Source organism: Malania oleifera, chromosome 7 (assembly GCF_029873635.1).
Source record: "Malania oleifera isolate guangnan ecotype guangnan chromosome 7, ASM2987363v1, whole genome shotgun sequence".
In the NCBI taxonomy this organism is placed as follows: Eukaryota; Viridiplantae; Streptophyta; class Magnoliopsida; order Santalales; family Ximeniaceae; genus Malania; species Malania oleifera.
This window is the reverse complement of record NC_080423.1, coordinates 54,493,585-54,565,673: the sequence shown is the minus strand read 5'-3', so window position 1 is coordinate 54,565,673 and position 72,089 is coordinate 54,493,585. Positions and strand designations below refer to the sequence as shown.

The window sequence follows — 72,089 nt, the reverse complement described above, 5'->3', positions numbered from 1 at the left end:
CAAACCCTAAATACTAATCACTAAACCGTAAACCCTATATCCTAAATCCAAAACCCTAAACCCTAAACCCTAAACCCTAAACCCTAAACCCTAAACCCTAAAACCTAAACCCTAAAACCTAAATAACTAAACCCCAAATCCAAAACCCAAAACCCTAAACCCAAAACCCTAAACCCTAAACCCTAAACACTAAACCCTAAAATCCTAGACCCTAAAAACCCTAAACCCTAAACCCTAAGCCTAAACTCTAACCCCAAACCCTAAACCCTAAACTAGAAACCTTAAACCATAAACCCTATAACCCTAAACACTAAACCCTAAACCCTAAACCCTAAATCCTAAAACCCAAAACCCTAATCCCCAAACCCAAAACCCTAAACTATAAACCCTAACCCTAAACCCTAAACCCTTACACCATAAACCCTAAACCCTAAATCGTAAACCCTAAACCCTAAACCTTATACCCTAAACCCTAAACCCTAAACCCTAAACCCTAAACCCTAAACCCTAAACCTTAATCCCTAACCCCTAAACCCTAAACACTAAAACCTAACCCTTAAACCCTAAGCCCTAAACCCTAAACCCTAACAATAAACCCTAAACCCTAAACCCCAATCCCTAACCCTAAACCCTAAACCCTAAATCCTAATCCCTAACCACTAAACCCTAAACCCTAAACCATAACCCCTAAACCCTAAGCCCTAAACCCTAAACCCTAAACCCTAAGGCCTAAACTCTAAACCCAAACCCTAAACCTTAAACCCTAAACCCTAAACCCTAACCCTAAACCCTAAACCCTAACCCTAAACCCTAAACCCTAAAACCAAGACCCTAAAACCTAAACCCCTAAACCCTAAACCCTAAACCCTAAACTCTAAACTCTAACCCCTAAACCCTAAACCCTAAACCCTAATCCCCAACCCCTAAACCCTAAACCCTAAACCCTAAACCCTAATCCCCAACCCCTAAACCCTAAACCCTAAACCCTAAGCCCTAAATGCTAAACCCTAACCCTAAACCCTAAACCCTAAAACATAAAACCCTAAACCCTAAACCTTTACACCATAAACCCTAAACCTTAAACTGTAAACCCTAAACCCTAACCCTAAACCTTAAACCCTAAACCTTAAACTGTAAACCCTAAACCCTAAACCCTAACCCTAAACCTTAAACCCTAAACCCTAAACCATAACACCTAAACCCTAAACCCTAAACAATAAACCCTAAACCCTAAACCCTAAACCCTAAACCCTAAACCCTAAACCCTAAACCCTAAACCCTAAGCCCTAAGCCTAAACCCTAAACCCTAAACCCTAAACCCTAAACCCTGGTCTCTAAACACTAAATAATTAACCCACGACCCTAAACCTTAAACCCTGAACTCTAAGCCCTAAACCTTAAACCCTAAACCCTAAATGCGGAACCCTATACCGTGAACCCTAACATTAAACCATAAAACCCTAAACCCTAAACCCTTTAACCTTAACCACTAAACCTAAAACCATAAAAAATAAACCTTAAACCATAACCCGGAACCGACTCCAAAACCGGAAACCAATCATACCATCGCTTCACAAATTTTCTACTACCCCAGAATAAAAAAAAAAATCATCGAAATTGAAGTTCAAACGAAGAAGTTATGCCCTCTTCATTTTCCTATAATCTTAAAAGTTTAACTGACCCTAAACCCTAAACCCTAAGACCTAAACCCTATACCCTAAACCGTAAACCCTAAACCCTAAACCCAAAACCCTAAACCCTAAACCATAAACCCTAAACCCTAAAACCCTAAACCCTAAATCCAAAACGCTAAACCCTAAAACCTAGCCCCTAAAACCTAAGCCACTAAACCCTAAACCCTAAACCCTAAACCCGAAAACCTAACCCCTAGACCCCAAAAACCACAAACCCTAAACCTTAAACACTAACCCCAAATAGTAAACACCAAACCCAAAACCCTAAACCCTAAACCCTAAACCCTATAACCCCAAACCCTAAACCTTAAATCCTATAACCCCAAACCCTAAACCCTAAACCCTAAAACCCTAAACCCTAAACCCTAAACCCTAAATCCTAAACACTAAACCATAAACCCTAAGCCCTAAATCCCAAAACCCTAAACCCAAAACCCTAAACCCTAAACCCTAAAACCTAAACCCGAAAACCTAAACCCTAAACACTAAATCCTAAACCCTAAATCGTAAAACCTAAACCCTAAACCCTAAACCCTAAACCCCAACCATAAAACCCTAAACCCTAAACCATAAATCCTAAACCATAAACCCTAAACCCTAAACCCTAAAACCTAAACCGTAAAACATGAAACCCTAAACCCTTACACCATAAACCCTAAACCTTAAACTATAAACCCTAGTGTTAGCTTTGGTGTATTCCCAAAAGGGGGGGGGGGGTGAATTGGTATTTAAATAGTTATCCCCTAGGTTAATTCACTAGCAACAGTATTACACAAGCCTAGGGATAATCAATGCAATTCCAAATGTGCAGATAATATAAGATGCAGAAATTTAAATCATGCACATCATTCCCACCATAACATACACGTGCGGTAAATGTAAAGTGCAGAAATATAAACAAACACACAATATGTTATCGGGGTTCAGCTAACTGTGCCTATGTCTCCACCTCGGCTCGCAAGCCCGAGGATTCCATTAAAAGCTCACTTAAAGGGTGGAGTAGCACCGATTACAACCAGGTCAATTAGCACAAGGCTGACCTCAACCTTAACCAGGTCAATTAAGGGGCTAACCTCAACCAACACGCCTTACTATGATGGCATACCTAGCTTTCCTAACCAGGTCTAAGCCAATCCGGGACTATTTCAGGGCTAGTCTCCCTCTTCAGGCCCGTGCCCGGAAATACAACAAATGTGTATATAATTTTGCGTACAAGGAAATGCTTCTTACACGAAGCTGATTATGTACCACTAAGTACAATGTAATTAATACACTACCAAAAGATAGGATTTAATAAGCTCGGTGTAGTCTGAGTGTCTACTCTCAAATATTATGCAAATATAGCAATCAGTGCGTGAGAGTGTAAATGATAGGATCTTTGTGTCAAAATAATATTTCAATCACAATGCACAGACGAAGATCACAAGCACACTTCAAATATCTCAATAGATAATGTTTCTCAATATAAACCACAAGAGATATTCAGATTTAGTTTATAAAATAATTTGATCTTTGTGTTCAAGAAGATAAAATCAATCAAAAGATATTTTAACAAAGATCTTTTTGCGTATGCACAAATATCTCAACAAAATATTTCTCAAAGTAAATCACACAAGATATTTGAAATCAATTTGCAACAATTTATTTCACAAACAAAAAGCAATACGAACTCTTGAGTATTGCAATGATGATGCAAAACTCATAAGCTCTATGAAGTTTTTCTATGGAAGACTTATTAATGAAGTCTCCTAGAAAAACTTCAAGTTTACTCTCAGATAAAAATATATATCAATCAACTAGAACAAATGAGAGCGTAAGCTTAACTAGATACTCACAAAAGCACTCTTACTTAACAAGACTTGCAATGAGGATAAGTAAGAATGAAGAAATACAGCTTGGATGTGAGAAATAGAGTTTTTGAGAATTAGAGGATATTTGTTAATCTGAAACTAATTATTCCGAATGAGGGGGTATATATAGACAACCCCTAAAATATAACCGTTAAGGACACTTATGGAATTATTAGGAAAGTTTTAATACATTTTAACCATGTTAACCCCGTTTAAAAATATTAACTGCGGTAAAAAATGAGGGGCAACCCGAGAGGTTCGGTCGACTAGAAAGGTTTCGGTCGATTGAAGTTCATATGGTTCGGTCGACCGGACCATTTTTGAACTATTCGGTCAGTCGATCAAGGGAAGGAGAATTTTTCATTTTGCGCGGTTCGGTTAACTAGGGAAAAATGAACTGAGTCTCTCGGTCGACCAGATAGTTAGGATTTCTCCCGAGGACCCTCGATCGACCAGGTAGTTGGTATGCAATTTTGGTTCGGTCGACCAGATAGTCAAATGTTTAACTCCAGGAGGTTTCGGTCAACCGTGGGTATTTGAACTGTAATGGTTCGGTCGATCGGGACATGGTCAACCGTTGGCTTGGACCTTGGTTCAGTCGATCGGGCAATAAATGAACTATCTGGTTCGGTCGACTGGGCTGAAGTCAAATTGTTGACCCAAGTAGGATTCGGTCGACCAGGGCAAAATGAACTGCCTTGGTCGGTCGACCAAAAATGCACAATATGTGCATTTCGGTCCTTTTCAATTGTGCAATCACCCTATTCAAATGACCAAATATATATATGCATATGTGAGTGTCCTAAGGTCATTTCTAGGCCTTTTTCAAGATACCAAAAAAATTCGGTGTCGGTTGACCGAAGGGTGTTCCCCAAGGTCTATCTATGGTCTTGAGCTTATCGATCCAACCATGCAGGTAAGACATTAATTATTAGTAACCATATTCTCCTAATTACTATTACAGACCCAAATAATGATTTAAATTACAATACAACATAAACAGGGTCATCAGGTCTTCACTTCATGTGTCGTGTGCGTGTACCATATGATACGTTCGATCGGTCTTACACACAAACACATCAAACCATTAAATACCGTATTTGTCATAATCAAAACAGGGTATGACCCATAGGGTCAACACCTAGACCCTAAACCCTAAACCCTAAACCCTAAACCATAAACCCTAAACACTAACCCCAAAACCCTAAACTGTAACACCTAAAGCCAAAACCCTAAACCCAAAACCCTAATCCCTAAACCCAAAACCCTAAACCCTAAACCCTAAACCCTAAGCCCTAACCTTAAACCCTAAACCCTAAGCCCTAACCCTAAACCCTAAACCCTAAACCCTAAACCCTAAACCCTAATCCCTAAACCCTAATCCCTAAACCCTAAGCCCTAAACTCTAGTCCCTAAACCCTACTCCCTGAACACTAAACGATAAACACTAGACCATAAACCTTAAACCCTAAACTCTAAACCCTTAACCTTAAACCCTAAACCCTAAATGCTAAACCCTATACCATGAACCTTAAACATTAAACCCTACAATCGTAAACCCTAAACCGTAAACCTTTAACCTTAAACCCAAAACTTAAAAATATAAAAACTAAACCATAAACCACAACCCAAAACCGACTCCAAAACTGGAAGCCAATTGTACCATCACTTCAAAAATTTTCTGCTACACCAAAATAAATAAAAAAATCGTCGAAATCGGAGTTCAAACAAAGAAGTTATGCCCTATTCATTTTCCTATAATCTTCAAAGTTTGACAGACCCTAAACCCTAAACCCTAAGCCTTAAACCCTAAGCCTTAAACCCTAAACACTAAACCATAAACCCTAAAACACAAACCATAAACCCTAAAACCCTAAATCCTAAACCCTAAACCCTAAACCCTAAACCCTAAACCCTAAACCCTAAACCCTAAACCTTAACCCTAAATCCTAAACCCTAAACCCTAAACACTAAACCATAAACCCTAAACCCTAAACCATGGTCCCTAAAAACTAAACAATAAACCCAAGACCCTAAACCTTAAACCCTAAACTCTAAACACTAAACCTTAAACCCTAAACCATAAATGCTAAACCCTATACCATAAACCCTAACATTAAACCCTAAAACAGTAAACCCAAAACCATTAACCTTTAACCTTAAACCCTAAACCTAAAACCATAAAAACTAAACCTTAAACCACAACCCGGAACCGACTCCAAAATCAAAAATTAATTGTACCATCGCTTCAAAAATTTTCTACTACCCTAGAAAAAATAAAAATTGCCGAAGCTGGAGTTCAAACAAAGAAGTTATGCCCTCGTCATTTATCTATAATTTTAAAAGTTTATCGGACCCAAAATCCTAAACCCTAAACCCTAAGACCTAAACCCTAAACCCTAAGACCTAAACCCTAAACACTAAACCTTAAACCTTAAACCCTAAACCCTAAATCCTAAACACTAAACACTAAACCCTAAACCCTAAACCCTAAACCCTAAATCCAAAACCCTAAACCCTAAACACAAAACCCTAAACCCTAAAACCAAGACCCTAAAACCTAAACCCCTAAACCCTAAACCCTAAACCCTAAACCCCAAACTCTAACCTTTAAACCCTAAACCCTTAACCCTAAACCCTAATCCCGAACCCCTAAACCCTAAACCCTAAACCCCAAACCCTAAGCCTTAAACCCTAAAAGAACCCTAAACCCTAAACATAGGACCCTAAACCCCACATCGTTACACCATAAACCCTAAACCCTAAACCGTAAACCTGAAACCCTAAACCCTACACCCTAAACCCTAACCCTAAACCTTAAACCCTAAACTCTAAACCCTAAACCCTAAACCCCTAAACCCTAAACCCTAAACCCTAGACCTTAAAAACACTAAAACGTAAAGCCTAAACCCTAAATACCAAACACTAAATCGTAAACCCCAAATCCTAAATCCTAAACCCTAAACCCAAAAACCGAAACCCAAAAACCTAAACCCTAAACCCTAAACACTAAACCCTAAATCCTAAACCCTAAACCCAAGACCTTAAAAATACTAAACCCTAAACCCTAAACACTAAACACTAAACCCAAAAACCAAAACCCTAAACCCTAAACCCTAAACCCTAAACCTTAAACCCTAAACCCTAGACCACAAAAACCCTAAACCCTAAATCCTAAAGCCAAAACCCTAAACCCTAAACCCTATAACCCTAAGCCCTAAACCATAACCTTAAACCCTAAACCCTAAACCCCAAACCCTAAACTCTAAATCCTAAACCCTAAACCCTAAAACCCTAAACCCTAAACCCTAAGCCTTAAACCCCAAACCCTAAACCCTAAACCCTAAACCCTAAACCCTAAACCCTAAAACCTAAACCCTAAAACCTAAACACCTAAACTTCAAACCCAAAACCCAAATCCCAAAACCCAAAACCCCAAACCCTAAACCCTAAACCTTAAACCCTAGACCCAAAAAACCCTAAACCCTAAGCGCAAACCGCAAGTCCAAACCCTAAACCCTAAACCCGAAACCCTAAATCCAAAACTCTAAACCCTAAACCCTAAATCCTAAAGCCTAAACCCTATCACGCTAAACGCTAAACCCTAAACTGTAAAGCTTAAACCCTAAACCCAAAACCCTAAAGTCTAAAACCAAAACCATAAATACTAAACACGAAATCCCAAACCATAAACCCTAAACCCTAAATCCAAAACCCTAAACCCTAAACCCTAAACCCTAACATCAAAACCCTAAAACCTAAACACCTAAACCCTAAAACCTTAAACCCAAAAAACTAAACACCTAAACCCTAAACCCAAAAAACTAAACACCTAAACCCTAAACCCTAAACCCTAACTTTAAACCCTAAACCCTAAACCCTAAAACCTAAATCCTAAACCCTACACCCTACACCCTACAACCTAAACACCTAAACCCTAAACCCTAAACCCTAAATCCTTAGTCCTAAACCCTAAACCCCAAACCTTAAACCTTAAACCCAAAACCCTAAAGCCTAAAGCCTAAACCCTAAACACTAAACACTAAACCCTAAACCATAAACCATAAACCCTAAATCCAAAAGCCTAAACCCTAAATCCTAAACCCTAAAGCCTAAATCCAAAGACCTAAACACCTAAACCCTAAATCCTAAACCCTAAACCCTAAACCCTAAACACTAAACCCTAAATCCTAAATCTTAAACCCTAAACCCTAAACCCTAAACCCTAAACCCTAAACCCTAAACCCTAAAGCACTAAACCCTAAACCCTAAACCCTAAACCCTAAATCCAAAACCCTAAACCCTAAACCTTAAATCGTAAAACCCTAAATCGTAAAACACTAAACCCTAAACCCTAAACCCTAAACCCTAAACCCTAAATCCAAAACCCTAAATCCAAAACCCTAAACCCTAAACCCTAAAACCTAAACACCTAAACCTAAACCCTAAACCCTAAACCCTAAACCCCAAACCTTACACCATATGTAACATCCCTCAATTTCTTAACATAAAATATCACATAATAAATAAAATGGTCAACCCGAACCCGTGGGTAGCAGGGATACCTGTCAAACACAGCGGAAAACCTAGCAGCAGTAAACATAAAATCTCAAATATCCAATCATAAAACATAATACCAAAGCTTTCTATAACATCAAAATACGGTTATGATATACAACCTCCAAAAGTCAAAATAACACTAGGATTAAATAACAAAAACTCCCAATCCTAGTTCAATGCTTACCCTTCTAATAGGGAAGCTCCAATCACTCAATGGCGGCTCTAACCCGCCGGTCTCACTGGATTTCCTGAAAATCATTTAATGTTCGGGGGTGAGACACTTCTCAGTATTGGGTAACATGAATATTTAATGCATTTATACGTATACAATACATTTCATAATTCTATAAACATCATCATATCGTATTGGGTAAACATATATTTTCACATATGTTAATAATCATAACATACATAAAATCTTCTGTTATAACTGTAGTACTGAAAACAAACCCAAGATGAATAGCTAGCTGGTGTTATGTATTACCCCCCATAACGGGTTGTGCAGCCCGAAGGCGGGACCCGACAATGGCTGGCCGACCACTGTCGAAACAAATATGTCTGTAAGTACGATGAGCCCGCCACACCCTGGTCCGGACTGCCAGGTGGACGTCCACACTCTACTGATAGCCACATCGACTATCCATCTCCCATCCCCTCGTAGGATGGTTAGTACTAATCTGACGTAGATATCTGATCTTCACATATAGCTACTGTATCGAGCCCCTGAACTGAACTAAACTAACATCCTGGTGGTGATAACATATAATACATGATCATATATATAACTTCATTACGGCCTCGTGCCGAAAATATAGTAATTACTGCCTCGTGCCGAAAACATAAATACATGGCCTCGTGCCAATAACATAAATACGGCCTCGTGCCGATAACATATATATATGGTCTCTCGCCAAAATTGTTTCAGGTATATATATTCTGAAAATACATCATTTATCACATAATCGTCAAAACCATCACAACATAACTCATCTTTTCATAATACCTGAAAACATGTTTCGTTCATAAAATTTTTCAAATCATAATACATTCCACGTAAAACAATATTCATGCCACACATGTGTTGTAAAAAAAAAAACCATACTTCATATTCTAAAATCGTGAATTCCTTATATCTCATACATACATATACATTTTAATCATCATAACAGTATTTTCCCAATCGTACATTTCATTCATAATACATAATATAACATATGCTTTTCTGAAAATAAATTTACTCATAATCAATAATAATTTGTATGGAAAATTACTGCTTTAGTTTATTCCCTTACCTGACTATTGAGAAATTCCTTAGGACCCAAATCCTACGCCCTTAGCGCCCGAAATTCAACTCCTGAAATTTACATTTTCCCCAGATTAATTAATCTATTTCTCCAAAATAATACTCATCTAGCCTTCCCTAGGCTCCATATACCTCAAATTAATATTTAAACTATTATTTAATATCCCCACTTAATTTTCCAAATTTTACCTGCGAGTCCCAAAATTACACCCGCGGCGCTCATCCGAGCCCTAAATTTCAGAAATCCTACTTCAGTTTCAGATGCTTAATATTTTAGCATTTCTAAATTAATGCTAATTAATTAAAAATAAGCCCCTTAATAACCGTCGCACCCCAAATTTGGAGTTTTGGCCCAACACCCCCACGAGAATTCCATCCCCCTGGACTTGTTGAGAATCATCCCTAGATTCTCGTGGTGATGTTCGTTCGTCAATTGGGCTTATATTTTGTAAGAAATTAAAGAAAAAGGGAAAAATGGCTTACCCCAGGGAATACGCTTACGCCGCTCCTACCACTGATCTGCTTCGGTAGAAATGACAGCAGCGGCGAATGGAGTCCAGTAGTATCTTCGGATTTTCGATCGGGCGAAAATCCGTCACGAAATCAAGGAGAGAGGGAGAGAGAACGTAAGGAGAGAGAGAGTGAGTTTAGTGCTGCGTAGGGAAAGTGAAAAAAAAGAAAAGAAAAGAAAAGAAAAGAAGATAAAGAAGGAGAAGAAATCTGGAAGGGGGGGTTGAATTCAAAGAAGCTTTAGGTGGTTTAACATATATATATATATATATATTAATATAATAATAATATATTTAATCAATATTAATAATATATTTTATTAATAAAAATAAAAATAAAAATACATTTTAATTATTATTATTTTTTCTTTTTCTTTTAAATCCGATTAATTAATTAATTAATTTTTATTTTTATTATTATTTTTTTTTGTTTTTTTTGTAAATCATTCCACTAATCTTTTATATCTCTTTTTTCTTGGGGGTTTTTACACCATAAACCCTAAACACTAAACCCTAGACCCTAACTCTAAACCCTAAACCCTAAACCCTAAACCCTAAACCCTAAAATCTAAACACCTAAACCCTAAACCCTAAACCCTAAACCCTAAAACCCATAACCCTAAACCCTAAACACTAAACCCTAAACCCTAACCCTAAACACTAAACCCTAAACCCTAACCTTAAACCCTAAACCCTAAACCCTAAACCCTAAAACCCTAAACCATAAACCCTAAATCCAAAACCCTAAACCCTAAACCCTAAAACCTAAGCACCAAAACCCTAAACCCTAAATTCCAAATCCTAAACCCTAAACACTAAACCCTAAACCCTAACTCTAAACCCTAAACCCTAAACCCTAAACTCTAAACCCTTAACCCTATATCCTAAAACCAAAACCCTAAACCCTAAAAACCCAAAACCCTATGCCCGAAACCCTAAAACTTAAACCCTAAAACCTAAACACCTAAGCCCTAAACCCTAAACCCTAAGTACTAAACACTAAACACTAAACCCTAAACCATAAACATAAAACCCTAAACCCTAAATCCTAAACCCTAAATACTAAACACTAAATCGTAAACTGTAAACCCTAAACCCTAATTTTGGAGCTATCCTCCAATTTCCTCTCAAGCTCAACAATAGTAGCATCCTTTTCTTTTAAAATGGAGGCATGAGAAGTTTTCGCAATATTAAAAAGTTTTGACCAATTCTCACATTTCTTTTTCAAATCATCGTTTTCTTTGGTAATTTTACCTAATAATTTAGATACACGAATGTAGTCAAGTTGTAACTCTCTAAAAGTAGGCATGCAGTCAGAATTAGAATCAGATGAATAAAATGAAGATAATGATTTAGAGGACAATACCAAAATTAGTTGACAAGGCCTCAGTGTTGGAAAAGAGTATCTAGGGCAGCACTGAGCCTTCAGAGCATAAGAAGAGACCTGCACCATCTGGCTTTCAGTCTGAGGCCAGTTAGGAATCAGCAAAGAAAGGGAAAGAAGCAATGGGCTCTGTATGCCCGAAATGTGATAAAAGGCATAGGGGCGAATGTTGGTATGACACTCTGAATTGTTATAAGTGCGGTAAGCCAGGGCACCACAAGAAAGATTGTCGAGAACCCTTGCCTATGGAAGCTACTCAGAATCAGGACAAGGGAAAGCAGCAGATACCACTTGGAAGACGTGGTCCTTCCTGACTGTACACACTCCGACTTGAGGAGGATGCTATTAGAGAAACAGGTAAGAGATAATTTAATTTAATGAATGATGATTAAATGATTTATGTGATGATATGCATGTTAAGTTCTTATGATGGTATTTAGTAAATGAGTTTAAGTCATGTAAAAGGATGATTAGATAGTAAACTTTTGAGGACGAAATTTCTTAAGGAGGGGAGAAAGTAATGACCCGGAAATTAAATAATTAGGAAATATAACGAATAAAATGGATTAATGGATAATAAGGGGAAGAAAGGAAAAATTTTTAAGAAAATAACAAGCCTCGTCGACAAATGTTCGTCGATGAGTGTCCTACTAAGCTCGTCGACGAACTTGATTTCTCATCGACGAAGGAATCCCGATAGAGTATATTTGGAACTCTGAATTTCATCGACGAAGGTATCTTCTCATCAACGAAGTCTCTATAGCGCCTCGTCAACGAAGCCCTGCCTATAAATAGAAAATTCTTCATTTTCAGCGTGAATTACGTGAACTCTCTCTCCTCTCTCTCTCTCTCTAAAACAAAGCTCCAACCTTCTCTTTTCAATTTCGAGTCGATTTTGACCCGATTTGACTATACGAAACAACCATGAGGTTCGTAGGATCATTCTCTTCAAGGCTGTAGGAGCTGATCGTTAGATTATGAGGTTTGAGAAACATCCCAAAATCAGGGTAAGTTAGTTATTTTGGGATTTTCTTAAGGAATGTTGTTATTTGGAGCTTAGGAAATAATAAATAAGTATTTTCTTTAAGATTTAAGTTAATTGGAATTTCTTTTAATTAAATTAGGATTTTTGGATTTAGGGTCCAGGTGAACGCTGTGAGTATTAGTTTGGGGATCCTACAGGTGTAGTTTGAAAGTCAGGTAAGGGAGAATTTATATATTAAATTAGGTTTTTCATGAATTAAAATGGATTATGAGTTATTTATATATATATGTCTATAGGTGGGTTTAAAATGCTAGCTATGAAATTTATGTTTTCTGAGCCTAAAATTGTTATATAGTTATGTATATGTGAAAGTAAACGAATGAAAGTGAAAGAGATTTTCTAAGAAATTAAGTAAGAAATGAAATGTATTTTCAGTATATCAATGTTAATTATGGGTTGACTTATTTTGTAAGAAATGTATATAAATTTTACTGCTAAAACTATGTGGCATGAGATTCTGTGCAAATATATGTTAGATATAAGAGATGCAGGTTAAGAAAGTAAAGCTTTAAGAATAAAATATGATATGGACAATGTTGTTTGTGTATGTTAAATGCAACTATGTAAATGTAAGGCAGCAAAAAGATAGCTATGTTAGCAGATTCTAGCGCATTTTTATGTGAAAACTAACTATAGCAGATTCTAGCGCATTTCTGTGTGGAAACTAACAAATGATGGTTACAGACCGGCTGTAGTACGAAGGAATGAAATGAAAATGTTATGCAATGAAATGACAATGGAATGACAATGCAATGAAATGAAATGTGAAACGTGAACGATACAAATGGGAAAGAGTCACTTAAAGTGAAATGAAATGCAAAGTTAAGCTATGAACATGAATGAATATGTATGAATGAATAATGATAGAAAAAAAATGATATATTATGATATTAGAAGTATGTATGTACGTAAAACATGTTATAATTGGGCGAGCCAAACTCTTTGCCTGAGGGCTTGCTGAGTAAGGCGAGTGCACTAGTAGCTTCAGATGTGGCAGTAGTTACATAATGTACTAGGGTAGAGGGAACCTACTTGTATGGGCAGGTAGATTTCCCTATCCTTAGGACCTTTGCTTGTAAACTATTGTTGAATGTGTGAGTACGAGATTAATCTAACACTTGAGGGCTTACTGAGTAAGGTGAGTGCCCTGGTATGCTTTAGTTGTGACCTTAGGGTTACCTAAGTATCAAAGTAGAGGGGTGCTACTTGTATGGGCGGGTAATCACCCTTATCCTTGGGTAATCTCGAGGGTTAAATATTTGCATGTGATTGTGTAGGTTCAGAAAACGATTTCAATGTTACGCGATGATTTGCAAATGAAATTAAAATGATGTCTATTTACCTCATGTTGGTCACACGCTATTTTAATATGTATGTTTCTTCCCTTACTGAGATGTGTCTCACCCAAATATGATTGTTTCTTTTTCAAGACATCCTCGAGGTCGGGCTTAGGAGCTCGATAGTATTTTTAACATTTTTGGAGGACTATCTAAAGAAATAGGGTATATGTTGATAATATTTTGGGGATGTATATGTTATGTTATAAGTCTTTATGTTTTAAGTCTGTGAAGAAAAGAATGTTTGTGGACATACTGGAATGTTATGGAATTATTTATTTATGGAAATGCAGGCGATGGTTGGATTTTATGGATTTATAGGTAGAAAATAGAAAACTCTAGTATTACGGTATTATGGTATATGTTGTATGGAGATTTATGTTTTCTGCTGCGTATGTTATGGATTATGATTTATCAAGATATTATCAGGTATAACGCACCAGACTTGGGTTTAAGGGTTCGGGGCGTTACACCCTTCATACTTACAAACTTATGTTAATCTAACATGGTTGGCTAGCCATTGCTAGGTCCCGCATTCGAGCCGCACAACCTAATCATGTGGGGGGGGGGGATAAAACATGACATCAGCCAACTATCTACTCAGGGTGTTATTTTATGTACAGTTATATATAAGGATTTCATGTATAGAAACACAGTATGTTATACAATGTTATGATAAATTATGTTTTATCTAGATATGATTTATGTACTGCTATATGTATAACACGAAAATACTTATGTTGCCACATATTGATATTAGTTTATTTCCCTTACTGAGAGGTGTCTCACCCCAACTATATAAATATTTCGGGAGCCCTAGATAAAAGAGTGGATAGAGATCTGTAGCATCAAAGGTCGACTGTTCTACCCTGTCAGAAGGGTAAGTCGTTATGCTAGGGTCTGATGGATTTTTGGGTTGTGACCTTAGAGCACTTTTAGTCTTTTTTTGGGGCGTGTATATATTTTTTCTTTTTACGTTTTTTCATGTTTGATCTCACATAATCTTCTTCAACATCTTTTTGTTGGTTTGAGAGAGGGTATCCAAGATTCTCTTGGTTTTGTATATCTGATCCAAAATATCCTTGTCCTGTGGGTTCTTTTTCTTCTTGATTTCGATTCTTTAATTCAAAAGATTTTTTTTCATTCGATGATATGAAAAGATCCTTTTTTTGTTTTCCATTGATGTTTTTATTTTCCCTAACATTTTCATTAAAATTTAAAAGAAGTAATTTGATTGGTATAACCCATGGTTTAATCTTATATCCATTATAAAGGAGTACAAATTCTGGGAAGAACCAAAGTCTCATATTCGATATGGGACGATTTAGTATTTCTTCATTCATTCCCATCCAATCCAAAAAAAACCTTTTTGGACTGGATGGGTTGATTTCTTGATGAATCGTGGGATAAAAAAGACCTTTCTTATCAATTTTATCAATAATTTGATAATTATTAGTCCCAGTTTTAGTATTTTTATTACTGTTGGTATCGATATCGATCCAGGACTCAATATCTACTTTTTTTCTAAGACAAAAATTGACAATTCTCCAATCCAAATATTTTCTATTCGGATTTTTCTCCATATCCCTAATATCATCTTCTCCTAGAGAATTTTTGATAGGGGTACTCCCCAGCATATCAAATAATTTGCGTTTATATGTGTTGTAATTATAATAAATCCTTTCGTTCTTTTTTACTTGGAATAGTGATTCATAAATATATGAGTCTTTCTTAGCTTCATAACTAATAGATTTATATGATAGAAGATCGTATATAACAGTTTTAGTAAAACTTTGGTATTGTGTTGGTTGGATGATTTGATATGTATATGATTTAACATTTTCCGCTTCTAAGGTATCAAATTACTATATTAATTATTATTATTATAAAAAAAGATATTATGGTAAAATAGACAAGTCGTTACATTCATTTTTTAAAACAAATAGGCAAATGAGGGAATCAATGGTTTGGTTGTCTATACTTATTTGGTTTTAAATATGTCATCAAATATGTTAACAACTAAAAACGACCACCCAAGCTCGGTGTCGACAATAAGAAGTTTTGCTCTATTTGCTTGTAAAAAATATTTTATTTTCTACTTTTAATTTTTTAATTTTTTTTAAAAAAATTGAAAATAGCAAATTGTTGGTTTTCCATTTTCCTATGTTGGAATGGGAAAGTTGACTTTTTTTTTTATAATATATTTCTTATATAATTAATTTAAAAAAATAAAAAACAAGATGTACTTTTGTAATTATTTAGAAATCTAAAAATAAAAACTATTTTTCACAACAAAACAAAGCTTTTTTTCCCTCTTTTTTTTATATAATCTTAAAAACTAAACGAAATTGAACTATTTCTATATTTTTTTAGAATACTAAAAATAAAAAAAAATATTTTCTTTAATTAATGGAGCCTATTTTTTCTTTAAAAAACTGATTTGTGTGGATATTATTTTTATTTATTATTTTTTTTTCCAATTTCTTATCAAAAATATTTTAATGACAAAAAACTATCTCAATATATGTCTATATATATTTATATATTTTAAAAATAATCTATGCAATAATTTTTCTTTTTTTTTTGTTTTCCTTTTTTATAAAGGATATTATCAATCAAATGAGGTAGTTTTTGCACTTGAACTTGGGCTACTAAACGTCGCCCCATCAGAAAGACAACGCGCAGCCTGAACGCGCTTTGCCCCCGACATGACAAAACCCATCCAGACATCCAACCATCCAACCATTACATTACAATAGGCTCGTCTTCTTCTCCAACTGCAGATTGTTCAAGAAAGTGCGGAGAAGCTGTTCTCTTGTTCCCAATCTCCACAGGTACCTACCTCTTTAAATCTTCCCCCGAATCCCGTCAATTATATTTACCTGCAAAAAAATTTCTCTGTTATAATTCTCCTTCTACCTTCTACCTCCTACCTTCTTCCTCCTCTTCTTCTTCTTCTTCTTCTTCTTCTTCGTAAAGGTTCAATATCGAATCTTCATTCCTGGCTTCATTCTGTTCGCTCACGTCGAAATTAGGGTTTCAATTTTTCCTGGTTGAAACCCTAGACGAAATCCCTTTGACCCCGTCTCTCGAATTACTCGCCTTTTTGATCGATTGGTTATTCCTTATGGAAATTTAGGGTTAGAGGGACGAGAATATAATGATGGAACGGAAAAATTTTCACCCCTCGCGGCGGTTTTCTCCGTTTCGCAGTGTTTTTGACGGAGTTTCTGCAGTAGCCTTGTTTTTCCTCTTTTACAACCAGGAAGAATTTCTGAGAAATAAGTTTCTAAGAAGCGCTCTTCGGTTCTTCCTCCCCAGTGGAGCATCGGAGACGTATTTTTCTCTCAGGTAAGTGAGGTTGAGGTATTTCATAAAACTGCTGAAATAAGTGTTCCTTCGTCGAATTATACTCTTGGTGTTAATGAGTCTGTTCAAAATAACGTATCCATGAATGATCCCAACTGGTGTGGTGACTTGTTTGAGCGCAAGTGTTATAACAGCCGGGTGAGTACTTGGTAGCCCACCCAGACTGCACTTCAGGGTTTCAATTACATATTCTTTTTCTATTGTGATGGCGAGAGATTTAGTGTTTTGGGATATGCAGTCTTGGCAATGTGGCTTGCTGCATTGTTCTATGCATTGGCTAACACAGCCGCAGACCACTTCTGTTGTTCATTGGAGAAGCTTTCGGGTCTTTTGAAGTTGCCTCCAACTGTGGCAGGAGTTTCTCTGCTTCCACTTAGGAAGCTCCTGATGTATTTGCGAGCAGCTCCTTTTGTCGGCAAGGATGCGGGCAGCTATTTTCCTATGAAAACCTTTTCAAAGGGATTAAGGGCTAGAAGATTTCTAAAAAGGATGAAGAAAAGAGAAGAAAGTTGTAGAGAGGCTGTTGATTGACTAATCTTAAAATTTGTTTTTCAAATTTTTTAACTATTTTTAGCAATAAAATTCCTTCAAAAAAGGGAGACAAACGCATATACATACAATATAAGTATGGTAAGTTATGGTTTTAAATAACGGCCGTTACGTAGCGTAACGGCCGATACGTAACGGAAATCGGAAGCCCCGAAACCGATACGGGCCGATAATGCGGTTCGGAAAAAATTCACGGCCGTAACGGCCGTTACGGAGGCGTAACGGCACGTAACGGCCGATTCTCCAACGTTACACTTCGTAACGTCCGTTACATGGCCGACAGTCGCAGATTCGCTGAAGGATTTCTGCTGCAGGCAGCAGGCAGCAGCGCTGCTTTCCCCCTCCCCAGTCCCCACACTCATCTGCCATTCAAAAGGTAAAATGGAAAGTTACAAACTGACCTTGAAAATTTGTTGGCGCCTGGCGGAAGCAATAAGAAGGCTTCGAAGCCTGAGAGTGAGCACACCGAGGCTACCGAGCAGATCTACTCATCTTGCAGTTCCAGCAACTTGGCGAGTCACCAGCGACGGCGAAAGGTCTGCAGCAGCTCCGCCAGTCGTCGCAGTCGGCACCTTCCTCCGCCAGTCGTCGCAGTCGCCACCAGCCAGCCTCTCGTTTTAAGCTTCGGAGGCTCGGAGCTTGGCGTCATCTCTGCTTTGTGCTTCGCAGTTCGCAGCCTTCGCTCCTTCGAGCTCCTTCGAGTTCCCTCGAATCCCTCCCCTCTCTCGCTCTGAGTCGACTACCAGGCCCAGCGTATGAGACACTCTAACTCTTAACACTCAACACCCACAGCACTTTTCATTATGTTTTTTTTTTTTTTAAATTATATTTTGTTGTTCACAGCACTTTTCATTCTGTTTTTTTTTTTTAATTATATTTTGTTGTTCCCACAGCACTTTTCATTATGTTTTTTTTTTTTTTAAATTATATTTTGTTGTTCCCACAGCACTTTTCATTCTGTTTTTTTTTTAAATTATATTTTGTTGTAAAATAGGTTTGTTAAATTGAATTAAAAAAAAAAAAGTAATTTAATAGAGTAAAAAATTAGAAATCATTAATAATTATGTAAAATAAAATTTTCTTAATTTATAAATATTTTAATTGTATTATATTTTTTGAAAGATAATTATGAAAATTAATTCCATGACATAGCAAGCAATTATTAATAGTATATAATTAATATTTTTTAAGGTTAGTAAATAATTAATATTTACCAATAATAATTGAAGCCTTTTTTATAATAATATTTGAATATCAATAATCCACTACTGCATTCACCATCTAAACAAAGCATTAAAATAATGTATGTACACAAGACATCCATGTGATGGCATTTTATATTATCTAGGCTTAATTGAGCTATATTTTTCACCATTCTTAAAGAATTCTAAGGAATACTCTGCACAATTATTATAATATTTAGTCTTAGGATTTGCCAAATTCTAAGGAATACTCTGCACAATTATTATAATATTTAGTCTTAGGATTTGCCAAACTTATAGAAATAAAATTAATTCATGGCACCAATTGGCTAACATGCTATTTATGTCAGCTGGACAAAGTGGTTATTTTGATAAAGAAGATATCATATTCACTCCCATCTATTGAAAAAATATTGAATAATGTTCATATTATAAAATAAAAAAAAATTAAATAACATCTGTCACCCATTTTATGTTACATGTGTATCTACTTGCCATTTCTTGAGTAGGGTGACCCTGTTTATTAATATTTTTTAAGTTTTAATACATCATTTTGACCTTAAATTTAAAATTAGGTAAAATAAATGTTTACATCTATTTTTTGTTTTTAGTTATCAAATAAAGTAAAATTTGATAACTTAATAATAAAAAAATTAACCTAATAGTTAATACATTAATAAATCTGATTTTTACTAATTACTACTGGAATTTATAGAAAAATTTAATTTTAATCCATATACTGAGAAAATGCTTAAAAAATTAAATAGTCAATTTGTAATGTATGGATCTCTATTTGTGATGCTATGATGTATATGAAAGTAGAGCAAAAATCTTTTTCACCTGTTAATTTCTTATAGTTATAAATGAAAATAAAATCAAGCTATGAAAAATAATAAAAATATCTTTTTAAAGATAAAGAAATATATTTTTTTTGTAATAAAATATCTAATATTTTATAATTTTGTTTATTTAAATATAAAAATAATAAACATTACTTATTATTTTTAATCAAATATTATACTTTATTTTTACGTAATAAGTATTTAAAATTAGGACTATTTAGTACTTATTATTTAATATTTACTAAATTACTAATTATATTATTCCTGTCATTGTAGAAAGGTTGTAACTTTGTATTTTCTTTATATTTTGTGTAGAGATCATCAAATTAAGTCTATCAATATGTCACGTGATAGAGGAAATGAAAACTTACCTAGTGAGGATATTGGATGGCATTTTGGTACTGCGGTAGACGGTAATAGACATGTTATTATGTGTAAGTTATGTGGGAAGATAATCAAAGGGGGCATTACACGCTTGAAACAACACTTGGCACATAAAAAGGGTCAAGTAGCTGGATGCTCAAATGTGACCACACAAGTAAGAGAACAAATGATGAAACATCTACAACAATATGCTGAGAAGAAAAGAGATAAACAAAAAAGGCAAGAAGAAGCAGAAGCCCAAATTAGAGGAGATTTTGAGAATTTGAGCGATGAAGAAGACTTAGAAGAAGAAAGTATGAGATTTGCTCGACAAGAAAGCATGCGATCACAACAACAATGGGAAGAAAGACAAAGATTTCGAGCAAGAACAACTGGAAGAGGTAATATTTATGAAGAGGGAGGTGGCTCTGGCAGTGGTGCTACCAGTGGTTTCAATAGAGCAGGAGCTCGATCTTATAGTGGTCGAGAAGCTGGAGGTAGTGGACGACAATGGATCAATCCTGATGCCCCTGAAGCTAGACTAAAGGCAATGGATCCTATTTTAGAAAGAAGCAAGAGTGCGAAACAACCAAAACTCAACACAAAGTTACTGAAAGGTTTAAGAAGTAAATTAGGAAAAGCGGTTGGAAAATTCCTAATTTATAATCGGATTCCAGCGAATGTAGCTGACTCTCCATTTATGCAACCTATGCTTGATATTGCTGCAGAGGTTGGAAAGGGGGTGAAGGGTCCATCACCCTATGAGATATCTGAAATTTATTTGGAGCAAGAGTATCAAGAAATGAAAAATTATATAGCTTCTTTTGCTGGAATTTGGAAGGAAAGAGGTGTAACACTTATGTGTGATGGTTGGTCAGGACCAACTAGAAAACACATTATAAACTTTTTAGTTTATTGCGATAGAGGCACCGTGTTTCACAAATCAGTTGATGCCTCTGATGTGCCAAGCAGAACAGCTGAATATTATTTCAGGTAATTTTCTAATTTTAATTGTATATGCAAATAGTATTATGGACTTGCATGTTTTTAATTAAATAGTAGTAATTATTGAATTTCTAATTTCATTTCAGATTAATGGATGAGGTGGTTGAAGAAATTGGAGAGGAGAATGTTGTTCAAGTAGTGACTGATAATGAAGCTGCAATGAAGGCAGGAGGAAAATTATTGATGCAGAAGAGGCCCAATCTCTATTGGACAGCATGTGCAGCTCATTGCATAGACCTTATTCTTGAAGATATTGGTAAGAAAAGTAACGTGAAGAAGGTCTTAGAAGATGCAAGAACAATAACCTCATTTATTTACAACCACACATGGACAGTGAATTTCATGAAGAAATTCACAAATAATAGAGAGTTACTTCGCCCTGCCATCACTCGATTTGCCACAAATTTCATTGCTTTGGAGACTATTGTCAGGCATAAACAAGCACTAAGGGAAATGTTTACATCTGATGCTTGGAAAAACTCAAGATTTGGAATGGCAAAATCAGGCCCAGCATATGATTCGAAGAAAATTATCTTAGGCAAAGAGTTTTGGCAAAAGGCCTCTGATATAATTAAAGTGCAAGAACCCTTGGTGAAAGTTCTTAAATTGGTTGATGGTGATGAAAAACCAACCATGGGCTTCATATACGAGGCAATTGATAGGGCGAAGTTGGCCATTCAAAAAGATTGCCGGTTTTACAAAGATTATTGGAAAATTATTGACAACCGGTGGAGTTTTCAGTTGCACCAAGATTTGCACGCTGCTGGTAAGTGTAAATCAAATACAATTTCTTATTATTTTAACTTTTAAATTATGCATAGTTGCATTAGAAAACTATTGATTAATATGTTTCTAAATTTAATTGTAGGGTATTTTTTGAACCCACAATTTCTTTATGGTGCCCCACCCTCTCCTGAAGTTGCTAGAGAAGTCATGGATGGAGTTAAAAAAGTGATAACCAAGTTGGTACCCGATATAGATACTCAAATTCGGGCTATTAATCAAGTAAGTATTGGTTCCATTAAATTGAATAATGAATTGTTCTAGTATTCTGTAATACTTTTAAGAATAATTATTAATACATCTAATTAATTAATTTTATTTCACAATCATCCTTTTTTAGTTGTTGCTATATCGAGATAGGCAAGAAACTTTTGGAACCCCATTGGCTCAAAGGGCAGTGAAACAAACAAATCCTGGTAAATATGACTATATAGCTAAATAATGGAAAATTACTCTATTTTCTCTCTTTGTGTTCAAATTTGACTTTTGAAATACGCTATACTAATATAAAACTCTTTTTAATTATTAATGCAGCTGAATGGTGGATTCATTATGGCTTGTGTGCTCCTGAACTCCAAAGAATAGCAATTAGAGTTCTTAGCCAGACCACATCAGCTTCGAACTGTGAGCGTAATTGGAGCACCTTTAGCCTCATCCATACGAAAACAAGAAATAGATTAAAGTACATGAGACTACAAAAACTTGTTTTCGTACATTACAACATGAGGTTAAAGTTAAGACGTACAATGAGAAGAAGCCAACGAGAAATTGAAGAGGGTTTCAATCCTATCAATTTGGACTACATTTTCGAAGAAGATGATCCTTTAAGTCAATGGTTAGAGGAGAGAGAGACACCACTACTCGACGGTCAGGACAATTCAAATTGGTTAAATGAAGAGGTTGGTGGTACTACAGAAGGAGGTGATCAACCACCAATAAACGCGCATGATGATTCAAGTTCAAGCCCTGAACGTACACAAAGTGATGACAATCTTGGTTTGAGCCCACCAAGTAATGATGATGGTAATAGTGGTGCTGGAGCTGGGGTTGGGGGGGGTGGCAGTGGTGGTGGTGGAGGCGGCGGTGTAGAATATAATTATGGATATGATACAGGGACATCATTTGGAAGGGATATATATCCTTCTGATCCTTATGGACTACATGACATACCTGAAAATTATGACTTGGGTATTCCTCCAAGGAACCAATCTTCACAACCCAGGAGAAGGAGTGCTCGTGGTGACCCTAACGATTCTACTGAAGATTCATATGGTGTGGTTCGTAGTTTTGGCGACTTTGGTTTAGATGGTTCATCATCACAATCATATGGATCTCATCCAGCATATCCACATTATGCATCTCGTGACTCACATTTTTATCCCAGTGGATCAGGAATCTCAGGATCTAGTGAGTCTTCTTCTACACACTACCCAGAGCCAGCCCCTGCCCCAACTTATAGACATTATTCAGGAGAATTTTCATCACCAGTACATTTTCAAGAGCAACAACAAAATGACGTAAACTTAGGTTCATTCAACTATGTATTTCCACAAGGATGGGGAGATAATTTCCCATCCCAATCCCAAGATACAGATGCAAATTATGAAGACCCTCCACGTCATTCTTTTTGGTGGTGACATGTGTTATGTTACAAATTTGTAATATTGTATTCATGTATTTTCAACTATTTATTGATATTTGATATTAATCACTTTTAAATTCATGTATGTGTAATGTGTATATTGAGTATTAAGTCTATTGAGTATTGATTCATTTTTAGTAACTTTATGACTTTAATTAATTGATTCTTACATTTCTACATCTTTTTACTCATTAAAGTAATGTAAACTATAAAAAAAATATGTTTTTTTTTGTAAACAGCGCACTAAAATTAATATAAAAATCATAATGCCTATTAAAAAGCATTTGTAGGTTGAAAAAAAGCCTTCAAAATTCATTAAAAATCATGTATTAATGGATTTCATGCTTATTTTTTAATTTTGGCATGGTTGTGCATGCGTGAAAAAAATTCACGACCATTACGCCCGCTTCCCGTTACGTAACACCCGCGTCTCCCGCGACCCGCGACACCCGCGACCGTTTCGCGACGTTACCCGCGACCGCGATTTCGAACCATGATGGTAACCATCCATAGAATGGGAATTATAGGGTGCTAATTCTTTGATTTGCAACCAAAAAGTATGGTAACCGTTCATGGAATGGGTATTATAGGGTGCTAAATAATTTGAATTCCAACAAAAAGGAATTTAAGGTATTACCTTTCCTATTCAAAGATGTATTTCCAAACCTAATTTCTTTTCAAAAAAGTTTTTCTTTAGTTTACCTTTATAGACAATTTCGGGAACTAATATATTGGTTGTCTATACTTATTTGGTTTGTAAATGATTACCATGTTGGTAACCAAAATGGGTCTCCTAAACTCGGTGTCGACATGCGTAGATAAGATCCATGCAAGTTTCATTGAAATTGCATGAAATTTTGAAAAATGATGGAATATACATGTAGATGGTCAACCAGCCTTGAGGGCATAATTGGCCGATTCATTCTCTAAAAATGGTTATAGCCATTAGGCAGAGTGGATCACTTACTCTAGAGGTTGTTCATCAGCTATTTTTCTAGGCTTTTCTTGGATTTTTGAGTAGTGGTTTGGTTTAAACACTCATAAAGTGTATGGCCGAGTTTGTTGGCTTATTATTTAATGATGGTTATATGGTTTTTTTTCCTTTAAAAAGAAATAAAATATGTCATTTTTCAAGTGTTATCTAAAAATAAAAAATTCTAAAAAAAAATATCCATGATGCTACTTTTGGAAAATTTTCAAAGTTTTTTAGTTTTCAAGTCATTTTAAGGCGGGTTTCTGGTTCTTCCACAAAAAATTATTTTTTCAAGTTTAGAAAATGTACCATTTTTCAAACTAATAACCGATAATGTGGCTTGAGTGTGGAAAAGTTATAATTTTCTAAAAATTAACAGATTTCAAGGCTCTACTTCTATAAGGAGTATTAAAAACATCATGTTTTTCATTAAAAAGAAGGTATGGATCTTTCATTCAATATTTAAAATAGTTTTCTAGAAAGTCCAAAATATTTTTAATTTGAAATTAAAAGTATTTTTGGGAATTATAAGTGGCTTGATTCCATTTCCAGGGTACGTAGGCAATCTATTCTCATGTAGACGTGGCCATGCTTTTAAAAAAAATGTTAAAATAAAAATATTTTCATTTGTATAATGTTTTTAATCTTTTAATGTTTTGTGTGATCATTTGAGAAGGTACCAAGTAGTATGGTCTCCATGGGGCTTTGGCCTTTGCATAGACACTATGAAAGACTTTTTAGAGAGTGAGGGTAACCTAGAAGCTTTTGGAATAAAATAAAAAGGGTAGGTAGCCTTCTGCAAGCGGTCAACCAACCTCTGAAGTTGGTTAATTGATTCTTTCCTATCACTTTCACAAAGTTTTGAACAAATTTGACTTAAAGAGGCACACACACACATAAGGTGAGAGCGATAACCATTCTAGGAATGGGTGCTTGAAGATACTAATCCTTCTATTTGAAAAGATTTAATTGGTTACCTTCCCTATTCACAATTTTACTCTTCAACCTACAACTCTTTGAAAAAGGATTTCCTTTATTTTGCCTTCTCAAAAATTAAAATAAAGTGGTGATACCATTTTCAAAATAAAAGGGTGGGTTAGATAATCAATGGTTTGGTTTTCTACGCTTCACTTATTTTTCAAAATGGTCACCAAACTAGTCGGCAACAAAATGGTCAATTTGTGCCTAGTGTTGACAACTTTAACGACTTTGTTGGGAATTTGTGAGAATCGAGCTGCTTCTTGTGTGTTAGTGTTTTTGTTGATGTGCGTGTGTGTGTACATTTCATGTTTGTGTTGTTTGTGTTTGTATATTTATTTTGTATGCTCATATGTTGAGAGATTATGCCATGTCAGCCATGCTACGTATGTTATGCCATGTCCATGCATCTTGCAATTGCATGAGTCCTATGCTCGGGCCTCTCATCCCTTAGGGGACTTAAGAGAGAGAAGAAGTAGTGGGGCCTTCGTGGGGCTTTGTCCTCCATATAGGTCTCATGAAAATTCCTTCACTTTGTTCTCTTTAAAGACAATCTAGGAGCCTTTAGATATTGTGCGTTTGTTAGAGCCTAACCATGCATTAAATAACTTCATCATATGCCACTAGAATAAAGCCCAACCTTGTGATTAGAGGTAAATGGCATGATAGGAGACATGGAGCTATAGACATTATCCTTAGGGGCATGCTAACCTTTTATCACATGACTTTGTCGCTGTGCCTTATATAATGTTTGTTCTTCTTTTTGTGCATGTTAACCCATATAATATGTTTAGAAGGTCATTAAAATTTCGTGAAGAAAGAAAATGATCAAGCTACTTTTTACTAAAGCTTGCCACAAAGTATGAAGTTACCAAAAACTATTTAGAATGAAGAGTCTCCATTTGGTAAGAGAATTAAGGCTTTGGAAAAGTCTATAGTGGATCTAGTCCAGCTCATAAAAGAAAAGTCACCGGAGTTGATGAGGCTCAACAATCATCTACACACCAAGTTTCCTAAGAACCAATTTTCATTAACATTACTAGAGAGAGATAGCACTAAACCTACTAAGTCGACTAAGCCGAAGGAAGAAGAAGATAATCATACGGTGATAAGGGTTGTATAGCACACATTGAGGAACAATTAGGTTAATTCAAGGTATACCAAATGGAGGTGTTGGAGATGGAGAGAAGAGATCTGAAGTAGAGAGAATTAGGAGAGAAAATTAGAAGAAGGGAAGAAGAGGGTAAAAAGAATAGGGCAGAAGAGAAGAAAGAAGGGGACAATGGGGGATTGAAATGGAGAATGGAGATTGAAGTTGGGCTTTGATACCAAATGATGTAGAAGCAACATCAAGGTTCCGCAAGCATGAGAGAGATCAGAAGAACTAGAAAAGAGGGAGGGAGAGGAAGGAAGGGGAGAGGAGATACCAAAGGGGAGCTCACATTCAATTCCAATTCAAGTTCATCAACAACGGCCTACATCATGGCTTTCACACGCTATTTATAAGAAAGTCTAAAGACATAAAATTACACATATATCCCTAAAACTGCATGAATTACAAGAAAACCTTATACTTCACAGAAATATTACAAACAAGCCCCCAAAATTCACATAATACTAAAGTAATTAAACTAAATACCTAATACGCTACTAATGAAACCCAACAATTATCAATCCTATTCTTTTTAAGGAGTCTCCAATATGGATCTTCCCCAAGGTCTTGCTTCTTTTCATATATCACCCTTTGCTCAATGTGCTTCATTTTTCAGCTCCAATTTGGGAGTGACATAAGAGTTTGAAGCCTCGATTCTTCTAGGAATTTTTTTTTTAAATCCTTATTTTGTAATTTGATTCATGCTCTTAAAGCTACTTCCTTTGCTTCTCACTCTTTCATTCAGAAAGCCAAAGCTCCCTTCTAAGGTATGAGATGAGTTGGAGGCAGGAGTCGGGAATGAATTGGGTTTAGGGACGGGGATTGTAACTCTAAGACTTGTCCATAGGGTTCTTAGTGGTAGGAGAAGAAGGAATTTTATTTTGTAACTAGAGGATGATAGGGGAGTGGTTACTAGGGATCCTAACCGTATTGCAATTTTGGTTATAGAATTTTATAGGTACCACTTTTTAGAGGAGGATGAAGGTATAGAGCTATGGTTAAGGGATTGGATTGGTATCCTACATTTGTAGGCAAAGAAATTTGATTAGAGAGACCTTTTGAGGAAGGGAAGATTAAGAGTTTGGTTTTTGAGATGGATAGAAGAAGGTGCTTGGGTAGGATGGTTTTGCTATGGCATTTATGTTTTTTAGAATTGTTGGGACTTCTTGATGGGAGACCTTTTCAATTTTTTTTCATGAGTGTTCTGATAATGGGATGGTAGGAAGGAATATGAATTCAACTTTTATTTACCTAGCATCTAAAAGAGATTGTGTAGGAAAAGTAGTGCCAATTAGCTTCATACTATTATGTAAACAATTTTTACTTGAGTGTTATTCACCCATCTATGAGCACATCTGCCTCAAAAAGTTACATGGCATAAAAAAAAACAAAAAATATTTTGACTAAAGTGTTATTCACCCATCTATGAGTGAGTTTGTCTCAAAAAGTTGCATGAATTTTTTAAAAAAAAAAAACAAAAAATAGCAAGCATATCAAATAGATACTCAAATATTAAATGTCAAATACTGAAATTAAATTAGAATTCAAATTCACTAACCAATTTAAATAAAAAATAATAAATGAAAATCATAAAATATGATTTTTTTTAAAATTTTTTTCGCAAAAACTTGAAAAATCCACAAAAGAAACATAAAATTGACAATATAAACGCATTTTTACAATCTATTTATTCACTTTCTTGAAAAAGAAGAGATACAAGCATATCAAACAGACACTCAAATATTAAATGTCAAACTTTTAAACTAATTTAGTATCAAATTTAGTAACCACATTAAATTTAAAATTGTAACTCATGAACACAATCATGATATGAAAACATCTCTTTTGCATTCAACACTAAATGCTCAACTAGTAAAATGAGACCATTTTGCATTGGACACGACCCATTTCTTCCGTCGTTTTTCCTCGCTTCACACATATATACATATTCTTACAATAGTAGTCTCCAAAATCCTCTAAACCTAGCCTAACCCTAATCCTAACTTAATTTTATATTGATTTAGCTTTTTTATTATTAAATTTAAGATTAAGTTAGGATAGATTAGTTAGATTAGATTAGCTTAATTTAATTTAGGATTAAGAAAACCTAAATTACACTGAACCTTACCTAACCTAACCCTAAGCCTCAATCCTAACTTAATTTTATGCTGATTTAGATTTTTAAATTTAAGTTAGATTAGGTTAGGGTAAATTATCTATATTAGATTAGGTCAATTTAATTTAGATTTAAGAGATTCTAAATTAAGTTGAACCCAACATAACCCTACGACTAAATACTAACTTAATTTTATGTTGATTTAGATTTTTTAGTTTAAGTAGGTTAGAGTAGATTAGTTAGATTAGAATAGATCAATTTAATCTTCAAATAGGTTGTCAAAACAATTGAAAATTATAAAGTATGGTTTTTTTTTTAAAATTTTTTTGTGCAAGCACTTGAACATCCACATTAGAAACAAAAAATTGACCATATAAACACATTTTTAGAATCTAATTCTCTGCTTTCCACAAATAAAAAATTGAAAATAGCTAGAATATCAAATAGGCACTCAAATATTAAGTTTCAAGCATTTAAACTAATTTAGTATTCAAATTCGATAACCAATTTAAATTTAAAATAATAATAATTGGAAATCATGAAGTATATATTTTTTTTCACAAAAAATTTAAAAATCTACAATAGAAACACAAAATTGATAATATAAACACATTTTTTTTTTTTAATTTTTATAATCTATTTATTCACTTTCTAGAAACAGAAAACATAAAATAGTAATGAAGATTTTCAATGAGTTTATAGATAAAGGAGATTTTGGGCAAGTTTGTTAATTCTACTTTCATCACTTCGGTGGATAAAAAGAATTAAGTCAATTGTAGTTTCTGGTTTTTTTGGCATATTAGGTTTATTAGTGACATGCATCATTGCTGAATTTCTGGTCATAGGTTGAATTTTGTGCTAAAAGATATTATTTTTCCCTGAGGCTCAATGTGCTTCTGCGTGAATAAGCAGATTGTAGATGCATTTCTAGTTCTAAATGAGGTTGTTGAGGATGTTTGTTTGAGAGAGGGAAGAGGATTTTGTTTGAAGTAGATTTTGAAAAGCTTATGACTATATGTGTTGCTACTTTCTTGATAAAAACTTTAAAAGAAGGGATTTGGTTTTAGATGGAGGAATTTGGATGAGGCGGTGTTTGTCTAATGCCTAGTTTTCAAACATTATAAATGGAAAGCCTAACTCATGGTTTAAAGCTTCACAGGGGTTTCAACAAGGGTATCTTCTTTTTCCTTCTCTGTCTGTTGTTGTGGTAGATGTCTTGAATAGGTTGGCTAATAAGCTGTTGATAGAGGTTTTGTGAGAGGGATTGGATGGGGGAATGAAGGGTTTGTGGTGTCTAATCTTATGGGTGACACTATTTTGAGAATAATTGGGAGTCCTTGTGAAGCGTGGTTATAATTTGGCAGTTGTTTTGTGCAGATTTATGGTTTGAAAATAAATATGGGGAAGATTGGTTAAGTTTGTATTAATGCGAGTGGGGCTAGATCTTTTGAGTTCTCTACGTTGTAGTATTTTACGGTGACTTTTACTTATTGAGTAATGTGTTTTGATGGCAATTCTAGATTGGTTAGTTTTTGGAATTTTGTGGTGGAGTTTTTTACAAGTTGTGTTTACATATTTAAATATTAATTTATAATTGGTTGTTTCCTGTTAGTGATGCTTTGCCATTATGTGTTGAACTAAAGGTGAGTTCTCTTGCACTATTTATATTACTTTTCTTTGTTCTTATATCTTTTTACTTTTGTGATCATTGGGTTGCTGATCATGTCCCCTCTAATTGTCATATTTATACATTGAATTAAAAATGAGTTCTTTTGCACTACATATGTTACTTCTGTTTGCTCCATCTTTGTGATGTGATATTGTTTATTTCATTGTTCATTGTGTTGGAAGTCTTGTTTTCTTTTATTGTTGTATTCTTGCATCTCACCTCTCTCTCTCTCTCTCTCTCTCTCTCTCTCTCTCTCTCTCTCTCTAATCGTATAGAAGAAATCTGCGAATCTATTATTGGTTGGACCTCTTTTGTGATGATTAGTTTATTTTTACAAAAAAATTCTGAATTGGCATATCGAACCCCATTTTCTGGAAAAATGTTAGCTATAGGAAGTATTATTTGGAAGTTGTTTTGTGTGGATTTATGGATTGAAAATAAATATGGGAAAAAGTTGTTTAGCTTGTATTAATGCGCGTGGAGCTAGATCTTTTGAGTTCTCTATGTGGGGTATTTATTATACTTTTACTGGTGAGAGTAAACTCAATCTCTTTCTCTTCCTCGCCATTCATGTTTCGTCTCACATTGAAAGATGGAGAAGAACCCCCCCCAAAAACCTTCCCTAAAACCCAATCCCCTTCTCTTCTCCACCTTTAGCCCTTCATTTGGGCCTTGTTAATTGTGATCCATTTAGGAATCATATTATTTCAGTTCTATCCATGATATTGGTCAAAGCCAAACCCACTACACCCCTAACTGATTGGATGTAAGGAAAACAATATTGATTTGAGTTGTTTTTTTTTTTTGAATAAATATTTCTATATATATTGGCATGAAACGTATAATTTTAGGTTAATTGGTTTGGTTCAATTAACCGTAAGACAGGCCCAAAAAATTGATTAACCAAAGTTCAATTAACCCACTTAAATTGGTTTGATTTCAGTTCAAATTTGTGGTTAATTGAAAGTTCGGTTTTGTAATGGTTTAAGGGAGTGATTTGGTTAGTTGAATCATGCCGAGTCTTAATATGATCCTTGGAAATCAATACGAATGACTTGCTTCTGAAGAGAATGACTTGGGATACATGTGTGGTTTTGGCTATATCAACCGCATCTTTGGTGTAACGGGATATTCCTTACTTTGGGACCAAATTTGTTATTAGAAGTAAAAATTGTAACAAGTGTACGACGTAATAAGGCTTGACATTTATGCCCTTTGTTTCACTTGGGGAGACTTGTCCACATTTGTTTCACTTGGCTCTTTGAAAGAAGTTATTTGGTATTTTTGGAGAAACTTAGGAACCACGTTCAAGGCTTGTTGCACTATTTTGTTTAGGGTTTGGTTAGGTAGAAGATAGGAAAACGTTGTTCTGTGTATTGTTATAATGTAGGATTGCCAAAATAATTAAAGGTGTGGCTACTTCTAAAACTTCCCTTTGAGTTGAGTGGTGTTGCTTGTGCCATCTTGGGTTTGTGTTTGTTTTTCTTTGATTCTGTAGCTATTTTCATTTTGTAAAGGAAAAACATCTTATTCTCCTTGTTATTTTTATCCCTCTTTGTTGTATTTTTCTCTCCTTTTTTAGTAGAATTATGTTTATCAAAAATTAAAAAGCGAGCCTAGGAAATAAATGAGTCAATAAAATTAAAAAGTGAAAATGGGAAAAAGCCCTTCTATTGTAATTCAATTCAACAACTGTGAGTCGGACACATAATATTTTATCACATAATTCTTAAAGTCCTCATTATCTTGATTTCTTATGACTTTTTTAGAGAAAACCGAATCTTATTAAATGAACCATTGTTAGATGATTGACTTCATATTTTCAAATTTAGTTTCAATGACAATTGCCTTCATATTTTTTCAAATGGTTTCAACTTGTTTTTTAAGTTCTGTTTTCTCCTCTGCAATGAACTAGATATCCCTGGGAGGATGCTTTGGAGCTGACTTTGCCATTAACTTCCTTATTTGTAAGTTTTCTTTGCCTTTAGTTCTTAATTCGTCATTGAAATTTATCTCTCTCATTTATCAAGACATCTAGGTTCACTTTTAGGTAATGCATGAATCTTTTATTACAACTATGCTATGTGGCTGTGTAAGAACGGAAAAAACACACATGCCTGAGTCGTCTATCGGGCACACGTGTGTGTGTGTGTTTGTGTGTTCACACATGCAGCTTGTTCTGCCTTTTTTTGGACATTAGATATTGGTGCTTGTTTCTTCTACTAAGGTGCTATTTGATATCATTTCCATTTTTTTTTTTGGTTTGACTACAAAAAGTAGTGGCGATAATATGTTTGTCCTTGTTGCTAGCTTTAGCTTTTGTTGTTTATTCCTGGTTTTGTGGCAACAATTGAAAGGTAGATTTTCCAGATTTTTTTTGGTGGCAATTTAATATTCATTTTTTTTGGGGATAAAGATTGCACATAAAAAAAAACCATAATCTTGCGTTTGAATTTGGGTGGATTTGGATATATTTAAATACAATTTTATATTACATCTTATCTAAGTCCAATATAAATCAAAATCCAAGGATTCTAGAGAGAGAATTTCCTTTAAATTTATAAAAATTTTAAAGAACAAGAAACCTCATTCAAAAACTGTTTCAACCTTCAAATAAAATAGTATTGTTCTTGGAGTACTAATGCAAAAAATGTTTTCATTATTATAATGATATTTTAATTGATATAAGTGTAGTATTTATTTCTAGTGCTTGATTTACTAAGGCTTTATAATGGTACCATTAAATTGTTACGTAAATGATGGGAAGTTTATCGTGATTGAAGGATGGTATGATAGTTAATTGTTATGTGACCTAATGACAAAAAATGGTTATGTGCTCAATCAATTTGTTTTTTGGTTTGTTCAGTTTTGGCCTTGTGGGAATATAACTAGCTTTTTATTTTTTAAGGTTCTAGATCTGGTTTTTATTTTCATAATTTTGGTTAGTGATAACAAGCAACCCTCACTTTTTTGTTTTTCTGCTAATGTCATGCTGGGAATTTTAGTTCTGCATTTTAATACCCAGTTTCATCAAATTCTTGTTCAGTCACCTAGATGAGTGTGCCCAGGCACCCTTCTTTTACATGCCTATGTGACAATGCACATGGGCAAGTCCTGTTAGGTCTTTCTCCACTCAAGTTCAGTCTAATATGGACTTTATTTGATGCGCTTACTGGAAACAAACCAAGAAATTTCCCTTTGTAACCCTTACCATCGTAATTCACTGAATATTTTGGATTTGCACCTTCTGATTTTTCTTTGCCTTAACGTCATCTTGCTGAAGTTTGTTTTGTCCATAATTACACAAACGTAAACCCAAATTATCCATCAAATGTTGAGTTCATAGTTGTCAAAAGCGTGCCTAGGCGCCAAGCGCACTAAAGTGATGATGTTTGTGCCTTAGAGGGTATGGATATTTTTTTCAAATAAATGAAAGCTGGATTATATATTGTTGTAGAGGGATTCTTTTAACTTCATTTTTGGTTACCTTGTCTGTTATTCATGGAGTTCTTGCCTAATTGTTGGAATTAGGTTCTTGTCTTGGTTGATATAGTTTCTGCAGCTGCAAATGCTATGCCTAGTATGGGAAGATATCCTCCTTTCAAGAGAGAGGTATGATGTACCTACAAGTTTGAATTCTTATTGGACGAACACTAATTTTCATTATCATAGTCATCGCCACCACCACCATCTCCATGACCATCACCATATTTGTCTTCTTCTTCACCATTAATTACTAGCTCAATTTAAATCTTATCTTAGGTCGTGGCAATTGCCAGTGCTGGACTGGATGTGTTTCAGAATGAAAGCCATGAAAATGGTGGTTGCACTAGTTGATATGGAGCAAGCTTTTGTGCCCTTCAACACTTTATAGGTCTTGTGCAAAGAAGGTATTCACTGTACAATGTTTAGCTTATAATTGTTCAGGCAGTTCATCGCCAATGAGTGAAAACATTTTAGCTATGTTCGAAATTGTGGCTGACTATTAGCTCTCAAGAAATTGCAGTAGGTACTATGGTCTGAAATAGTTAAATAGCTCAGCAACTTCATTTTATTGTTATATGTTTTTTTGATAAAAAAGAAGATATATCGAGAGAGAGAGAGAGAGAGAAATGCCTAGGCTAGGACATAAGATCTTTTTTTTTATTTTTTAAACAGTATAAAATAAAATATAGTACTTCATTGAATATTTCGATTTTGCCAATTCTCTCTGATTCTTCTTTGCCTATATCATCCTGCCGAATTTCGTTTCCTCCACAATCAGACAAACGTTAACCAAAATTATCTATTGAATGACTAGCTCATAGTTGTCAAAGGCGTGCCTAAGCATGAGGTGCACTGAGGCGATGAGGCTTGTGCCTCATATGGGTCGAGCCAAGACAACCTTTAGGTGCAATAGATGTTGACATTATACTTTTTCTTCCCTCTTGTGGAATTTTTTGCAACTTTTTCCTAACATATATGCTCAGCTGCTCTCTGCTTTCTTTCTTCTGTTCTTCTTCTTTTGGCCAGCTGTGCTGCTCTCAGTGGCTTCTGCAAACCCTGTTTTTTGCTTATTTTTTTGTTTTGCTGCCCTCTTTTTATTTTTTTTGATTTTCTATTTCTTTTTCGGAAATTTTTGTTCTGCTGCTCCTTTGTCTTCTTTTTCGTCTTTTTTGAATTGCTCTGTTCCTCTGTCACCTCTTTGATGTTTGTTGCCCCTCCTCCCCCAACCTTTTTTTTAGCAATTCTGCTTCTACGGTCTGTAATTTCTTGCATCAGTCAGAGCTGCACTGCTGCTGCTGCTTTTGAAAAATAGTGTTATAGTATTAGTTTTTTCATGCCCTAGTATTGAGCATTTTGATATTGTAAGATTTAGTTAGTAGTACTAATGTGTTTACAATCAAGAGTCCATTATGCAGGGTATTTTACTTAGAATTTTAACAAATGTGGGCATAACCTGAGGCACGTGCTTTTGGCTCACACCTAGGTTTTAGATACCCTTTGTGTCTCAGTGTGCATTGCGCCCTTAGCTACTGTGGTTGTGATGAGAATCAATAAGCACCATGGAAGGATCTATTATATGTTTCAGTTGGGCCTATCATCAGAGCGAGATCCAAAAAAATCAAAGAAATACTTCACGGGCTGATTCAAGATATTTGGGCTTATTCAAAAATGGGGCACTCCAAGCATGGCCCAAAGAAAGATGAAGACTTACTTAACTTAATCCATATTTTGGATGAAGCTAATTTTGCTTAGTGGCTTTAATCTCCTTATTAATAATTGTGTGCTAATTCAAATATGGGATTTGACTTAATGGTATATTGCAAGGCAACTTAGCTTGCATAGGATTTTAGTAAGTTGTGAGATGTGTCTAGTAAGTTGGTATATTTAATGTTTTTGTCTCCCATGTTTGTATGGGAATTGTTAAGTATTTAATGTTCTTGTCTTCCATGTTTGTGTGGGAATTGTTAAGTGTTTAATGTCCTTGTCTCCCATACTAGCTATATATATCTCACCATTGTAAGAAGGAATGGAGAGGAATAAAAATGTGAGGCTTTGAGGCTTTGAGGCTTTGTTTCTTCTTGGTTCTTTTGAAGAACTTTTCGAACTTATCGGGATTTCCCATGGCGTTCACCAATGACTAATCAAACGGCTTTCCACCACCGTTTGTGGCGTCTTCGTTATACCAAGGTTCGTGTTTCGCACTAAACAAAGGGTTGAGATCGTATATACCAAAGTTCTTATTTGTCGTAAACAACGGGTCAAGGTCTACCATTCATATTTATCCAAAAATCTGAATTTTAACTTTCTTGGGCAAGTATTCCAATATTGGTTGTTGGGTCTCAACGCGTGTCGTTTGAGGTTCACAATTCCCACACAAACATGGGAGACAAGAACATTAAATACTTAGCGATTCCCATACAAACATGGGAGACAAGGACATTAAATATACCAACTTACTAGACACATTTAATGACTCTCACAACTTACTAAAATCCCATGCAAGCTAAGTTGTCTTACAAATTACAAATTAAATGTAAAGACAAAAAGGTCAAAAGTCAAATCTCCTAATTGACTAGCACACCATTAATAAGGAGATTACAGCCACTAAGCAAGATTAGCTTCATCCAAAACATGGATTAAATTTATTAAGCCTTCATCCTTGTTTGGGCCAAGCTTGGAGTGTCCCGTTTTTGAATAAGCCCAAATATCTTGAATTAGCCCATGAAATGCTTCTTTGATCTTTTTGGATCTCGCTCTAGTGATGGGCCCAACTGAAACATATAATGGATCCTTCCATGGTGCTTATTGATTCTCATCATTCCCCCACTCTTCAAAAGGATTCGTCCCCGAATCCATTCCATGTAATACTAAACCAATACCAATGGCAAGAAAATATTATAGAAATAACGAATCAAAGGAGTAGGAAAAAATGCTTCTGTTTTTTTTTTTTTGACATCTTTTTTTTTTGTCTCTCTTTCTTTTCCTTTCTTTTCTGACGTCTTTTTTTTTTTTTTTCTCAACTTCGTACGCACCACAAAACAAGAAAAATGAAATGATGAACACGAACGGAACAAGTAAGACAATAACAAGAAAAAAAAAAGATAAAAGGATAGTAAACCTGATTTTAGAGCCTAAGCTCTGATACCAAATGATGCGAACCTCAAACGACACGAGACCCAACAACCAATATTGGAATGCTTGCCTAAGAGAGCTAAAATTCAGATTTTTGGATAGATATGAATGGTAGACCTTGACCCGTTGTTTACGACAAACAAAAACTTTGGTATATACAACCTCAACCCTTTGTTTAGTGCGAAACACGAACCTTGGTATAAAGAAGACGCCACAAACGGTGGTGGAAAGCCGTTTGATTAGTCATTGGTGAACGCCACGGGAAATCCCGATAAGTTCGAAAAGTTCTTCAAAAGAACCAAGAAGAAACAAATCCTCACATTTTTATTCCTCTCCTTTCCTTCTTACAATGGTGAGATATATATAGCTAGTATGGGAGACAAGGACATTAAACACTTAACAATTCCCACACAAACATGGGAGACAAGAACATTAAATACTTAGCAATTCCCATACAAACATGGGAGACAAAAACATTAAATATACCAACTTACTAGACACATTAATGACTCTCACAACTTACTAAAATCCTATGCAAGCTAAGTTGCCTTGCAATATACCATTAAGTCAAATCCCATATTTGAATTAGCACACAATTATTAATAAGGAGATTAAAGCCACTAAGCAAGATTAGCTTCATCCAAAACATGGATTAAGTTAAGTAAGTCTTCATCTTTTTCTTTGGGCCATGCTTGGAGTGCCCTATTTTTGAATAAGCCCAAATATCTTGAATCAGCCCGTGAAGTATTTCTTTGATTTTTTTGGATCTCGCTCTAATGATAGGCCCAACTGAAACATATAATGGATCCTTCCATGGTGCTTATTGATTCTCATCATTCCCCCACTCTTCAAAAGGATTCGACCTCGAATCCATTCCATGTAATATTAAACCAATACCAATGGCAAGAAAAAATTATAGAAACAACGAATCAAAGGAGTGGGAAAAAAAAAAAAAATTCTTTTTGCTTTCTTTTCTTTTTAACTGTATCCTTCTTTTTCTTTTTTTTTTCTTTTCTGACGTATCTTTTTTTTTTTTTCAACTTGCTACACGTCACAAAACAAGAACAATAAAACAAAACATAAGATAAAAGATAGTAAACCTGATTTTAGAGCCTAAGCTCTGATACCAAATAATGCGAACCTCAAACGACACGCGTTGAGACCCAACAACCAATATTGGAATGCTTGCCTAAGAAAGTTAAAATTCAGATTTTTGGATAGATATGAATGGTAGACCTTGACCCGTTGTTTACGACAAACAAGAACTTTGGTATATACGACCTCAACCCTTTGTTTAGTACGAAAGACGAACCTTGGTATAAAGAAGACGCCACAAACGGTGGTGGAAAGCCGTTTGATTAGTCATTGGTGAACGCCACGGGAAATCCCGATAAGTTCGAAAAGTTCTTCAAAAGATCCAAGAAGAAACAAAGCCTCACATTTTTATTCCTCTCCATTCCTTCTTACAATGGTGAGATATATATAGCTAGTATGGGAGACAAGGACATTACACACTTAACAATTCCCACACAAACATGGGAGACAAGAACATTAAATACTTAGCAATTCCCATACAAACATGGGAGACAAAAACATTAAATATACCAACTTACTAGACACATTAATGACTCTCACAACTTACTAAAATCCTATGCAAGCTAAGTTGCCTTGCAATATACCATGAAGTCAAATCCCATATTTGAATTAGCACACAATTATTAATAAGGAGATTAAAGCCACTAAGCAAGATTAGCTTCATCCAAAACATGGATTAAGTTAAGTAAGTCTTCATCTTTCTTTGGGCCATGCTTGGAGTGCCCCATTTTTGAATAAGCCCAAATATCTTGAATCAGCCCGTGAAGTATTTCTTTGATTTTTTTGGATCTCGCTCTGATGATAGGCCCAACTGAAACATATAATGGATCCTTCCATGGTGCTTATTGATTCTCATCATTCCCCCACTCTTCAAAAGGATTCGACCTCGAATCCATTCCATGTAATATTAAACCAATACCAATGGCAAGAAAAAATTATAGAAACAACGAATCAAAGGAGTGGGAAAAAAAATAAAATTTCTTTTTGCTTTCTTTTCTTTTTAACTGTATCCTTCTTTTTCTTTTTTTTTTTCTTTTCTGACGTATCTTTTTTTTTTTTCAACTTGCTACACGTCACAAAACAAGAACAATAAAACAAAACATAAGATAAAAGATAGTAAACCTGATTTTAGAGCCTAAGCTCTGATACCAAATGATGCGAACCTCAAACGACACGCGTTGAGACCCAACAACCAATATTGGAATGCTTGCCCAAGAAAGTTAAAATTCAGATTTTTGGATAGATATGAATGGTAGACCTTGACCCGTTGTTTACGACAAACAAGAACTTTGGTATATACGACCTCAACCCTTTGTTTAGTGTGAAACACGAACCTTGGTATAAAGAAGACGCCACAAACGGTGGTGGAAAGCCGTTTGATTAGTCATTGGTGAACGCCACGGGAAATCCCGATAAGTTCGAAAAGTTCTTCAAAAGAACCAAGAAGAAACAAAGCCTCACATTTTTATTCCTCTCCATTCCTTCTTACAATGGTGAGATATATATAGCTAGTATGGGAGACAAGGACATTAAACACTTAACAATTCCCACACAAACATGGGAGACAAGAACATTAAATACTTAGCAATTCCCATACAAACATGGGAGACAAAAACATTAAATATACCAACTTACTAGACACATTAATGACTCTCACAACTTACTAAAATCCTATGCAAGCTAAGTTGCCTTGCAATATACCATGAAGTCAAATCCCATATTTGAATTAGCACACAATTATTAATAAGGAGATTAAAGCCACTAAGCAAGATTAGCTTCATCCAAAACATGGATTAAGTTAAGTAAGTCTTCATCTTTCTTTGGGCCATGCTTGGAGTGCCCCATTTTTGAATAAGCCCAAATATCTTGAATCAGCCCGTGAAGTATTTCTTTGATTTTTTTGGATCTCGCTCTGATGATAGGCCCAACTGAAACATATAATGGATCCTCCCATGGTGCTTATTGATTCTCATCAGGTTGAGCTTGAAGGTCTACTTTGTAATTATATTTTATTTGTTTAGTAGATCTCTTCCTCTCCATCTGTGTGCGCGTGCCACTCGTGGATGGACCATATGCTTCTTATTTCATCATGCTGCATATCATTGCCATTGATTTCACACTTTGTGCTTTTTAATTGCTTGTACTAACGTTTTATTTCCTTATGTGGATACACAAGCTTATTTACTTTGCTTTTTTTTTATTTAAAAATTTCAATTATGCTAGGATGGAGAGATTGTGGAGGGAAGAGGAGCTGAAGACTCGTTCCTCAAAAAAAGGAAACGAAGGTAGTTTATATATCCATAGAAAACATTATATCAAAGTAAAATATATTTGGTGATTTAGTGATTTTGATGCTATAGAGCTGTTCTTTTGTTTTTTTATTTTATTTTATTTTTTAGTAATATCATTTCCTTGTGATTATTTGTACCGTTTTATTATTTAGGCAACTTGTCCTTAAACAGGCGGTTAACAAACTGGCGAAAGCCTGGAATCAATGAAGGACAAATCCGACTAATTGGATAAAGATGTGCCAAAGGGGTCAGCTTCTAAGACTGCTGGTCCTTGTGAAATAACACAGTAGGTTTGTCCATGAACTCCTTGCACATGATGAGCTTCATTTTGTTATGAATTTTAGTAGAAATAGTTTTATTTTATTATATCCTTAAATGAAGCATATTATTGTTTAAACTGATGGAACAAAATATTGAAGACATAAAAGCGATCATAAAGGCATTGTGGATTTAGGCTTAACAAATATCCCAAGAATTATTAGATTCTTTGTTGTCGTGATATTGCTAATAAGATTCCTCTACTATGAAGTCTTATGTACTGCTTGAGCACTCCTTTTTTGTGGTCGATAGTTACATTCTAGATGAAGGATCTTGTTTAATTGGCAAAACGCAAAACTGAGAGTGCATTTATTGTGAGTACTTAGTAGGAATATGTTCACCTTAAATATGGATATAATAATTTTTAGAACTAAGATTTTGTTACTTCAGGTGTTAGAGACTTGCTCATGAGATTTATTCTTCAATATTATGTGGAGACTTGTTTTCCGTGTTGGCACATAGGCTGGTGTTGAATTTTATGCAGAGAAGGAACTGTGATCATTTTAGTAAGTGACAATTTTTCCCATCTCCATGTCCTGGCCGCAACTCTTTGCTCTATGTGCTTCATTTTTCAGCTCCAATTTGGGACTGACATAAGAGTTTGAGGCCTAGATTCTTTTGGGATTTTTTTAGATCCTTATTTCCTTTGGTGGGGTTGTGTTTGATGAGGTCGTCTTCTAAGGAGGACTTGTTTTTCTTGTGTTTTTGGGGCTCTGGTTGTAGGAAGTATTGTTGGATTCTATGGGATTGCTTACTATGGTTAGATGTTTGGTAATGGAGTAGGGAGGAATTGAGAATTTTTAGGGATTACTTTTGTATCATTCATTTGCTTCAGGGTTGGTATTCTTCTTTCCGTGCTCTAGTCTTCAATAGGCGGTGTCTTTACAGGAGCTCCCTTGAAATCATATTCAGTTTTAATTTGTTCTCTGTAGTTTAATGTTAATGAAAGTCTTTCGTGCTATATATTTTCTTATCCAATTAATACCTCTCCTTTCTGATTATAAATGAAAAGTATATTTTACAAAGTTTCATCCGGTGGTATAAAGTTTATTGGGTTAAATTCTTGGTCAAAAAATGGCTTAGAAGAGTTATGCTCCCATTGTTGGGCTAAAAATCTTGTCTATAGTGCCTTTTTGCTCCAATTGCTTTGCGTGCTGCTTTGGGATATGCCTATAAAAACCAAACCTTTACTGTCTAATTATTTGCTTTTGATTGTTAAATGTGGAGTTTCCCACGGGTTAAAATATCTCTTACGCTTTGTTTGGAGAGGCCTTAGATTTGGATAAGATGTAAGAGAAAATTGTATGTAATTAGTCCAAATCTATGCTTAAAAACGCAGTGTTAATTCTCATTTCCATGTACACAATCTTAATAATAGTGTGAGGGATGAAGCCAATGAATTTCCCCTCTCCATGTAGCTATGAATGACCTTGCCAACCCAAATTGAGTCCTATTCCAAAGACCATGGAGATGCCAAAATAGACTAGAAAACAATGAAAATAAAAAACTGCCTTCCATCTCTCTAAACATTTGGGATGGGAACCCCTTTAGAACAACAATGTGTAAAAGACCAGAGGAAAGCCGAGAACTGAATCCCATCCATAGCAAAGTGCCAAAATTCCTATTCCCTAAAAAGATACAAGCATTCCTTTCTATCCCAATTCCCAAAAACTTTGAAGATGCCACATGTCCACAAGACTAGACCATCACCATTCTTCCCTAAACCTTTTAAAAGGAAATGTAATAATTCCTTTTCTGAACCCCTCATAGCCCCATTCTTCCCAAAAAATTTAGCTACAGGAAAGTCTTATTTGTTAGAAATTTGCAAGGTAAAAATGAATGAGTTCTGCAATTTCAAATATTTTTTATGGATCTTTACATGCCAATACTTTTTGATTCTTGATGAGCTATTCTTGCGAATTATTAATTAAAATTTATTAATCAGTACATGATCAATTTCTTCTTTCTTGAATGCGCTAGCTTGGGTTTTTGTGAGGAAATCATAAAATTTGAATGGAAAATCTGATGATTTTGAGTACCCTTCTATGCTAGGCTCTCCATGTAAGTGATTTAGTGTCTGGGTCATGGTTGACTATGTTGTGCTTAATCTGAAATTTGTGAACTCATTTGGAGACCCACGAATTATTATTGTCAAATTTGTAGAATGTAGAGGATTCTACGGAGACTATCATTGATGCTGCTTAATTACAATTTTGAACTCATCCTAATGTGCATCACACTCACGAATTATCATTGTCTAATTTGTATGTTGGAGATAACTTTACGAAGACTATGATTGATACTATGTGCACATCTTTTAATACTATTGGGCATGAGTTTCTATGTGCACATCTTTTACATTGCCCACTTGTATGTGAGGTTGTGGCATTTTTGCTTTGGTGGGTTGTAAGGTGTGTCTGTGTGCCATGGAGGATTTGTTTTTCTTGAGATTTTGGTGCTTTGGGTGTAGGAAGTATTGCTGGCTTCTATGGAATTGCCTGATGTGGTTTGATGCGTTTGGTAAGGGTAGACTTAAGTATCTTTAAGGATTACTTTTGTACCACTTATTTGCTTCAAGTGCGAATTCTTTTGGGGGTGGTCAAAATTGTGGTTACTCATGGAATTAGATGAAATGATGTTTGGAGATTGGGCACAAAGAGATAGTAGTAGTGTTATGTTTGGTCGGGATGTGGCAAATGCATTTTTGGGTTTATCATTTTTTCAAGCTAGGTTCATTTGCTCTTTAGGTTCGTATTCATACTTCTCATCCATTTTATTTGGAAATTTAACATTTGGTCCAAAATTAATGCCTATGACTGGTCTTTAGTCTTCAGAATCAAATATTGATGTTATTAATGCCTGTGATTGGTCTTTTGTCCTTAGAATCAAATATTGATATGTCTGTTTTTGAGATGGGGAGACTATTTGTCATGTATTCAGCGTTACACTTATGGTGCAAAATTCGGCTATTTATCTTCTGTTATGCATTATGCTTTTCGTGGGAATTTAGAACAAATTGTTTTATGTTTTTGGGCCAATGGTTTTAGCCTTCTCCTATGGAGAGTATTTGCTTTAAAGTTTTTAAGGGTTTTGGTGAAGCAAAAGGGTTAAGGCTGTAAGGAAGAGTTCTATGTTCTTTGTTCATTTTGTTCGAGCATAATGCTATAATTTTAGTGGATACTCTATTCCTATTTATCTTTTACAATATTGTAATTGGGTTGTTTTTATTACTTCACCTTGTTGTCGTGCTAATGGCTTTCTAAGAGGAGTTTTTCTAATTGTTTTGCGGAGGGATTGCATAGCTGAATTTCATTAGTTTTGGCATTTTTCCGCCTCTAGTTTGGTTTGTTTCTTCATTATGTAAACCGTCACATATCATTTTGCTTGTATTTTATTTCTCCTCTCACCATTATTCTCTATTTATTGCCAAAAAAGGGTAAAAATGAGTTCTAATTCTGGTGCTTCTCTGTTTCTGTGAGAAGCATAGTGTGGTAGTATTATTACATTACCTTATTGCACGTGATTATTAATTTAGTTTAATTTAGAACCTAATTTAGTTTATAGTTTAGTTTAGTTGAATGTGATTTAGTTTACTTTAGTTCATTTTATATTTTTCTTTTTTACTTTTACTATTTAATTTATATTTTGTATTAGTATATATTTATACTTTATTTTTGCTTTATTTAATATTTTACATTTTATTTTATTTTATATTTTATAATATTTATACTTTATTTTTTCTTAACTTAATATTTTACATTTTATTTTATTTTATATTTTATAATTATTACTTTATTTTATATTTTATTTCATTTTGCTTCACTTAATTTCATTTCACTTGTTTTAATTTCATTTCACTTAATTTCATTTCATTTGTAATTTACTCTTTACTTTATACTTTATTTTACTTTATATTTCATTTTATTTTATGTTTGATTTGACTTTATACTTGTTATTTATTATTCCAATTTATATTCTATTTTATACTTCACTTTATTTATTTTATTTCACTTAATTTCATTTTATTTTACATTTTACTCTTTATTTTATATTATATTTCATATTTGACTTTATTTTTTCTTAAATTTATACTCTATTTTATACTTCTCTTAATTTTAGTGCAGTTTATACTTTACTTTTTACTTTATATTTTATTTTAGTTTATAAACTTTATAATTTATTCACTTTATAATTTATTTTAGTTTATAGTTTATAATTTATATTTTACTTTACTTTATTTTATAATTATTACTTGTTATACTATACCTAACTTTTACTTTTATAAGATTTGACAGGACTTGCAAGACCTGGAGAAGATTTGACAGGATTTTCAAGTATGCTTTCTTTTACATTCAGGAGACTTGACAAGACTTTGCAAGACTTGTACAAGATTAATGGACTTTTCAGCTATATTTTTTACTAATTGATTTATTAATTATTTATTGCTTATTACATTTTACTTTATATTTTTTATTTTTACTTTATTTTAATTTCTATTTTTTATTTTATATTTTACTTCACTTATGCATAGTACCTTATTTAAGTTTATATTTTATACTTTGTATTAGTTTTATACTTTATATTCTATTTTACTTTATATTTGATACTTCATTATATCTGTAAGAATGTAACCAAACTTTATTTTTGTAAGACCTGACAAGATCCAGGAAGACCTGTACAAGATTTTAGAAGAGTTTTTCAAGTATGTTTCTTTAAGAATTGATTTTCAGGTATGTTTCTTTAGACTAGGTTAGGTTGGTTAGTTTAATTTAAAATATTTAAATTCTAAATTAAATTTATCTTCTCATATCCACCTAATCAATTCTAATCTAATCTTAAGTTAAAAAATTTAAATCATTATAAAACATAACTAGGTTTTAAGCTTAGGCTATGTTAATATTGAGTTCAGTTATGTTAGGTTAGTTCAGTTTAATTTAAGATTTTTTTTATCGTAAATTAAATTGATCTTTGGGACCGAATTTGTTATTAGTAGGAAAAATTGTAATAGGTGTACGACCTAATAAGGCTTGACATTTATGTCCTTTGTTTGAGGAGTGGGGAGACTTGTCCACATTTGTTTCACTTGGCTCTTTGAAAGAAGTTATTTGGTATTTTTGGAGAAACTTAGGAACCATTAATTTTTTTAGGGTTTGGTTAGGTAAAAGATAGAAAACTTTGTTCTGTGTATTGTTGTAGTGGAGGATTGCCAAAATTTTTAAAGGTGGCTACTTTTAATGACTTCCCCTTGGAGTTGAGTGGTGTTGATTGTGGCATCTTGGGTTTGAGCAAATGGTTTCTTTCATCATGTTTCTATGGAAGACATATAGTGGGATTGGTTGGATTTGCTTCATTAAATGTCTTGTGTTTGTTTTTCTTTGATTCTGTAGCTATTTTCATTTTGTAAAGGAAAAATGTCTTATTCTCCTTGCTTTTTCCCCTCTTTGTTGTATTTTTCTCTCCTTTTTTAGTAGAATTATATTTATAAAAAATTAAAAAGTGAGCCTAGCAAATAAATAAATCAATAAAATTCAAAAGTGAAAATGGAAAAAAGCCCTTCTATTGTAATTCAATTCTACAACTGTGAGTTGGACACATAATATTTTATCGCATAATTATAAAATCCTCATTATCTTGATTTCTCATGACTTTTTATGAAAAAACAGAATCTTATTAGATGATTGATTTCATATTTTCAAATTTTGTTTCAATGACAATTGTCTTCATATTTTTTCAAATGGTTTCAATGTGTTTTTTAAGTTCTGCTTTCTCCTTTGCACTGAACTAGAGATCTTTGTGAGGATGCTTTGGAGCCGACTTTGCCATTAGCCTCTTATTCGTAAGCCTTTAATGCTTAATTTGTCATTGAAATTTATCTCTCTCGTTCATCAAGACATCTAGGTTTCAATTTTAGGTTATGCATGAATCTTCAAGTACAACTATGCTATTCATGCAGTCGTGTAAGAATGAAAAAAACACTCGTGCCTGAGTCGTCTATCGGGCACACACAAATAACAAAATCATGGATTCCATGATAATACTAAAACCAATGGCATGTGCCCATACAACTGTCTGGAAGTATCTTATTATATTTATTTTGTGGGGTTACTGTTTGTATTACTAATTTCCTTTCTCCTTGTAGATGCCATAACTTGTCAAAGGGAATATGCAGCTTTTCTCTATGGATCCGTAGTTGAGTCAAGCTTTGGAAGCGCAAGTTTCATCGTTTGCCTCACTAAAAGTGAGAGTTCCCCCTTTCACCGTTGTCTATGATCTTTAGCCTTTTTTGTATATTTGTATTACAAATGCCCTTCCTTTTGTACACAAGTTTGTGATTTTTTCGTATTTCTTGCATAGGTTGCAGGGAATGAGAATCCTTCTACCCTTATTTCTTTTGCCACAAAAAGAGGGAGAGAGAGAGAGAGAGACATGAGAGAGATAGAGTCAGAGGGAGAAAGAGAACGAGAGATAGCAAAGATAGAGAGGGTGAGAGGATAGAGAGAGAGAGACAGAGGGGAGAGAGAGGGCGAGAGGAAAGAGAAGGAGAGGGAGAGAGTGAGAAAGATATAGATGGAAAGGAGAGGGAGAGATAGAGAGGTACAAAGGAGACATAGAGAGAAAGGAGAAAAAGATTAATAAGGAGATAGGGAAATATATATGAGGGAGGGAGAGCGCGAGAGATACAGAGGGTGAAACATAGGGGGAGAGAGGGAGAGAGAGAGAGAGAGAGAACGGGGGTGATCAAGACTAGGATCGGGAGAAGAAGAGATGAAGCGAGATTTAGAGGGTCAGAGGAGAGAAACGGGAAGTAAGAGAGCGGAGATAGTGGAGAGAAAGACACAGGAGGCGAGTGAGAGGGAAGTGGGAGATGGGATGAGAGATTGGAGAAGGATAGAGATAGCGAGAGAGAGAGAGAAAATAATTGATATAGGAATAGATATAGAGAGGGAGAGATGAGATATAAGAGAAAAGAGAAATTATAGGATGGGAGAGAGAGAGAGATATGTGATATATAATAGAAAGAGAAACGAGATAGAGATGGAGAGAGAGAGGAGAGAGAGAGAGAGGAGAGAGAGGGGATAGGAAATGAGAAGAGAGAGAAAGCGAGAGAGATAGAGAGGGAGAGAGGAGAAAAAGATTGATAAGGAGAGAGAGAGAGAGAGAGAGAGAGAGAGAGAGAGGAGAGATAGAGAGGGAGAGAGTGAGAAAGGAGAAAGATAGAGATGTACAGAGGAGATAGAGAGGATTTAGGGAGAGGGAGAGGGAGAGAGAAAGCGAGAGAGATAGACAGGGAGAGAGAGAGAGAGTGAGTGAGAAAGATAGAGATGGAGAGAGGAGAGGGAGAGAGTGTGAAAAGAGAAAGATAGAGATGGAGAGAGGAGAAAGAGATTGATAAAGAGATAGGCAAATAGATAGAGAGAGGGAGTGTGGGAGAGAGAGGGAAAGAGATAGAGAGCAAGAGAGGGAGAGTGTAACGACCTGATTAATTTATCGTATAGATCATTTTTTTTTTCCACATAATGATAATATCTTGGTAAATCATAACCCACCTCGACACAAGGGTACCAGGGGTAACCTGAAATTCATCACCATTACCTAAGCAACAAGAAACGTGAAATCATATACAATCAAAATACCATACAACCCAATACCAGAGTTTACTATAATCGTCATATAAATATACACATCTTAAAAATATCCAAAATAGTTCTAGGGTCGCCATCCGAAAATTCGTCTGATCCTAGCAAGTGCTTACCTTTCAGGTAAGGTAGGACTATCGAACACTAGCGCTGTGAAGTTTTATCTGCTCTTCTATTTAGGACTCCTGAAATATTCATATAATTTGGAGTAAGACACCTCTCAGTAAGGAAAAATAAACTAATATTAGTGTGTGACAACATGCGTATTTTCATGTTATACATATAACAGTATATAAGCATATTTGGTGAAATTGTTTGTATCATATCTGGGAAAACATATTTAATCATAACATCGTAGAACATACTGAATTTTCATAAACATAATTCATCTCGTATAATAATAATACAAAAAACATTCTGGAAGGTTAGTTGGATGGTGTCATGTCTTACCCCCACATGATTGGATTGTGCAGTTCGAATGCAGGATTCGATAATGACTGGCCGACCACTACCGAATCAAAAGCAAAAATCTGTAAGTACGATGGATTTGCCTCTACTGGTCCGTACACCAGCGGCGCCAACACTACAATAAACTACATCGACTGCCATTCTCCTGTTGCCCCGTATGGCTAGTGGTAGCACTAACATATCATGATTGTGATCATATAGTTACGGTACCATGCTCGTGTAAGCCTAAACGAAACCAACGCGGTTATGATAATATATAACATATTTTCAAATTGTGATACATGGTTATTTTATAATAATAATTGTCAAGTCAATATCATCATATCATTTCATAACCTAATATGAAAATCATTGGCCCTTACGCCGGCATTTCATATTTTATCAATCACGGTCCGTACGCCAACATATTATATAAAAGGCTCGGCTCGTACGCCGGCATATCATATAAAAGGCTCGGCCCATACGCCGGTATATCATAATAAAATCCTCAGTTCGTACGCCGACATATCATATAAAAATTTTGCACTATTTAAATATTTTTTCAGAAACAATAAACCATAATAAATTTTACTTATGTCACACAAAAATGGGTATTACTCATTTAAATCGCATCATTATTTACAGTAGTATTTTTTCTAACATAATGCTAATATATATATTTATTTTCCTGAAATTAAATGTTATAAGATTATATATATATTTTCATGAAAATAATTAGCTTAGTTTACCCCCTTATCTGATACCTGAAGAACCCCTAAAATATACCAGTTCTGCACCCGCAGGGTTTCCTGTTCAACACCCTGAAATCAACATCTCTTAGAACAAAATTTCAGTATTTTCTTGACTACTACAATTTCTACAATTACAGGAAAGTTAAATACTAAATAAAGTCTTATCCTAAACTTGGAATGGAGTCCAAGTTAGCCCCACCGACGATCCATTCCAGCAGACTTGAAGAGAGCTTCCCCAGGAGTGTCGTGGCGGCTTCGGATCTTCGATCCGACGAAGAACGGACCCAAAAGCTTAGAGAGAAGGGTGGGGAACCGAAGAAGAGAGAGAGAGAGAGGTTTGTGCGTGAATTTTCTGCCCAAAAAAAAAAAAAAAAAAAAAAAAGAAGTTTGGACTTATTTATACATTGGCCTTTGTCAACAAGTCACGTCACTTCGTCGACGAGGACAAGAAGGAAATTCGTCGATGAATGCTTACTCCTCATCGACAAATGCTTACTCCTCGTCGACGAAATTCAGAACTGCGATATATCCTTTTGGTATCTTCTCGTCGACGAGACATGTTCCCGTCGACGATCCCCTCATGTGTGTTTGTCGAGGAATCCCTTGTGTTCGTTAACGAGATCCTGTTTAAATATTAAAATACAATTTCATTTTCCTCATTTCATTATTTAAATACCATAATTTCTGCGGATCACTACATTCTCCTTTTCTTATAAAATTTCATCCTCGAAATTTACTATTCATATGATTTATCATCCCTTAAAGGAAAAACGATCTACTTATTTTATTACTTATCCTCACTTATAGCGGAAGAATACTGTTGTTACATTCCAAGTTCTGGGATATTACATATATAAAATAAAAATTTCCCCATAATAAAAAGACTACTCACTAACTAAACTAATATGTACCTGCGAAAGAAATATTATCCAACTACTTACATTTTCCTCGGTTATAACTAATCTCTTGGAACAATTGCTGGTATTTCTGCCTTATCTGTTTCTTGAGCTCCTAAGAAACTTCTTCTATTTCATGATTTCTCCACAAAACTTTTATCAGAGGAATCTTCTTATTACGCAATTCCTGTTCCTTATCCAGAATCTGTATTGGCACTTTCTCATAAACTAATAAATCACTGAGTTCTAATTCATCATAATTGATTACATGAGAAGGATCTGGAACATATTTTTTCAACGTGGAAATGTGGAATACGTTGTGTATCCTGGACAATACGAGTGGTAAAGCTAACCTGTAGGCAACTAGTCTCACTTTCTCTAGAACCTTAAATAGGCCAATGAACTTAGGGTTAAGTTTACCTTTCCTTTCAAATCTCATAATCCCTTTTAATAGAGTTATCTTCAAAAACACATGGTCACCGATATCAACTCTTAACTTCCTGCGGCGATTATCGGCGTAACTCTTCTGTCGATTTTGAGCTGCACTGATTCTATCTCTGATGAGTCGAACCTTATCACACGCTTGTTATACAAGCTATGGTTTCACAACTCGCCGTTCACCTATTATATCCCAAAATAAAGGAGAACGACATCTCCTGCCATAGAACGCCTCAAATGGTGTCATGCTAATGCTGGTCTGATAACTATTATTATATGCAAATTTCACTAACGGCATAAACTGGGTCCAATTACCCCCAAAATTTAACACATGTTCAAAGCATATCTTCTAATATCTATATCGTCTTCTCAGTCTGCCCGTCTGACTGAGGATAGAATGTCGTGTTAAAAGATATTTGAGACCTTAGAGCTTTCTACAAGCTCCTCCAAAATCGTGACGTGAAACACGAGTCTTGATCTGACACTATAGACACTGGCATTCCATGAGAACGAATTATCTCCTGAATATAAATCTCTACCAAACGGTTAAGAGAGTAGCTGATCTTGAAAGGAAGAAAATGGGCGGTCTTAGTCAAACGGTCTACAATCACTCAAATAACATTCTGACCATTTAATAATGCCGATAGCAGCCCTGTAACAAAATTCATAGATATGTGATTCCATTTTCACTATAGGATAAAAACTAGCTGCAACTGGCCTGTCGGTCTCTGGTGCTCAGCTTTTATCTGCTGGTACGTCAAACGTTGTGCTACATATTTGACAATTTTTTTCTTCATAGCACTCCACAAATAAAATTCTCGCAGATCTTTATACATCTTCGTATTATCGGGATAAACTGTGTACAAAGATCTGTGAGTCTCCTCTAAGATTGTCTTTCTGATGTCAACATCGGAAGGAACATATAATTTTGAACGGAACCGTAAAGTTCTGTCATCTATAATACAAAATTTCTCCTCTTGACCATTCTGCATTCTAACTAAAACCTCTGCTAATTCTGGATCGTCTTTCTGAACAGCTTTAATCATTTCCTATAGAGTAGGCTGCACCTCTAGACTAGCAATACATACTTGAGAGTGAATCACTCTCAACCAACTCTATGCCGAATCTCTCCAGATCCATCATGATCAGATACTGAATTTCCATAACTGCCAACTTTGGTCCCACCAACTTCGTACTCAACGCATAAGTTATTACGTTTGCTTTCCCTAGATGGTAACTGATGGTACAATCAAAATCTTTAATAAGTTTCAACTACCTTCTCTATCTCATGTTCAGTTTCTTCTGGGTGAAAAAATATTTTAAACTCTTATGGTCGGAGAAAATTTCACATCGCTCGGCGTACAGGTAATACCTCCAAATCTTCAATGCATGTAGTACTGTAGCCAATTTAAGATCATGGGTAGGGTAGTTCTTTTTATATTCTTTCAACTGCCTAGAAGCATACGCTACCACTCTACTATGCTGCTTTAATATACAACCGAGTCCCTTCAAGGACGTATCACTATTGATAATATAACCCTCACCTCCTGACGGGATGATCAATACTAGTGTTTTGATAAATCTCTACTTCAATTCCTGAAAACTCTGCTCACTGCTATCGTCCCATTCAAATTTGGTGTTCTTCCTGGTTAGTCGTGTCAGAGGCCCTAATAACACTGATAATTCCTCAACAAAACTACGATAATAACCAGCTAATCTCAAGAAACTCCTGATCACCTGAACATTCCTCGGTTTAGCCCAATTTACTGCTGCATCAATCTTACTAGAATTCACAGAAATTTCATCCCCTGAGATGACGTGCCCCAAAAACACAACCTTCTTGAGTCAGAATTCACATTTGTTGAGCTTGACGTTAAACTTCTTTTCCCTGAACGTCTGTTAAACCCGCCTCAAATGTATCTTGCGCTTCTCATAACTCTTCGAATAGACCAGTACATCATCAATAAAAATAACAACAAAATGGTTGAAGTATTGGTGGACGACTCTATTCATCAAGTCCATAAATACTGTAGGAGCATTCGTCGGATCAAAAGACATAACAAGAAATTCATAATACCCATATCTGGTCCTGAATGTCGTCTTCGATACATCTTCAGCTTTCACTTTCATTTGATGATAGCCTGATCTGAAGTCAATCTTAAAATACACTCGTGTATCTTGGAACTGGTCAAATAAATCATCTATACGGGGTAGAGGATACTTGTTCTTGATTGTCACTTTATTAATTTTCCTATAATCTATACACATCCTCATAGTCTTGTTGTTTTTCTTCACAAATAAAATTGGAGCTCCCCACGGAGATACACTAGGTCGTATAAAACCTTTATCGAGTAAATCTTACAACTGATTATTTAATTTTGCCAACTCTGTTGGCGTTATTCGGTAATGTGTTTTAGAAATCGGCGCTGTTCCTAGAAAGAGATCAATAGCAAAATCTATCTCCCCGTCAGGTGGCAAGCCTGGTAACTCATTTGGAAAAACATCCGTGAACTCCTTTACTACTGGCGTATTAGTGAGTTTCACTTCATTCCCTGTTGTTAGACCAAGTAGTTAAGGGTCTTTCATTCCTACTTGTTTTGATGACAACAACTCATTAGCAGTTCTTCAAGGCTACTAACATTTCTCTTTAAGTCATGTTCAGGTATACACAATGGCACCCGAACCAACAAGTCCCAAAACAGTCGAAGCAACTAATGCCATGACCAAAAGTACAGCCTCTCAACGCATTCATGGATGCTACACAATATACAAAGTCATCTGAAGGATGAGTGTGAGAATAAGAGAGACCACTTTGTAAATCCCTTGTATATAGAGTAAACTCAAACTAAGAGCAAGAAATGGGCATATCACATACACATAGCAACAACAAGTAATATTATTTAAACGTGTGTAAGAAAACCCCCCAAAATAGGACAAGGACCTTCTTAGAACTTAAAAGGACAATTCTAAAGAAGAAGGGACTCGTTGACGAACACAGGGCTTCGTTGACGAGTGTAACACAACATTCGTCGACGAACACATGGTTCTCGTCGACGAAAAGAAATCGAGAGGCATCTGAATTCAGAACCATGACTCGTCGACGAACAAAGGGCGTCGTCAACGAATGTTATAAAGAACTCGTCGACGAACACAAGGTTTCGTCGATGAATTGACTGAAGAGCTTGTCGACGAATTTCAGATTTCATCGACGAACGTCGGGCAACAGCGTTCATTAAACGCTACAGAACGGCTAGTTTGACCCTTGTCTTACATTCATAAATGTCCAACGACTCTCCAGCATTCCCCTCGCCCATTTGGTGTTTAAATAGGAGTAATATCATTTATTCCTCACTAAGAAAGTTAATATTGTTAAAAGATCATTTATTGGTGCTTTCATTTCTAGGGATTGCTCATACACTCACTTGCACTCTTCTTGCTGCTCTTAGTTTTGCTTATACTCTATTGACAAGAGGACATTGAGTAAGGATTTTGTTGTAATACTCAGCTCAAAGGAAGCATTCAAGTTTACATTTGTTTCTCATCTATTTTTGTAAAGAGAGGCTCTTTGTGAGCCATTGTTGGGTGTCTCTAAGTAAGCACCTTGTTAAAGCTCTTTGTGAGCAACCGTGTATTGGCTTCTCCGCCCGAAGGAGGATCATAGTGGATTTTAGGAATCCTTGAGTTGGTCTCAAGACGTGGACGTAGGCGGGGTGCCGAACCACGTAAATATCTTTGTGTTAAGCTTTCCTTCTCTTATATCTCTTTTATACTATTATTGTGATTTCTTGCATCTTTACACTGTGATTTTATGCACTTTTGTATTTGTAGAAAGTTTTCACATCCGCGAAAAACGTCTATTCACCCCCCTTTAGACGTTTAATCGGGCCAACAAGTGGTATCAGAGCGCCAGTCGCTGAAATTCGGAGTAACATCCAGGAGAAAAGATTAACATGGCGAATATGTTTTCCCGACATATGTGGAACCGCCCCCCCCCCCCCCCCTCAAGTTTTGTGGAACTAACTACCTTGCATGGAAGGATCGAATGTCTATCTTCATCGAGGCTTATGACTACTGTATGTGGAATGTCATCACTGAAGGGGACTACACCTTCCAAAATGAAGATGACGATGACATACCCATTGGAAAGCTTCCCGAAGCAGATGCAAGATTGGCACAGCTCAACTTTAAGACCAAGAACTTCCTATATTGCGCCGTAAGTGATGAAGAGTACAACCGAATATGCTGTTGCAACACGACCAAGAAAATGTGGGAAAAACTTCAGGTAACATATGAAGGCACTACCCAGGTAAAAAGGTCAAAAATTTATATGCTAGTAAAAGAATATGAAATGTTCAAAATGAAAGAAGGTGAAACAATTACAGTTATGTTCACTCGGTTCACACACATCACTAATGGACTAAAAGCTTTCGGTAGAGAGTACTCTATGGAAGATAATGTGCAGAAAGTTCTTCATTCACTACCGACATCTTGACACGTTAAGTCCACAATAATTGAGGAAGCAAATGATCTCTCAAAGGCCACACTTGATGAACTAATTGGGTCTCTCATGACCTATGAGATTAAGAAGAAAAATGCTGCTGCTGAAGCTGAAGTACCCAAGAAGGCTACCAGAATTGCTCTGAAAGCCGGGAAGCAAAAAGAGATCATGGAAGAGGAGAATGATGATGATGATGATGATGAAGTTGCCCTGCTTACGAGAAGATTCAAAAATTTTCTGATGAACAAACGAAATGGCAAACAAAAGGAGAAAGGAGAATCGAGCATAAGATGCTACAACTGTAAAAAGATCGGGCACCGCATGGTCGATTGCCCTCTCTTCAAAAACAAAGGCAACAATCAACAAGGAGACAAGAAGAGGTTCGAAGCAATGAACGTAACTGAATGGGATGAACTGGATGGAACCTCAACCGACGAAGAAGTCGAGGAAGAAGCCGCTTATTTCTGCCTTATGGCAGATGAACAAATTGAGGTAAGTTTTGATGACGAATATCTCCCTTCATATGAAGAATTAGAGGAAAATTGTAGAAAACTCTATGTTGAACTAAGAGCATCTAAAAAGAAACTCAAACTTTTAGAAGAAAATTATTTAAAATGCAAACAAAAACAGATTTGCTCATGTGACACCTTGAAAGCTAAAAATGCATCTCTTCGTCTGGAAAAAGAAAAGCTTTCTAAAGAATATACAAACTACAAAGAGTCCTCTCAAAAGGAAATTGAAAGCTTGAAGAGTCAATTAATCAAATTTCTTCAAGAAAACTCTTCGTTGAAAAAGAAGGTGGAAGATCAAAACAGTACTATATATAAATTTACAAATGGTAAGGAAAATTTCGATAGATTACTTGAAGCTCAAAGGTTTGGAATTTTCAAAGAAGGATTAGGATGCAACCTATTGTCTTCAGAGTCGATAGGATTTGCAAACCTCTATGCCAAAAGGAGCTCTGCATCAAAGAAAAGCCATGCATCTAAACTAAACCCCTCACACAATGATAAAGTTTGTCTATATTGTGAGAGAAAAGGTCATGTACGATTCACTTGCCCCTTGAGGGGAAATAGAGGAAAAAATATGAACTACAAATGGGTGATTAAGAATACTAACCCAATAGGACACAAGAAAATGTGGGTACCAAAACAAATCACTTGATGTTGTGTGTAGTTATGTTTGAAGAGCGACTCCATAAAAAACAAATGGTGTCTCAATAGTGGATGCTCAAGGCACATGACGGGAGACGGAAACAAATTCCTTTCCCTCGCCTACAAGAAGGAAGGGCTAGTCACATTTGGAGATAACGCCAAGGGAAGAATCATCGGTAAATGTAAAATAGGTAATTCATCCTTGGCTATTGAAAATGTTGCTCTAGTAGATACTCTCAAACATAATTTGTTAAGTATTAGTCAACTATGTCATAAATGATTAAACATTACATTCCAATCCACAAAATGCTTAATAAATGATTTGCATGGAAATACCATCCTTGTAGGAAAATGTGAATCCAACATATATGCAATTGAGTTTGATGATATCACAAATTGTAACATTAAATGTTTAGCTGTTACAACTGAAAATTGTTGGTTATGGCATAGGAGACTAGGACATGTAAGCATGGATCTTCTTCATAAACTTTCATCCAAAGAACTAATAAACGGCCTACCAAAAGACAATTATGTGAAAGACAAAATATGTGATGCATGTCAATATGGAAAACAAGTTAAGACCTCCTTCAAAACTAAGAAAGTAATTTCTACCTCAAGACCCTTAGAATTAATCCATTTTGATTTATTTGGACCCAATGACATTGCTAGCATTAGTGGAAAGTTGTATGCATTTGTCATAGTTGATGACTTCTCTAGATTTTCATGGGTAATTTTTCTTGCTAACAAAAGTGACACCTATAATGTATTTATTCATTTTTGTGGAAAAATCCAAAATGAAAAGGGAATGTCAATTATACACATTGGAGTGATAGAGGAAGAGAGTTTAGAAATAAAGAACTTGAAGATTTTTGCAACGAAAATGAATATTTACACAACTTCTCCGCACCAAAAACTCCACAACAAAATGGAGTAGTTGAAAGGAAAAATCGAACACTCCAAGAAATGGTTAGGACAATGCTTAACGAACATAACTTGCCAAAATACTTCTGGGCAGAGGCCGTTAGCACATCATGCTATGTTAGTAACCGAGTCATCATTAGATCCAAGATAGGAAAAACCCCATATGAAATATGGAAGGGTAGAAAACCTAACATCTCACATTTTAAGGTTTTTGGATGTTAGTGTTTTATATTAAACGATAGGGATCATTTAGCTAAGTTTGATTCAAAGTCCGATGAGGAAATTTTCATAGGATATGTCATGAATAGCAAGACATATAGAGTATTCAACAAAAGAATTCAAACTGTTTAAGAATCAACCCATTTTATATTTGATGAAACAAATCCTCACGCATCCAAAACACCTGTTGAGATAGATGAAGAGAACCAAGTCACTACCTTTAGAATTGAAAGAGAATTAGAACAACTCAAGTTAAATAATGATCAAGACACTAATTGTCAGGATACAAATATTGATCATCTAGGATCTTCTCCTCAAGAGTCTAACCAACTAGAAGAAAAAGAAAATCATGAACTTCCTAAAGCTTGGAAGTTTGTAAAAAATCATCCAATTGATCTCATCATAGGTAGTCCATCTCAAGGAGTCAGCACCCGATCTCACCTTAGAAGTGGATGTAATCACATTGCTTTCGTATTTCATCTAGAACCTAAAAACTTTGAAGAAGCTAAAAATGATGAAAATTGGATAAATGTCATGCAAGAAGAATTAGATCAATTTGAAAAAAACAAAGTATGACACTTAGTTCCTAAGCCCAAAAATACTACAATAATTGACACTAAATGAGTATTTAGGAATAAGAAAGATGAAGATGGAAACATTGTTAGAAATAAAGTTAGACTAGTAGCCCAAGGATATAACTAACAAGAGGGTATTGACTACGATGAAACTTATGCCTCGGTAGCTAGACTAGAAGCCATTAGGATGCTCCTTGCCTTTGCTTGTTACAAAAACTTCAAATTATTTCAAATGGATGTTAAAAGCGCCTTTTTAAACGGATACATAAATGAAGAAGTATTTGTCAAGCAACCTCCTGGGTTTGAGAGTCGCACTCATCCCGATTACGTATACAAACTCTCAAAAGCTCTTTATGGACTTAAGTAAGCTCCAACAGCATGGTATGAGCGCTTAAGCAAATTTCTTCTAGAGAATGGGTTCACAAGAGGAAAATTCGATACTACTCTCTTCTTAAAACATAAAGAAAATGATATGCTTGTTATACAAATTTATGTGGATGATATCATTTTCGGAGCCACAAATGAAATCTCGTGTCAAGATTTTGCTTAAACTATGCAAAAAACATTTGAAATGAGTATGATGGGTGAGCTAACATTCTTCCTAGGTTTACAAATTAAATAAATGAAGCATGGAATTTTCATAAATCAGGTCAAATAGGTTAGGGACATGTTAAAGAAATTCAATCTTGAAATGGGAAAATCTAAAGTAACTCCTATGACCATCACAACAAAACTTGACGCTGATGAAAAAGGGAAAAACATTGACCAAAAACTCTACCGTGGCATGATAGGTAGCTTATTGTATCTCACTTCCAGCAGGCTTGATATAATGTTCAGTGTTTGTCTATGCACTAGATATCAAGCCTGTCCCAAAGAATCTCATCTTCATGCAGTCAAACGAATCTTTAGATACTTAGCAGACACTCATGACTTAGGACTCTTCTATCCTAAAAGTGCTCCCTTTGACCTCACGTGCTACTTTGATGTTGACTACGGTGGTTGTAAAATCGATAGAAGAAGCACTAGTGGAACATGTCATTTCCTTGGACACTCTCTTGTGTCTTGGTTTTGCGAAAAACAAACCTCCGTAGCTCTCTCCACCACCGAGGCTGAGTATATCGCAGTCGGCAGCTGCTGTGCTCAAGCACTATACATGAAACAACAACTTGAGGAGTTCTGAATCTTAGTCAAAGGTACTCCCATTCATTGTGACAATACTAGTACCATCAACATATCAAAGAATTCGTGCCTCAATTCTAGAACTAAGCATATTGAAATTAGGCACCACTTCATTCGAGATCATGTCCAAAAAGGAGACGTTGAGTTGGTTTATGTTCCCATTGAAAACCAACTTGCCGACATTCTAACCAAGCCTCTCAATGAAGAACGATTCCACAAAATTCGACATGCCCTAGGAATGTGCACTCTTTCAGACATACTATAGGATCCTCATGTCAGCTCCTATCCCCGGGTCTTGCTCCCAATACTCTTATTTAGTTTTTTTTTTCTTCATCATGCTCTCATCGACGAACACATGGTATTCGTCGCCGAGAAGTTTGTTAAATTCATCGACGAACACAAGGGTTTCGTCTTCGAACTTGCTTTAATTTCGTCAACGAACACAGGGCCTGGCCTCGTCGACAAAAACTATCGGGATACTTATTTCCTTCCAATTCACCCAGACAAACCCTAGCCCCCTTTTGACCCTCTCCTTCCTCTCAGCCCTCTGTCCTCCTCCAACCAACCTTGCGCCAACCCTCTCTCCTCCTCGTCCCACCTCTCTTTCTCTCTCACCACCGCGCACAACGCACTTCGTTCCTCCCTCGGCTCTCTCCCTCCCTCGGCTCTCCCATTTCCTTATCTCCCTCATCTCCTCCCATTTCATCCCTAAATGGCTCCACGCCCCAAACGCCGCAACCTTCAAAATGAAGCCGGCGAAGGTTCATCTCATCACCCTCCCTCTGGTCCTCCTACGCTTACCCCAGCCAATCTTGACCCCCGTTTCACCTCTCCCGAAGCAGCCTACCGCTATCAAAACGACATCCTTAAGTGGTACATAGTTTATGGCAAAATCGTGCCCTCCGATTTCCTCCAACTTCATTTTCCCACTCTTCTCTCCAAGATTAAAGCCCTCGGGTGGGATGCCCTCTTTGATCTTGATGAGCTCGTTTATGAAGACCTTGTTTGCGAGTTTTATGCAAATTTCGTTCCCTCACATTGCGGCATTGCCGCTTACTCCATTGTTTGCGGCACCATTATTCGGCTTTCCGAGGATACCTTCTCCGCCGTGCTCAGTTGCACCCCTTATCCCCTTCGAGGTCTCCCCAAGTCATCTTGGCCGACACGATTCCACTGGTTCGACTCACACACCGCCCTCAAGCTAATTACTGGTAATCCTTGCATTCCTGCGATGGCTCGCCCGAAATCCAAGGACCTCACTGTAGAATTTCGGGTCCTCCACCATATGATCACGTATAATTTGTGCCCTTGCACTGGTGGCAGGGATTGGGTCACCCTAGGTGACATATTCAACATGTACTGCCTATGGGTTGACCGTGGTATATACCTTCCCTTTATTATTGTTTAGAACATGGAAGCAGGCCTTAAAGGCAGCATGGTTGCCTCCCTTACGATTGTCTCCTCACGACCTTCTTTGATCACTTTGACCTTATTCGCTCCAGCCTTCCTTGCATTCGTCCTGCACCAGAAGATGTATACACTGAGGCGACTCTTCGACGCATGCACTTTGAAAAGGACGCAGAAACCAACACGTGGGTCAAAACCCACGAGTAGGGTCATATTCCCGTCAATGAGGTTGAGGCCGCCTTGGAGGCCGAAGAAGAGGAAGGCGAGCATGAGGACACTATGTATGGCCACATCTTGGAGCGCCTGGACGAGCTTCAGCATGCCATGACACAATCAGAACTTCGAAATCGACATCGTTTTGACTCCTTAGATGCGTCTCTTGCTCAGCAAGAAAATGCTAACCGTGCTCGCTTTGACTCCCTCGACGCTTCTTTTGCTGCACTTTTTGATCGTTCGGGTTGCCCACGCGAGTAGCGCGTTTTTTCTGTTGTCCCCCAATTTTGATTATGGCAAAAGGGGGAGAAATAGATTTAGGTCTTTATTTAGTTGTATTCGGATGTATTTAGAAAATATTTCTAGTTGATAATATAGCCTTGTAATCGCTACTTGCAATCACTGCTTGTAATCATGCACAAATTTAGTATTGAAACTTAGCAAGCATTGAATCTTTAGAATATAAATGCTCTATCTGTGTACAAGCATGCTTGAATGATTGATATATTGGATTGTCATGGTTTATGCAGGATTAAATGGAAAATGTCTTACTTATAAAAGACATGCTGCCAAAAGTTTAAATAAAACATTCTTTCATACAATGCAAACATTAAAGGGAAGAATTTTATTTAAACTCTAAACCAATCCATTTAGTAAGGGGGAGCATTTATCTTTCAAAGAGAACACTAATGAATTCTCATCATCAAAAAGGGGGAGAATGTTAGACTAAGTAGTTAAGGGCCTTTCATTCCTACTTGTTTTGATGACAACAACCCATTAGCAGTTTTTTAAGGCTACTAAGCTTTCTCTCTAAGTCATGTTCAGGTATACAGAACGGCACCCGAACCAACAAGTCTCAAAACAGTCAAAGCAACTCATGCCATAACCAAAAGCACAGCCTCTCAACGCATTCATGGATGCTACACAATATACAAAGTCATCTGAAGGATGAGTGTGAGAATAAGAGAGAGACCACTTTGTAAATCCCTTGTATATAGAGTAAACTCAAACTAAGAGCAAGAAATGGGCATATCACACACACACAACAACAAGAAGTAATATTATTTAAACGTGTGTAAGAAAACCCCCTAAAACAGGACAATGACCTTCTTAGAACTTAAAAGGACAATTCTAAAGAAGAAGAGACTCGTCGATGAACACAGGGCTTCGTTCACGAGTGTAACTCAACCTTCTCGTTGATGAAAAGAAATCGAGAGGCATCTGAATTCAGAACCATAACTCATCGACGAACATAGGGCGTCGTCGACGAATGTTATAAAGAACTCGTCAACGAACACAGGGTTCTCGTTGATGAAAAGAAATCGAGAGGCATCTGAATTCAGAACCATAACTCATTGACGAACACAGGGTTCTCGTCGACGAAAATATACCGAGAGGTACCTGAATTCAGAACAGCAACTTGTCGATGAACACAAGGCTTCGTCGATGAATTGACTGAAGAGCTCGTCAATGAATTTCAGATTTTGTCGACGAACGTCGGGCAACAGCGTTCATTAAATGCTACAGAACAGCTAGTTTGACCGTTGTCTTACATTCATAAATGCCTAATGACTCTCCAGCATTCCCCTCGCCCATTGGGTGTTTAAATAGGAGTAATATCATTTATTCCTCACCAAGAAAATTAATATTGTTAAAAGATCATTTATTGGTGCTTTCATTTCTAGGGTTTGCTCATACACTCACTTGCCCTCTTCTTGCTACTCTTAGTTTTGCTTTCACTCTATTGACAGGAGGACATTGAGTAAGGATTTTGTTGTAATACTCAGCTTAAAGGGAGCATTCAAGTTTACATTTGTTTCTCATCTATTTTTGTAAAGAGAGGCTCTTTGTGAGCCATTGTTGGGTGTCTCTAAGTGAGCACCTTGTTGAAACTCTTTGTGAGCAACCGTGTATTGGCTTCTCCGCCCGAAGGAGGATCATAGTGAATTTTGGGAATCCTTGAGTTGGTCTCAAGGCGCGGACGTAGGCGGGGTGCCAAACCACGTAAATATCTTTGTGTTAAGCTTTTCTTCTCTCATATCTCTTTTATACTATTATTGTGATTTCTTGCATCTTTACACTGTGATTTTATGCACTTACTCTTGGTAAGATTTCTGTGTTTGTAGAAAGTTTTCACATCCGCGAAAACGCCTATTCACCCCCCCTCTAGATGCTCAACCGAGCCAACACCTGTCATTTCCTTCACAAATGCCACAAATCCCTGATAACAACTTAGGAGTAGTCTCCTCGCCTGAATAGCTAAAACTAACTGGGGTGAGGATTGTACTCGCAATCCTATAAACTTAAATTCTTGTTTTCTCGAAGGTTTGAATATTACTTCCTTTAAACGACAATTTATGCTGACGTAATTGACCGCCAATCAGTCCATACCGAATATTACATTGAACCCATGCATGTCTAGCACTATCAAATCGGCAGACAATTTTCCCTTGAATATTCACTAGACAACACTAGAATACCCTACCATACCTCACTGCTGACCCGGTTGGTGTAGTCACTAATAACTCAATATCTAACAGTTGTATTTCTGTCCCACACAATTTAATACACCCCATGGACACGAATGAATGTGTGGCTCTTGAATCAAACAATACAATAATTTTAAAAGAAAGCATGCTAACCATACCTGTCACCACATTGCCGGCTGTCTCAGCATCACCCGACGTCAGAGCGAAAATTCTGACTGGATCCATATTCCTCTACTGGCCTCAACGTGGCGCCTGATAGCCTCCCCCGTACGGTCTAGGAGCAAGAGCAACTTCTGGTGGTGTAAGGCAGTCTAGCACCAGATGTCCTTATTTACTGCAATGATAGCAGACAACTCTCCCTACTCGACATTCTCCCCAGTGTCTCCTCCCATAAGTCTGACAGATAGGAGGATTCTGCACTATCTGAACCTCACGATCCCCAGTCTCCTGCCTCCTTCCCCTGTCATAGTTTCCTCTCCTCCACTGACCTTGCCTAGGACCCTGCTAGTAGCCTAGAGATGCAGATCTCTTCTTCTGTTATTGTTCCTCTGCATCCATACGCTCACTAACCTCTGCCAAGGCTGCTCTATTGACTAACTCAGCAAAGTCCTGTATCTTTAACACGACCACCTGCTTGTATATGCCTCTCCTCAATCCTCTTTTAAACTGTCTCGCCTTCTTTATCTCATCAGGAACAATATACGGAGCGAAGCGAAAGACCTCTATAAATCGGGCCGCATATTGCTAGACCGACGGCTGTCCCTACTTCAGACTCAGGAACTTTTCTACTTTAGCTTCCTTAATAATAGTTGGAAAATTTTTGTCAAAAAATAATTCTTAAATTGGTCCTATGTCATTGCTATCGACGTCGTCTTCTACTGCTCCAGAAGTCTCATGGCAGTCTACTACCTCTCGGCCTCCTTTGTCAGTTTATAGGTGACGAAGAGGACCCTTTGTTTCTCCGTACATTGTAATATGATCAGGACTTTTTTGATCTCCTGCATCCAATTCTCAGCGGCTGTAAGATCAACTCCTCTTGAAACTGGCGGATGATTCATCTTAGTAAACTTCTCAGTGTGCACCCACAACCTGTAGACAGACCTCCCCGCTCTCTAGAGCTCCTAACGATCTCAATCATAACTTGCTGAGCAACGCTGCGTAGTACTGCATCAGAATCAGTCCCGCCTGCACTCGAGGGCCCTACTCCATCACTGCCACTTGCATGGGCACTATCTCCTCTTAGATCCATCCTAAAAAACAATAAACGTAACTTAAAAACTCTATCCTTATAATTTAGATGCCTAACATAGTTCCTTATCTTAACTTCCTAAGCTCATTCCTAGCTCCCATCTTGCATTCTAAGAATACAACTCGACAATAGTTTACTATGGTTTTCTTGAAATCATCACATCAGAAAAAACACAGAAACCACCACGGAAGTCCTGTCTCTAAATTGTAGAACAAAACCTTAAATCATTTTCCTATACGCAGGTATCGTTTCCGCTACATTCTAAAGTTTATAGAACCTAACAACCTAGGCTCTAATATCAAACTGTAACGACTTGCTTAATTTATCGTATAGATCATTTTTTTCCACATAATGATAATATCCTAGTAAACCATAACCCACCTGGACCCAATGGTACTAGGGGTAACCTGAAATTCATCACCATTACCTAAGTAGCAAGAAACGTGAAATCATATACAATCAAAATACCATACAACCCAATACCAGAGTTTACTACCACCGTTATATAAATATACACAGCTCAAAAATATCCAACATAGTCCTAGGGTTGCCACCCAAAAATTCGTTTGACCCTAGCAAGTGCTTACCCTTCAGGTAAGGTAGGATTATCGAACACTAGCGCTGTGGAACTTTATCCGCTCTTCTATCTGGGGTTCTTGAAATGTTCATATAATTTGGGATGAGACATCTTTCAGTAAGGGAAAATAAACTAATACCAATGTGTGACAATATAAGTATTCCCGTGTTATACATATTATGATATATAAGCATATTTTGTGAAACTGACTGTATCATATTTGGGAAAACATATATAATCATAACATGGTAGAACATATTGGATTTCTGTAAACATAATTCATCTCATATAATAATAATACAAAAACATCCTGGAAGGTTAGCTGATTGGTGTCATGTCTTACCCCCACATGACTGGACTGTGCGGCTCGAAGGCGGGATACGACAATGGCTGGCCGACCACTGCCGAATCAAAAGCAAAAATCTGTAAGTATGATGGGTCTGCCTTTACTAGTATCGTGCTTGTGTAAGCCTAAACCATGCCAACGAGGTTTTGATAATATATAATATATTTTCAAATTGTGATACATGACTATTTTATAATAATAATTATCAAGTCAATATCATCATATCATTTCATAACATAATATGAAAATCTTCGGCTCTTACGCCGACGTTTCGTATTTTATCAATCATGGTCCGTACGCCGTATTACATATCAGATAAAATTCTTGGCCCGTGCCCCAACATATCATATAAAAAGTTCGGCCCATACACTGGCATATCATATAAAAGGCTCAGCTCGTATGCCGGTATATCATAATAAAATTCTCGGCACATATGCCGACATATCATATAAAAACTTTGCATTATTTAAACATTTTTCCAGAAACAATAAACCATAATAAATTTTACTCATGCCACACAAAAATGGGTATTACTCATATTTAAATCATATCATTATTTACAATAGCTTAGTTTAAATGTTGTAAGATTATATATATATTTTCATGAAAACAACTAGCTTAATTTATCCCCTTACCTGATTCCTGAAGAATCCCTAAAATATACCAGTCCTGCACCCGTAGGACTCCTTATTTAACACATTGAAATCAATATCTCTCAGAACAAAACTTCAGTATTTTCTTGACTATTACAATTTCTACAACTACAAGAAAATCAAATATTAAATAAAAAGTTTTACCCTAAACTTGGGATGAAGTCCAAGCTAGCCTCATCGACGATCCACTCCAGCAGACTTGAAGAGAACTTTCTCAGGAGTGTCGTGGCGGCTTCGGATCTTCGATTCGGCGAAGAATGGACCCAGAAACTTAGAGAGAAGGGTGGGGAACCGAAGACGAGAGAGAGAGAGAGAGGTTTGTGTGTGAATTTTTAGCCAAAAAAAATGAAGTTTAGGCCTATTTATGCACTGACCTTCGTCGACGAGTCACGCCACTTTATCAACGAGGTCAAGAAGGAAATTCGTCAACGAATGCTTACTCCTCGTCGACGAAGTTTAGAACTGCGATATATCCTCTCGGTATCTTCTCGTCGACGAGACACGTCCCCATTGACGATCCCCTTATGTGTGCTCGTCGACGAATTCCTTGTATTCATCGACAAGACCCTATTTAAATATTAAAATACAATTTCCTTTTCTTCCTTCTTTCATTATTTAAATACCATAATTTCTCTGGGTCACTGCAAAGAGAGTGAGAAAGATAGAGATGGAGAGAGGAGAGCGAGGGGAGGGGGGGGGGGAGAGAGAGAGAGAGGATATAGAGAGGGAGAGAGGAGAAAGAGATTGATAAGGAGATGGGGAAATAGATAGAAAGAGGGAGAGCGCGAAAGAGATACAGAGGGGGCGAGAGAGAGAGAGAGGGAGAGAGAGGATATAGAGAGGGAGAGAGGAGAAAGAGATTGATAAGGAGATGGGGAAATAGATAGAAAGAGGGAGAGCGCGAAAGAGATACAGAGGGGCCGATATAGAGAGAGAGAGAGAGAGAGAGGACGAGAAAAAGATAGGATAGGAGAGAATTGATATATGGAGATTGAGAGAGAGGAGGGTGAGAGAGATAGAGAGGGAGCAAGAAAGAGAGGAGACATAGAGATGAGAGATACAGAGGGGGGGGGGGGAGTGAGCGAGAGAGGAGAGAGAGAGAGGGAGGGAGAGAAGAGAAAGAGATGGAGAGAGGGAGAGCGCGCGTGAGAGAGAGAGAGAGAGAGAGGGGAGAGGGTGAGAGAAAGAGAGAGAGAGAGAGAGAGGGAGAGGGTGAGAGAGAGAGAGAGATAGGGAGGGAGATTGAGAGGGAAAGAGAGAGTGAGAGCGAGATAGAGAAAGGGAGAGAGTTAGAGAGAGAGAGAGGTACAGATAGAGAGAAAGCGAGAGTGATAGGGAGGGGGAGAGGAGGGAGAAATTGATAATGTAACAAGCCGAAGAGTAATGGTATTTTTTTTTTTTACACAGGGCCTCGTTGACGAAGCCACATCTTGTCGATGAGAAGATACTAAGAGAGGGTTTTTAGGCAGTCTGAATTTTGTCGACGAGGAGGTAAGGTTCGTCGATGAAATTACTTAAGAATTCGACGACGAGGTGACGTGTCTCGTCGACAAATCTAGTCCTATAAATAGCTGAAACTCGGATTTTTAACCAAAATCTTCAGCGCAGAACCCTTCTCTCTCTCTCTCTCTCTCCTACGACCCCGTCCCCTTCTCTCTTCGATCCTGACCCCATTTCTCGTTGGATTGAAAATTCGAGGCCTCTACGGCGTTACTAGAGAAGTTCTCTGCAGGTCTGTCGGAGCAGATCGTGAGGAAAGTTGATTTGAAATTCATCCCAAATTCAGGGTAAGACATTTTATTCAGATTATACCTTCCTTGTAGTCATAAGAAATGTTGTAGGCAAGAAAATACTGATGTTTTGTTCTGGGGGATATTGTTTTCAGGATGTTGAGTTAGGAACCCTGCGGGTATAGGACCAGAATTTAGTAGGGGCGTTTCAGATTTAAGGTTAGAGAAATATGTTATGCTAGCAATTTTTAATATGTATACTGAATATTATGAATGAGTATTTACAAGCATGTCTATCAGATTATTTTTCAGAGAATTATGAATATTATTTTTATAGTTGAATTACCGAAATTAAGCATGAGACTACGTTTATTCAAATGTGTGAGATGAGTTTATTACAGTACCCTATATATATATATATATATATATATATATATATATATATATATAGATTTTACAGTGTTACAGATATACAAATATTCCGATATTTCAAAATATAAGAAATGAATGAGACTTACAGTATTTTCAGAGAAAAACATGATTTCTAAACCATAACACTCGGACAGTTTATTCAGACAGATTATACAGTGGTAGCATCAAGATGCTACAGTAGATATACATAATATACAGATATTATATACAGAGTATTTAGATATTTTATACAGATATTACAGATAGTTCAGACAGAAGGCACAGATGATACAGATAGAAAATATATATATATTTCAGTCAGATATTTCAGATAATATAGCTCAGAAATATAGTGTTATGGTTGTTTTTGAAATCATGTTAAAAGCAGCAAAATAATTATATATTCATATATGTATACAGTATTACACGATATTAGATCCCTGTGGAAATTACAGACAGATAAATACAGCAGAGCACGATATCGTTGTTATTTTCAGACACGTGTAACCACATGACTCAGATAGCATGTGGATTCCGTCTAACCGTGTTAGGAGAGATTTGCAGTCTCCCCAGCATGCTGGGTTGAGGTAGCCGGTTAGACGATGACAAAGGTTTGAGATAGTCCGGAGTGATTGTAGTGGGTCAGGATCTACATAGATAATTATAGATTGGCGGATGATAGAGATTGACTTACCTGGAGGGCCGACCAGAGTAAGTCCAGCCTACGGGCCGCACAATCCTATCATGAGGGGATATATCATGATATACAGATCCCAAGGTATAACAGAAGTTCTTATGTACAGATATATCACGCAGTAGCAATTTATATTATTATACTAGCAGTACCTTCAGATAGTAAACTCAGATACACAATCATATTTTAAAGATTACATGATAGATAGATATATTATGTACAGTTTATTAGTTTTCTCAGATTACAGTATTATTTCAGTATTTTAACTATTTAACTCAGCCGCCATACACTAGTAATAGCATATTTCCACTTGCTGAGCGTTATCTCATCCCAGTGACTTACCATTTTTCAGGAGATTCAGTTAGGCGAGCAGATCAGGCTCGCGAGTAGAGATTGACTTGAGATGCCCTTGTGGGAAGGGTATGTATTTTTGAGATAACAGTATTTTTGGGATAGTCTTTAGATTGTAGTGACGACACTGGGTATTTTGTATTGTAAATATATTATAAAGCACTATAGTTTTCTAGTATTGTGTTGTATATAGCAGTTCCCAGTTTTGTGTACTGCTGCTTAGATATGTATTATAGACAGAGTTTCCTTAGTGCTCTTTGAGCTTGGGATGTTTTTTTCAGTATTTCAAACAAATGACATTTATTATATTCTGGAAAAAAAAAATGTTGAATAAATAGCAGGTCGTTACAGATCAGGAGATGGGGAAATAGATATAGAGAGAGGGAGAGCACATCAAAGATAGAGAGGGAGAGACATATAGAGAGAGAGGAGAAAACGATTGATAAGGAGAGGGAAAGAGATAGAGAGTGAGAGAGAGGAGAGAGAGATATAGAGAGGTGCAGAGGAGATAAATAGGGAGAGAGGATAAATGGAGAGGGAGAGAGGAGAAAGAGATTGATAGGCAGATAGGGAAATAGATAGACAGAAGGAGAGACATAGAGAAAGAGAGAGAGAGAGAGAGGGAGAGGAGAGATAGATAAGGGGAGAGAGGGAGAGAGAGCGAGAGGAGAGAAGGAGAGGGGGAGAGAGAGAGAGGGATAGAAAGGGTGAGAGAGAGAGCGATAGAAAAAGGATAGAGATGGAGAGGGGGGAAAGAGAGCGAGAGAGAGAGAGAAAGAGAGATGGAGAGAAGTACAGAGGAGACAGATAGTGAGAGAAAGGATAGAAGGAGAGAGAGGGAGAGAAGTACAGAGGAGATAGATAGTGAGAGAAAGGATAGAAGGAGAGAGAGGGATAGAGGTAGAGAGAAAGCGAGAAAGATAGAGAGGGAGAGAGGAGAGAGATTGATATGGAGATAGGGAAATAGATAGAGAGAGGGAGAGCGCGTGAGAAATACAGAGACAGAGAGGGGGAGAGAGAGTGAGTAGAACGCCCTAACATTGGAACCATTTTTTTTTACATACAATATTTTTACTCTAATAATGCTCTGATACCATAATACACAGTCAAAGTCAACTTGGATCCATAGGTACCGGGGATTTACCTGTTTATAAATGTCACCTAAGCAGCGGAACCAAAATACGCTTTACATATATACAATACCAGAGTTTCACTATTTCTACATATACACATATATACTCCAAAAATCTCATCATGAGTCTGACCCGACTACTTACCCTACAACTGGGTAGTACCTAGAAACTCCTCTATCACGGAGTTCACTCCACTCGTCTGTCAGGATTTCCTGAAATATTTGTAATGCTAGGGTGAGATACCTCTCAGTAAGGGAAATCGACTAATATTAGTGTATGACAATGTGCGTATTATCGTACTATAAACACATATTGCAAATAATGTAACTAACATATACATATGTTAAGCTGTAACTGATATCATATAAAAATCTCTATTTTTTAACATACTATATCATAATGAATTTTCATATCTTAAAAATCATTTGTTAAATTTGTATCTTGCTGAAATTATACCTTAGATGTAAATTTGTGTATTATGACCCCACCCCTCATGATCCGGGTTGTGCAGCTCGTAGGTTGGACTTAACGCTGGTTGACCTACCAGTTTAAGTCAAACATAACATAACTATGCACGATTGCCCACCCAGCCTGATCTGCCCAGCCTACTACACTAATAACCTCTAGGGATTAGTAACACAGTGGGTATCCTATTACACCGCCTACACTTTCGGACTAATTCGTCATCGACCCATACTTCTTGAATAGTGTGGTTGCATTGTCGGTTATATCCAATCTGGTCCGCCTAGCCTACTCACCGACAACCTCTAGGGGTCGGCACTCCGTGGGTATCCTACTACACCGAGTTGATTAACTAGCTACGATATCGTGCTCTTAACATGCGTAACCATCCGGGTTTTGTTACTATATATATTACATTTCACATTATATATATTTGTACGTAAATAACATTTTCACATTTTTGAAATAAGATCTAGCTTTTACAAATTGTCATTTCATAATTTATGAATAATTTATCATAATAAAACTGATTACGGCATTTGCGCCGGCTATCATATCATAATATATTGGAAATATCTTTAACATTTATACTATCTATGATCTTCTAAAAATTACTAAAAAACCATACATATTCTTTGAAATAATAACAATTCTAACATACTGATATTACATTAAATTTATACTCATGCCACACGAGTGAGTTTTACTCTATATAATAGTATAACATGCTATAAAATCAATTTTCTCTGTTCAACATTAGTATTCCCAAAATTAAATTAATTCATAAATAAATTTTTGAAAATACTCAACTTAATCTATTCCCTTGATTCATGTGAAACCTATTAAAAGCCCTAAATCACTCCTACGACATTCCAAATTCCAAATTATGAAATCACATTCACCCGAGTTCACTCAAACCCCAGTATATTAACATCTAACACATTTTCTGGGTTTCGAAATTCCAAATAAACACATAAATCCTAAAATTATTTACTTACCCTGATTTTGAG

General features: G+C 36.1%; 1 protein-coding gene and 1 long non-coding RNA gene across 2 annotated transcripts; both read left to right on the top strand.

Moving 5' to 3' along the window:
* Positions 1–20,202: 20,202 nt before the first annotated feature.
* On the top strand, positions 20,203–25,158 carry LOC131160840 (uncharacterized). The gene is made up of 5 exons (XM_058116721.1): positions 20,203–21,000; positions 21,099–21,778; positions 21,881–22,017; positions 22,136–22,192; positions 25,087–25,158. The coding sequence occupies exons 1-5, from the start codon at positions 20,324–20,326 to the stop codon at positions 25,156–25,158; spliced, it is 1,623 nt and encodes a 540-aa protein (XP_057972704.1). The 5' UTR covers positions 20,203–20,323.
* A 7,984-nt stretch (positions 25,159–33,142) lies between these two features.
* On the top strand, positions 33,143–69,758 carry LOC131159906 (uncharacterized). The gene is made up of 8 exons (XR_009137887.1): positions 33,143–33,938; positions 34,089–34,216; positions 40,263–40,324; positions 40,483–40,620; positions 46,434–46,484; positions 46,788–46,886; positions 65,622–65,724; positions 69,486–69,758. It is a non-coding gene; the product is annotated as an uncharacterized LOC131159906 (long non-coding RNA).
* Positions 69,759–72,089: the final 2,331 nt, after the last annotated feature.

Excerpts from the sequence above, each read along its gene's own strand:
- LOC131160840 (XM_058116721.1), top strand. The coding sequence starts at position 20,324 with ATGAGATTTGCTCGACAAGAAAGCATGCGATCACAACAACAATGGGAA. Across the intron at positions 21,001-21,098 it reads ACAGCTGAATATTATTTCAG|ATTAATGGATGAGGTGGTTG; the intron begins GTAATTTTCTAA and ends ATTTCATTTCAG. Across the intron at positions 22,018-22,135 it reads AAATTCGGGCTATTAATCAA|TTGTTGCTATATCGAGATAG; the intron begins GTAAGTATTGGT and ends ATCCTTTTTTAG.